Genomic DNA, 72,089 nt, shown 5'->3' on the forward strand with positions numbered 1-72,089 from the left:
ACACAAGTACGAACCTAAACTGTACTATGACTAGCTTATGCTACTAAGACCCCACAGTGATATTTTTTAATTGCTTTCAGGATAAGGCATTCTTAATTATTGGGGGTAGGCCTATCGGGAGTAACGTCCCCGATACATTTGACCGTGATGTCTTTGTATTACTTAATAATGATTTAAACATGGTGATAAGGTACTGCCAACTTATCATCGGGGCAACAAAACAAACGTTTAGTCTAAAATATCACGAATCAGTACTACTTTTGGATCTGCGAGATCTACTTTTTGATCCTGCGGGAGATCAACTTTACAACTAAATCTTGTGGTCTAAAAACAACGATAACTACTTTTGTTAAACCTATGAACTTCACTCAACCTTTTTGGTTGACACTTTAGCATGTTTTGTCTCAGGTGCTGTTTGATTCAAGCTTTCTTATCTACTACTTATGTGATGCTACTTGGACTTAGGATCAAGAGATATCGCATTTATTACTTCTGCATATGAACAATTACTTTATCGTTATTTCCATTATTGTAACGACATTTCATTTTCCGCTGCGTACTCAATAAAGTTAAATTTTCTCATTTAGTATTGTTCTCGTATTATAATATGTTGGTTTATTTGATATTAGTAACGTTTCTTCCGGACCCTATTGGGAGGACGTTACATACATAGATCAAAAAAAGAGAAAAAGAACTTCCGTTAACATTTTTATTTTTAATAGAATCTATAGTTTCTTTTAAAATTCTAAAATGATGATGTCATTATTAGGCTAATTCTTTTGTTAAGAAAAAATCAAAAAGAAAAAGAAAAAAATCTAAACATGGTGGGTGATGTCATTAATTTAAATAATTTTGAATTAAAATTAAATCTTATTAATTAATTATTATTATTAATCTTATTAATTAATTATTATTATTAAATCCTATTAATAATTATTTTAATTATTAAAATTAAATAAGTTTGAATTATTTTAATTAATTATTTTGAATTGAGTACGAGAATGCAGTGTTGTAAAAAATCCGATTACTTAACGATTAATCTCCGATTAATCATTTATAAGAGCAATCCGTTCCGATTTCTAAAAATCCGTTTAATTAAAAGGTCAACGTCAATTGACGGGTCAAAATCGAATTTTGTAACCAAAGTCGGTCAAAGTCAAAAATGGCTACCATTTTAACATGAATTGAAACTAGAACTTTATAGTTTTAGACCAAAATGAACAATTTTAGACAATTATGTTATGATTTATTTTTATATTTACACATAGAATTTTTAAAATCTAATATTTTAATGTATACAGTACAATCCGATTAATCCCCGATTAATCCCCGAATTTCCGATTAATCTTTTCAAAGTCCCGACAGATTAATCCCCGAATAGCGAATTTTGCAACCTTGCGAGAAGGTATAAAAGCTAGGCAGAATGAAACAAATTCTAAATTTATATTTTAATTTACACTTTTAAAATAAAATGACGATCAATATTATCTCTTATGATTAGATGTGTATTGTTTAATATCATTTTAGTTGTTTGATGAAATGTTCAGCTGACGAGTTTCTTAGTCGGACTCTGTAGTTCCACGGGTCATTAAACTAAATAATTTTATATTTTTACGTTCACTTAATACCTAAAACATATCATTAAACTGTTTCGTTTAAACAACCCGTAGTTCCACGGGTCATTTCTAGAGTTTAAAAAAAATTAAATTCTTATTAATCGATAGAGTATCTGACCGTTGCGGTAAGTCAGTAACTCAGGCCATGTACAAACACCAACCTACACCTATATATAAATGTGTAGCCGTTGAATTTACAATCCAAATTTCCAGTTCAACACATTATGCTCTCAATCTCAATTCTTCGCCGTAAATCATATCTCCTCTCCAATTCATGCGATTCATCGGTTCATCTTCAACTCCGGCCAGTTTCTTTCTTTCTTTCATTCAATCTTATTATTTTTTATCGTAAAAGTGACTGTGGATAATTTATGTGTATTTTTTGTGTTTATTTCTGATCTACTGCATGAATTTTGATTGTTTTGGATTTGTGAATTCTAGGGTTTATAGCTATCTTTTATTGTATGGATTATCATATATTTATGGCTATCCTTTATTGCGATATTGTGGTTCTAATGTTAGGGTTTTTGAATTTAGGATTCATATAATCAATTCGGAATTGAGATTCTTTGTGAATTTTTAAAATATTATTATACGATTTGATTTGTTCTTTGTTGTTCTTTTAATGATCCTGATTTTGTCAGGGTTATATCTTATTGATTCTTTTTGCTACAGTGCTTATAGCTGTTACTTTTTTGTGGTTATAACCGTTAGGTCATGTGAACACCAGAGTGTATATCCATTTTTGTTGCTTATGGTTTCTTGGATCTTGTTGCGAATTGATTGATTGTGTGTTCATTTGTAACTTCTTGAATGGATATACAAATTTTTTGTTTGTGAATTTATTCTGATTTCTTGAGTTCCTTTATTGATTTGACAGATTTTTTGTTTTTTCTGATTTCTTGTTATCAAGATTGATTGATTGTTACTTTGAAAATGGTATTTATATAGGTTTTAAAATTCTTTGTGAATATGTGATTTATTGTATGGATTTACATTTATTTATAGCTATCAGCTATTGCTTTCTCTTAGTGTTTTTGAAATTAGGGTTAATTGATTAATTCGAAACTGAGATTCTTTGTGAATTTTCTTTATTTATTGTATGAATTTGATTATTCGTGAAACTTTGCTTACCTTTTTTGTGGTTATAGCTGTTAGGTTTTGTGAGATTGTTAGTTGTTTATGGTTTCTTGCTTTTTGTTGTGAACTGGTTGTTATCAGAATCAAATGGATGTGGATGTTTGATTTTCTGTTGTGTGTTTATTCGCGATTTCTTGTATGGATACACAGATTTTGTGTTTGTGAATTTATTCTGATTTCTCGAGTTCCAATATAAATTTTATAGATATATTGGTTCCCCTGATTTCTTCTTATTAGAATTGGTTACTTTATGTTATTGTTTTCTCGTGGTTTTGGTGCTAGGGTTAAAGTAGGTTAATTCTGAACTAAGATTCTTTGTGAATTTTTAACTTATCATATGAATTTTATGTGTATTTTGTTTCCTTTTTATGTCGTGAGGGTTTGTACTTTTTCTTAGTGATTATCTTGAAACTATGTTTATTTCTATCATTTTGTTACTTTTTTGTGGTTATAACTATTAGATTTTGTGAATACCAAGGTTGTATATAGCTTTTGTGTTGTTAATTGTTTTTTGGATCTTGTTGTGACCAGTTTATATTAAGTTCCTATATGATATGAATTTCACAGACTTTGTGTTCTCTTTTCAGAATTCTTGTTATGGTTATTGTTATTACTTATTAACATTCGTTGCTACTTTGAAATAAGTGGTGATATATGTATAATTGGTTCTTTATGAATCTTTGATTTATTAGATGCACTTTCTTTTATTTATAGCTATCAGTTTTTGCTTTCCTGTGGTTCTGATTTTTGTTAGGGTTTAGTACTTTTCCGAGTTTGTGTTGTTTATGATTTTGTTAGTTCTTAGGTTGTTATCTGTATTTTATAGATTCCAACTTAGAAACTTCAGTTGTTATAGATACTCAATAAGCTATGAAATGGAGTTTTTGTGTTTGTGTTATACCTGTGGATCTGCAGATCAAAATAATGAGCCGAGCTGCTGATCTTTCATCTTAAACTTTCGTGAATTAACATTTGACCCTTTAATGTTATATGTAAATCAAATTGACTCAATCATAATTAACACGTTTGAAATATTGTTTCACGAAGGTTGTTACAGTCCCTGACTCCTGAATTCTTAAGTCAATAACCAGTACAACTTCAACATTAGTGAAGATTAGAAAAATGCTTGATGCTAAATCATTGATCTCATGCACTTCAACTGGGAAGGTACGTTTCATTTGACAGCTGCAGTTTGTATACGTATCTTTATAACATTTTCCACTCTTTAAACTTGATTGAAATGCTATAATTGTGCTGGGTTTTTTTAACAGTACAAGACGTAATTTCACATACTGTTCCAGCTTTCTTTACTTGATTCTACAAACTTTGGCATCTGAAATTGACGTGGCATCATCCGAGTGTGTTCGTTCTGTTCACGATTAAAGGTAATCTTTAGGTAGAAATATTGTTGGGTGACAAGTCAAATCGTTAAGTTTTTGTATGAGTTGGTTTGACCCTAAACAATTTTTATCGAAGCCTTTTCATAGATAATAATGTATTATTCGTTATTGATTATGTGAATTGATTTTATCTATAACAAATTTTCTTTTATAGTTTGTTAGTACAAAAAGCTAAATTACATGTGGGCATGTGATGGAAGATACCTTGCTGTCGGCTTTTGCAGTTCAGCTGTCGGATTGATCTACCACTAAACAAGTTTATGGGGTATATCTTTCTTTTTAATTGTTCATGAATTTTTCTCTTAGCTTTAACACGTACTATCTTCACAATTATTATTATGTGTTAAAAGTAAAGTTTGAATTAATGTAAGACACTGTTAGAAGATGAATTGCTGTCATATCTGATCACTGTGCATACACTGGTAAAAAAGTATAAACTTCAATACATTCTTATCCCATTGACTCTAAATCTTTTATATGCAGTCCAAAAAGTTTTGATAGGTCGACTCAACCAAACTCGTCTACTTATCTGTTTTGACCCCCATTATCCACCTCTACCTTCTTAACATTGGTTTATTTTATCAGTCGAATGCTCTACAGGAATGTCCTCGATCTGTAGGATCACATATTTACATCAGGTAAACGAATTGAAATGGTCAACATCAGGTAAACGAACAGTCAGCTATGTTCATTTGCATTTTGGTTGCCTATATATAAATAATAAATGTATAGCCGTTGAATTCAGAATCCAAATTTCCAGTTGAACACATTATGCTCTCAATTTCAGTTCTTCGCCATTATTCATATATCCTTTCCAATTCATGCGATTGATCGGTTCATCTTCAACTCTGGCTAGTTTCTTTCTTTTCATTCAACTTTATCGTATTTGATTACTGTTGATAATTTATGTGTATTTATTTTGTGTGTTTATTCCCGATTTACTGTATGAATTTTGATTGTTTTTGGGTTTGTGAATACTAGGGTTTATAGCTAACACTTATTATCCTATATTGCAATATGGTGGTTTTAATGTTAGGGTTTTTGAAATTAGGGTTTATATAATCATTTCTGATTTGAGATTCTTTGTGAATTTTTTAAAATATTATACGAATTTGATTTGTTCTTTGTTCTTTTTTAATGATTCTGATTTCGTTAGGGTTATATCTTATTGATTCTTTTTGAAACAGTGCTTTTAGCTGTTACTTTTTAGTGGTTATAACCGATAGGTTATGCGAACACCAGTGTGTATGTATTTTTTTGTTGTTTATGGTTTCTTGTTAACTGTATTTTACGGTTTCCAACTTGAGAAACTTTAGTTATTATAAAGTTTCATAGATATTCATTAACTGTGGAAATGAAGTTTGTGTGTTTGTGTCAGTTATACCTGTGGATTGGATGATTTTTTCTAGTTTTTGAAGGGTTCAATGTTGACTATGATAATGTTATAGGAAGAGTATGTTAATGTTAATGTTAATGTTAATGTTAATATTAATCATTGATCATTGATTAAACACGTGACATGAAAATTAGAATGTCCTATTAATATATCTCATAAGAGGTACACCTGGTTTAACTTTATTTAAGGGCGAAGCTGTTAGTTTTATGTACATGTCCTATTAATATATTTGTTAAATGACTTCCGCTAACTTACCTTATGCTTGCTTCGTACTTTTGGAAAATTTTAAGAAGTTACTGTTAGAAAATAAAATAAATATATGAATATTCAAAAGTGGCATGTCACACCAGTTGGTCACATGCACCTGCTCCGCGGGCTGCTCTCAAGGGATACAAACAAAGCTGCAGGCTTCAACGGATACAACCTAACGGATACAATCTTTCTACTGTATTTTAGGCTCTATAAATAGAGTTATTTTCAGTGTACATAAAAATAAAAAATCAAGTAATTCACAATGTAGTCCTTAAAGATTATTTAGTCTTTTTTATTCTCTTTTATCTTTTTGTATTATCTTTTTGTAGTTCATCATCTTAGATCAGTAAATACTCAATCCAATATCAATAATCAATTACATATTTCTGCATATCAATTGTTAACATGGTATCAGAGCTAACGGTGTAGATCGAGGGATCAATACAATCGTTTTTAGCTTCAATCATCTACCTTAAATCAAGCTGCCATGTCAAAAAGGACGGTAGCTTGACTCATTAATCAACTGAAAACAGCAAGTGAAGCCTCAAAATCATCGGCCATACAACAACAAACAATAGTTGTAGTTGCCATGGTGATTATATTATAGTTTCAGAAGAAGAAAAAAAAAAAAAAAAAAATCGTCGATAGGAAGTAGAGGGTTAGAGTTTGAATCAAACCCTAATTTAGCCATGACTGATTTTAGGGAGGAAAAGGTTGGGATGAAAAAAATAAACCCTTTGTTTAACCCCAAATCGCATGTCACGATCTAAAAATGGGGGAGCTTGATTTCTCTAAATCGTGTGAATTTGCAGAAAAAGGAGATAACCCTTTGTTTTGGGTTTATGCTATAAGAAACGGAACAAGAAAAGGGATATAAATCCCAATTCTAGTTTGACCAAGATTCCATATTTGACCAAAAGTACAACTTAACCCCTTTACTCAAAAATCATGTTCAATGGGTCAATGTAATAAAGAATAGGGAGCTGATACGTACACCACTTACTTTTTGGTGTACCACTTACTTTTTGTCATACACCATCAAAATTTAATTTTGGACCATTTTACCCTTTCTCATAATTAATTTAGGGAAAAGGGCCTTGAGTTAGAAAGGGTAAAATAGTCAAAGATTGTAGTTTGGTGGTGTATGGCAAAAAAACAAGTGGTGTACGGATCAACTCCCTAAAGAATAACTCTTGCTTTGAGAAATGTCAAAATAAAGAATGAAGTAGGGAACACCTTTTGGAAATTAATCGTTTAAATTAGTTAAAAAAATCTTATAAAAAGAAAATCAGTTAAAGAAAAAGGGTTTTTGAAAGGTGGGAAAAAAATATGTTTTGGGAATAGACTGAAAAAGTGTTATAAAAAGTGTGCAGTAAATTACCCTTCAAGATTATGAGAAGTCAAAAGGTTTAACACACTTCAAAAGTTGGTCAGTTTTTTTTTTTTTTTTTTGTAAAAGTGTAGATCGGCAGGGACACCTTAACCCTGTGTTGCCTTTGTCAACCCACCAAGCCAACCCCGTAATAGCCGGATGCCTGTAAAATACCTCCCCCCAAAACCCAACAATTGCGTGCAAGCCGAGTGATTCGAACATGCGCCCCATTTTTGTGTAAGGGGTAAACAACTGTGAGCCCAGGGATCATAAGCAACGGGTACCACTGAAGCACTGCTTCGTTGGTAAAAATTTTCCCTATAGGTCTTCATAATCTTAGGATCACAAAGTTTTTTTTAACTTAACGTGAAAGGTCCATGCAACTTGAAAGTAATTGAAAGTCATTCTCAAAATAACCACACATATTAAACACTTAAATGAAAAAAAAAAACTTTTACTCCGTACTGTACAGAGGATATCAAAAAAGCATGGATGTGCTTTTCTTATATTATTTTTTCAAAAGGGTACCTTAGGAGTCAAAAAAAGGTGGTCACATGTTGCAGCCCGTCTCAACAATTCGAAGGCCTTAGGCAAAAATAAAAATGAGCTCTCACATACGTTTAATTTTTTAATAAATATTAAAAGATAATACCTAAATTTATCAATTTGTATATACTTACAATGCATTTAACTATTTAAAATAACAATATTACAACTTTATTGACATTTTTTATTTAACTAAATATAATATTTCGAGAAATATATATATATATATATATATATATATATATATATATATATATATATATATATATATATATATATATATATATATATATATAATTTTGGGCCCTTCAAACTTTTTGAGCCCTAGGCGGTTGCCTATCTTGCCTATGTCCAAAGACACCTCTGACATGTTGGTTGATGGTCACGAGCAAACGAGAAGAAAAGAAGTGGGGTGGACCATTTTATGTCAATTTGATTGAAAACTTTTACGTAGTAGTATTCTTTGAGAAAAAAAAGATGGCCAGAAACTTTTGTTGGCACAAAAATTTAATTGGAAAACAAATGTGATTATGACTCATTTTATGATTAGAATGTCACTAATCATTTGTTTTTATCATTTTTTCCGGTACATATCTAACACACGGTGAGGGGGAGATTGATTCTAGCGTCACAGTGAGTTGATTACCGAAGCATCTAAGGAATAGAGCAAGACACTCCAGACGAACCAAGCAAGGCTAAAGTTGAACTGGGTTCATGTCAGGCGAGCCAAACAAGGTTCAAGATTAAACTGGGTTCATGTCGGGCGAGCCAAACAAGGTTCAAGTGGAGCTGGGTTCATGTCGGGAAACTTAAATATTCCAAACGAACCAAACAAGGTTCAAGAATGAACTGGGTTCATGTTTGGAGTCTAAATAATCCGGGCGAATCAAAAAGGTTCAAGTCGAACTGGGTTCATGTCAGGAAAAGAAAACTTAAATATTCCAAGCGAACCAAACAAGGTTTAAGAATGAACTGGGTTCACGTTTGGAATCTGAATATTCTTAGGCGAACCAATAAAGGTTCACGTCGGACTAGGTTCATGTCTAGAAACTGAATACTCTTTGGCGAACTAGTAAATGTTCAAGATTGAACTAGGTTCATGTCGGGAGCTTGATGATCGAGGCAAATCAAAGAAGTTCAAGTCAGGAATCGATTGAACAAAATTAAAGACTAGCTCGTGATTGACTAGTCAACGAAAGACTTCTCAACGATTTATGGGCAAGTTGAATTGTGGAAATCCCACTATTCAACTTGAGGGGGAGTGTTAGAAAATAAAATAAATATATGAATATTCAAAAGTGGCATGTCAGACCAGTTGGTCACATGTACCTGCTCTCAAGGGATACAAACAAAGCTGCAGGCTTCAACGGATACAACCCAACGGCTACAATCTTTCTGTTGTATTTTAGGCTCTATAAATAGAGTTATTTTCAGTGTACATAAAAATAAAAAATCAAGTAATTCACAATGTAGTCCTTAAAGATTATTTAGTCTTTTTTATTCTCTTTTATCTTTTTGTATTATCTTTTTGTAGTTCATCAAATACTCAATCCAATATCAATAATCAATTACATATTTCCGCATATCAATTGTTAACAGTTACATATGTAGGCTTGCAAGGCTTAGTTTTTTTGTTGCTTTTTTCATTTGTATTTTGGCACTGTATATATTGGTCGTGCACTTACTAAATCGGAGATATATAGTAATGATTATGTGATATGTTTTTGATGATCAAATTTAAATGTACAAATGCATTCCTTGAAATGTTACAAGACTTCTTATCGTCGTTTGTTGCAGGTTCTGAAAGATGAGGATAAACTAATTTAAATTCATCAATAGTTTTTTTTTTTTTTTTTTTTTTTTTTTGGGTAACGGTGGAACCCCAACTACGAAGCAGGCACATTGGCCCCAACGCAGCGGGTAAACCCCCGGGTAAACCGCAAGCCGACCCTCACGGTTACCAGGTAAAGCATTCTCAGGTGAGCTCCCTTTTTGAACGAGATGGCAGTGCCAAGAATCGAACCCGGGTGGCTCCCTTCACTGGAAGTGTCGGTGGCCATCCAGGCTATGCCTGGATGGTTAAATTCATCAATAGTTCGCTTTAAAAAAAATCATAATTTGTTCACTATATTTTTTGTTGTTTCTGTTCGAGTCAAAGTTTCTTTATTAATTCATAAGCCAGCCAATTACTTGTTTATCCTCATTATCTTTATTAATGCACTGTATTTTTTTGTTGTTCATATGTCGTTTATTAAATTATCACTAAATTATCACCTGTTCAGCGACAATTCAGTGGCGAGGATGTACTAAAACTTTGTCTTACATTATCGAATTGCTTTGTGATGCTTGTGGTATGTAAAACTTCAGTCTGCGTTTAATTGTAGGAAACTTGTAACTTTATGTATTTTATTTTTGCACCTAAGTTTATATTGCAGATGGTTGCAGGTGGATCTGGTGTTCTTCCAGGAACAAGGTACGAGACATGTAAGCGTTGAAAAGGAACTGGCGGGACATACATATGATTCAGGTATGTGAGTTAACAGAACCTATAATTTTAAATGGCCACTAGAATCTCCTACATCATGCATCTTGAGTTGTATGACTTGTATGTCTCGATTGGAACACCTACATCATTAGGATAAGACACCTATCATTGTAATCCAATAAGGCTTAATGGGGTGTGGGTCGGGTTATGTAATACAATAGCTAGTACTGCTTTACGATATTGTAAATCAGTTAATGGTTGATACTAAACACTGACACACATGCTTTAACTGGAAGGTATGTTTCCTCTGAAAGTAGCAGTTTGGTTGAATATTTCAACAATATTCAACTTATAAAATTCAATAGCATGCTATAATTTTAATGGCTTTCTACCATCATATCAAAAGATAATGCTTCAAAATGTTTCTAGAAAGGCCAATTTTCTTTACTTGATTATACAACAAGTTATGGTATTTGGATTGGTTTAGAGTCTTCTGAATATTATCGGTAATGTAGTATTTGGCTAGTTTCCAGCTTTGTTTACAACATAGTTTTAGTATCAAGTGGTATCAAAATGGTGGGCTTGAGCAGGGTTGGATGACAAGTTACAAGTTGAAACACTATGTGTTTGTAACTTAATTTATATATAATACTTATAAATCTCCATACATAATAATTGATAGTACATAGATTTATAACATATATATTCAATTTTGTTTGTCATAAATATGATATACTGTTTTAATATATAGAGTTAGGAAGTTTTATACACTAGAAAAGGAGCCTTTTGCCCATATTAATCCATTTGACTTGTTAATGAGTTAATTGCTTAGATTTTGATATGTTTATAGTTATGTGGTTGTTGATTTCGTATGGTTCTGATAGTTAGGAGTGTATAAGTTTGTTAATTTCATATCTCATTTATTGTACGGATTTTATGCTGTATGTTGCTATCTGTTTGCTGTACGGACATTCTTAATGAATGTTTGACTTATTATACATTCTTGTCCCATTGATCCTAAATCTTTAATATGCAGTCCAAAAAGTTCTGACAGGTCGACTCAACCAAACTCGTCTACTTACCTGTTTTGACCCATTATCCACCTCTTCTACCTTAACATTGGTTTATTTTATCAATTGAATACTCTACAGGAATGTCCTCGATCTGGAGTTGAATCCCTTGACTCTCGATTATAACATCACCATCATGACAACAGAAAGCATATACAACTTATTAATCAACAATTAATGTTTGTGTAGGATCACATATTTATCAGTGGGACAAAGAGACAACAGTAGGAGGTCTGCGAATTGTAATGGTCAACATAAGGTAAACAGGTAAACGAACAGCCAGCTATGTTTATTTGCATTTTTGTTCCTTGAATTCGCAAGATGTCATATTTGCTTTGGATTAGACATGTGCACAAAGTGTTACCTCACATGGTTCCCGTCACACTCCGTGTCCACTTTGGAAATTGGAAGTACCTATCGTTCGTTAACTAGACTTCATTGGGTATACACATTTCTCAGGTATGAGAACTCGAGTCCTAATATAAACATTTCCCGAATCAACCTATGAATAGGTTAATAGGTAATTAATATTTACCACTAATCCTAATGATTATTGACTTCGCATCAAATGTTTGCATGGTAAATCATATATTTTATAGGCTTGTCTAGTTGATTGTACCATAAAATAATTCATTCATGATTATTCAAGTTTTGGTATTTGGATTGGTTTAGTCTTCTGAATATGGTTCGCTGTTGTGGACAATTTTAGAATAAGGTAATCTAGTATTTGGCTAGTTTCCAACTTTTTTACAGTATAGTTGTAGCATCAACTGGTATTAAAATGGTGGCTTGAGCAGGTTGGATTACAAGTTGAAGCGTTAAGTTTTTGTACAACTTAATTTTCAACTAAAACTTTTAAATATCTGTAGATAATAATTATGTATTATACATTATACATAGATATATAACGTATATATTGAATGAATCACAGTATTAGTCATATATATAATATTAATTAATATACTGTTTTAAAATGTAGAATTAGGAAGTGTTATGCATTTCAAAAGGTGCCTAACCCTTATCAGTCCATTTGACTTGTTTATGAGCTAATTGCTTAGATTATAATATGTTCATAGGTATTTGGTTGTTGATTAGTTGAGGTTCTGACAGTTAGTATTTTATAAGTTTGTTAATTTCTCATTTATCGTACGGATTTTGTATTGTTTGTTGCTATTTGTTTGTTGGTTTCTTTCGTTTAGAATTATCAAGGTTTGTGAAAATTAGGGTATGAATAGATTAAATTGAAAGTTTCCCGCCTACAACCTAAAGCTCACATTCTAGATGTTCAAAGTAGCCTTCTTTGAACACCATGTAGAAGAAGCAAAGATGAACACGATGACGGCCGCCCACCATCTCCGTTCACACCATTCCACTGCCATAGAATTTTTACTATAAATAGAGGTGCAAACCTCAATTGTAAATCATCCCAAAATCACTCAGAGAAGTATAATCACAACCTAGAGAGTGTGTGTGAGTTTGAGAGTTTTTTTTTGTAAGAGTTTTGTAATACTCTGTAAATCTATTCTCGTGAGTAATAGAGTTGTTTTTCTCTCAAATTTGTATCTCCCAACGTCCAGGCGATCCCCTCTTCCTAACAAGTGGTATCAAGAGCTTGGTTAGAGACGTTGGTCGAGTTCTTGGGTCTTATGAAGTTTTCTCAAAATTCAATTTTGAGTGTACCATTGGATTCGTCTCGTCGAACCGAGTCCAACGCAAAAAACGACGACTTAAACGGAGTTGTAACGAGCCCAGAAAACGCGGTCAAAGTTTGGTCAACTCGCCGGAGAAGACGACCGGTGCCGGAATTTTCGCCGGAGAAGAAAGTCATGTAGCAATTCACTGTAGCAGTCATGTAGCAATTCACTATAGCAGCTGGCGGCACTGTAGCAAGTCACTGTAGCAGTACTGTAGCGCTACAATTCTGAAATTTTACAATTTGGTCCCTGAAATTTTCAGAATTTCATTTTTGGTCCCTGAAGTTTATAAAAATTATAATTTTGCCCCGTAAGTGGAATTTAAGCCGCGAAGTGTCTATTCCACCATTTTCAACCGTTCCGGACGTAACGGTGATCTCTGTTTTCTACAATTCAACCCCGTTTGTGTTAAAAAATTATTTGTAAGGTGATAATGTCCACAGAAGAGTCAACATCATCTTCCGGAGCTGTGATTATGCTCACAGCCACAAACTACACGCTGTGGAAACCTCGGATGGAAGATCTCCTCAGCTGTAAGGATTTGTTCGATTTTATTGAATTGAAGGGTATAAACCCTGATTCTGCCAAAGAGAAAGAGTGGAAGAAATCAAACCGAAAAACTATTGGTCAGATCCGTCAATGGATTGATCATAGTGTTTTCCACCATGTTGCACAAGAGACAGACGCATATGTCCTCTGGAAAAAGTTGAAGGACATGTACCAGGCCAAGACTGCTCGGAATAAAGCCCTGCTGATGAGGCGTTTAGTCAACATGAAGCTCAAAAGTGGAACTTCAGTTGCCGAGCATACCAGTGAGTTCCAGAACTTGGTCAACCAGTTATCGTCTGTAGAGATACCGCTTGGCGATGAAGTTCAGGCGCTACTGCTACTTAGTTCCCTTCCCGATAGTTGGGAAACGCTGGTAGTAACACTCAGCAACTCAGCACCGAATGGCAAACTTACCATGTCAATGGTCAAGGATGCCCTATTCAGTGAAGAGGCAAGGAGAAAGGACACGGGCACAGATCAGACCCATGCCTTTGTCACAGAGAATCGGGGGAGACAGCGAATGAGTAGCAAAAATAAATGTAGAGGCAGAAGCAAGAGCAGGGGCAGGTCAGCTGATGGCAGAAAACCAACATATAAATGCCATCATTGTGGATTAGAGGGACATATGAAGAAGAACTGCTATAGATTGAAAGAGGAACAAGGTCAAAGCAGTTCACAGCTGAAGAATAAGGGTGGAGAAACATTAGTGACTATCTCTGGTGATGTAGCTTATTGTTCAACCCATGATGAGACATGCCTTCACGTCTCACGAGAAGAAACGGAATGGGTGGTAGATACTGCAGCTTCCTACCACGTGACTCCATACAAGGAATACTTCACAACATACAAAGCTGGTGATTTTGGAGTTGTGAAGATGGGAAATTCCAGTTCCGCTGAGATTGTCGGAATTGGAGATGTCAGGATAAAGACAAGTTCCGGGAGCACAATCACTCTGAAGGATGTCCGCCATGTGCCAGATCTTCGGCTGAATTTACTTTCTGGGATAGCTCTCGACAAACAGGGCTATGATAGTCATTTCAGTAAAGGCACATGGAAATTGTCAAGAGGCGCTATGATAGTCGCTCGAGGACACATTTGTGGCACACTGTACAAGACTCATGTGAAGATCTGCACAGACAGTATTAATGTTGCAGAAAAGGAGGCTTCACAAAATTTATGGCACCAGAGACTCGGTCACATGAGTGAGAAAGGGTTGTCTACCCTAATAAAGAAGGAGCTTATCAATGTAGACAAGGATGCTGCACTAGATCCTTGCAATCATTGTCTGTTTGGTAAGCAGCATAGAGTCTCGTTTAATTCCTCTTCAACGAAAAAATCAGAGTTACTCAGTCTGGTACACTCTGATGTTTGCGGTCCCTTGGAGGTTGAATCAATTTGCTGCAATCGATACTTTCTGACGTTTATCGATGATACTTCTCGAAAGGTGTGGGTATATTTCTTACGGACGAAGGACCAGGTGTTCGATTACTTCAAACAGTTCCATGTCATGGTAGAACGTGAGACAGGAAAGAAGTTAAAGTGTCTTCGATCCGACAACGGCGGTGAATACTCTTCCAGGCAGTTCGATGCCTATTGCAGATCATATGGCATCCGACATGAAAAGACGGTCCCACGTACCCCTCAACATAATGGTATAGCAGAAAGAATGAACCGAACAATCATGGAACGTGTTCGGAGCATGCTCAGTATGGCTAAGCTGCCAAAGCCATTCTGGGGAGAAGCAGTCAGAGCCGCTTGTTATTTGATCAACCGATCTCCATCAGTACCACTGAATTTTGAAGTTCCGGAGAAACTTTGGTCTGGAAAGGATCCATCATACTCTCACTTAAGAGTATTTGGATGTTTGGCGTACGCACATGTATCCAAGGAGCTCAGGCAGAAGCTGGATGCAAGGACCACTCCATGCATATTCATAGGCTATGGAGATGAAGAATTTGGATACAGATTATGGGATCCAAAGGAGAAAAAGGTGATCAGAAGTAGGGACGTGATGTTCCATGAAAGCCAGGCAATAGAAGATATTGAAAAGCCCACAATATCTCAGAAGTCAAATGTTGCTGCTCAGGTGCCAGAGGCAACAACGGAATCATTCATGAGAAATGAATTTTCAGTGCAAGAAGAAATGCCAGAAGTAGAAGATAATGAGGAAAATGACGGTGCTGAGCAGGGGGAGCCACAACCCCATCTGCCAGACATTCCAGCACCATCACAAGGTCAAGATGATGGTGGATCTCCTCAGAATGTTCCAGAAGTTCGTAGATCTGTACGAGGTCGGATTCAATCGAGTAGATATCCAGAATCCAAGTACCTTCTACTTACTGAAGATGGAGAACCGAAGAGTTTTCATGAAGCAGTAAGTCATAAGGATAAAGAAAAATGGTTGCTCGCAATGCAGGATGAGATGGATTCTCTGCAGAAAAATCAAACTTATGAGATTGTAGAACTTCCACGCGGGAAGAAGGCACTGAAAAATAAATGGAAAAGTGGAAAAGTGGTGAAATACAAAGCACGACTTGTAGTCAAAGGATTCCAACAGAAAAAAAGGGATTGATTTTGACGAGATATTTTCACCAGTAGTCAAGATGACTTCAATTAGAGTCATACTTGGAATGGTCGCAAGTATGAACTTGGAGCTTGAACAGATGGATGTAAAGACAGCTTTTCTTCATGGAGATTTACATGAAGAAATTTACATGGAGCAGCCAGAAGGTTTTGAGGTTTCAGGAGATAACCTCGTATGCAAGCTGAAGAAAAGTTTGTACGATTTAAAGCAGGCACCTAGGCAGTGGTACAAGAAGTTTGACTCGTGCATGGTGAGTCACGGGTACAAGAAAACTGCAGCAGATGAGTTTGTCTACATTCAGAAGTTTTCTGAAAAAGATTTCGTTGCTCTTCTACTATATGTAGACGATATTTTGATCGTAGGGAAAGACGCAACGAAGATCAACCAGCTGAAGAAAGAACTCTCTAAGTCTTTTGACATGAAAGACTTAGGACAGGCTCAACAGATTTTGGGAATGCAAATAACCCGAGACAGAAAGAATAAAAGGTTATGGCTATCTCAGGAGAAGTATATTGAACGAGTGCTTTCACGTTTCAATATGAACAATGCCAAACCTGTTAGCATTCCATTAGCCAACCATTTCAAGTTAAGCAAGAGTTCTTGTCCCTCATCCAAGGAAGAGATCGGGGAGATGTCTTCAGTACCATATTCTTCAGCAGTTGGAAGTTTGATGTATGCGATGGTGTGTACAAGGCCCGATATTGCTCATGCAGTGGGAACAGTGAGTCGTTTTCTCTCCAACCCCGGGAAAGAGCATTGGAATGCAGTAAAATGGATTCTCGGATATCTTAAAGGTACAAAGAATCTATGTCTTTGTTAAGGGGGAGCTGATCCAATCTTGGAAGGCTATACAGATGCTGATATGGCCAGAGATCCTGATAGTAGGAAATCTACTTCAGGATTCATTTACACTTTTGCAGGGGGAGCTGTTTCATGGCAGTCAAGACTACAGAAGTGTGTTGCATTATCCACAACTGAAGCAGAGTATATTGCTGCCGCAGAAGCTGAAAAAGAAATGTTGTGGTTAAAGCGTTATCTCCAAGAATTTGGAATCAAGCAAAAGGAGTACAAAGGTACATTGTGACAGTCAGAGTGCTCTAGATTTGAGCAAGAACTCCATGTACCATTCCCGTATAAAACATATTGATATTCGCTATCATTGGATACGCGAGGTAATTGATCGACAACTGTTGAGACTAGTGAAGATCCATACAAAGGAGAATCCTGCGGATATGTTAACAAAGGTGGTGACTCGAGAGAAGTTGGAGTTATGCAGAGACATAACTGGAATGTTCGTGGATTCGGCTGGAGGGGGAGAATTGAAAGTTTTCAGCCTACAATCTAGAAGCTCACCTTCTAGATGTTCAAAGTAGCCTTCTTTGAACACCATGTAGAAGAAGCAAAGATGAACACGATGACGGCCGCCCACCATCTCCGTTCACACCATTCCACCGCCATAGAATTTTTAGTATAAATAGAGGTGCAAACCTCAATTGTAAATCATCCCAAAATCACTCAGAGAAGTATAATCACAACCTAGAGAGTGTGTGTGAGTTTGAGAGTTTTTTTTTGTAAGAGTTTTGTAATACTCTGTAAATCTATTCTTGTGAGTAATAGAGTTGTTTTTCTCTCAAATTTGTATCTCCCAACGTCCAGGCGATCTCCTCTTCCTAACATTAAATGTATGATTTGATCTGTTGATGGTGTGTTATTTTTGTTTCGATGTGGTGTTATGGTTTGTGAATATTATGGTTTATGAATATCATGGTTTTTATGGATTTTATGAGTCTTCGGAATTTTTGATTTAATGTATGGTTTTTGGTTTGTTTGCATGTCTTTTGTCGATTGATTTTAGATTGTATGGATTTGAATTAATTTTAGCTACTGTTTGTTGTTTTTGATTGTGGTGGTTTGTGAAAACTAGGATTTATAATGGCTCTATGACATTATCTGTGAAATGTTTGATTTTTTTAACCGAATTTGATTTGTTTGTAGATAACCTTTTCTTTTCTTGTGCTTCAGTTCTTAATTGTCAAGGTTTGTGAATAGGTTTTAATAGAAGATTTATAGGGTGTAATATGGAATATGATGTATTGTCCGATTCTGTTTTGTGAAATCTTGATTATTTCTACAAGATTTGATTTGATTTGTATTGTAGTTATCTTTTTGTTGCTTTCTTATTGTGATGGCTAGTGTTTATATCAAATAAATTTTGCTTTATGTGAGTATATTTTAGTTTGAATACACAAATTTAGGAGATTCTTGTGCAATTGAATAGGAGACCCTTGCTTGTTCAATCCATTTGACATGTTATTGAGCAAATTGTTTGGATTCCATGATTTTTTTTTTTTTTTTTTTTTTTGTATTAGTTGTAAGTTGTTTGTAGTCGTTTCTTGTGATTATTATCGTTTGGGTTTGTGAAAATTAAGGATTGTAAAGTTGTCTTGTATGGATACACAAGCTTTTTGTTATTTTATTGTATAACTTATATAATTATTTTGAATTGGCTGTTACTGTGAAAAAAGTGTTTAAGGGTTTGTTTGATTCTTTATGATTATGTGATTTGTGTATGAATTTACTTTTGTCTATGATTTTGAAATTATGATTTGAAGAGTAATTCAGTGTTGGGAAATTACGGTCTCACTAATTCTCACCATCCAGCCCAACAATAATAGTAAAGAAATAAGAACAATACACAACACAAGATTTAACGTGAAAACTTCAAAATAGGAGAAAAACCATCGGCCCCCAAAGAGAGAAATACACTATATCACAAATTGTTACAATGATATAGACGACTCTCTTAAGCCAACTACACTCTCCAAAATATTTAACTAATACAACTCTCAAACAAGGGTAAGAAAGAAAGAAATAATCAAATACTTAAAGTGTATTGATTGGTACAAATTGAAATGAAGACTTAGCCCTCCTTTTATAACCAAGTCACCTACCTCCAACTTTCTCCTCACACCTATGTGGGATAACATCCTTCACAAAGTAACCATATCAATTTTTTCTATCAAAAAATAAAACCAAGAAATCTCCACCTTTTTTATAGAAAAAGATAACCATACTTCAACATTATAAGAATAACCGATATAGATGCTTCTTCGACGACAACTTCAAGATTATCATCTTCATGCCGATGACATTATCTCCCAAGAGACAAAACTTGCATCTTTATCGAACATTGTCTAAACCGACAATCATTGTCATCACAGACAATCATAACTCTTAACAAGAATTATCATACTCCACCATTAAGAGTATAGCACTTAGAATATCATATTCCAAGCATTTCACCTCGGCACATGTTGTTGAACAACCAGCTGAAACTTTATGGTGCAACTTCCCTGTTTGGCTTTCCCGAAAGTCCCATCAGCTGCAACATCAGTTTCCACCACACAACCTGCATCAACGCCAAACCAATGCCCATGTGTAATTGTAGAACCGCTAACGAACATCCCTTTCCATGGTGGCGCGGACACACCATGAGGATGGTGTGACTTCAGAGGAATTCGTTACTCTCCGTAACAACGGAGACAATGTTAGCGTCTTTGGAGCCATTTGCCGGATTAGCTCCACCTGGACAATTAACCCTTACATGCCCAGTCTTTCTGCACCTCCAGCATACCAGATTCTTCCCAGAGTTTCTCTTTCGCCTATCCGAACACAACACTATCGTATCTCCTGATGACGAGACCCCGTTACCTTCCAGTCTTTTCTCCTCGGATAGGAGCTTGCTAGTAACGTCTTCAAACTTCAGAGTTTTCTTCCCATACATCAAAATAGGTTTCATGTGTTCATAAGACGATGATAAAAGATAATATCAACCTCAAAGCTTTATCTTCGTCATCTGTTTTAACTCCAATAGTCTCCAGTTCTGAAACAATACCGTTAAGAATACTTAGATGATCTGAAATCTTTGAACCCCCATCCATACGCAGAGTATGAAATTGTTCTTTAAGACACAACCGATTTGAGATGCCCTTGCCCTGGTACAACTGCTCTAGTTTAACCCAAAGCTCCTTTGCCGTTGATAACCCGTGCACATTTGCAAGCACGTTCTTTGCAAGACACAAACGAATCGCACTTGCTGCCCTCAAATCCATATCATCCCATTCTTCTTCATCGAACTTACTGCTAGAATTACTGCCGGGAATAAAGGTGGGTTTACCTTTCAATGCCTTGTGTAACCCGGACTGAATCAACACATCCTTGACTTGAACCTGCCATAAGCCAAAATTGATCATCCCATCAAATTTCTCTACATCAAACCTCATTTTACTGAGCTTCGACATCGTATCCGTATCCTATAAACAATACTTTCTCTGATTTTGCTCACGTTTCGAATAGCCAAAAGATGTAGCAGGTAGCCAGGACCCTTTAAATCGGAAATTCACAACTCGCCACTAACAAATCCAACTATTACTACGAATCAGAAAAAAATATTGTCTAACCAGATACCCTATACGATCAATAGAACTCGTTTCTGATGTGGACGATCCACTCCCGTGCCAACCACAGAGCATACTCCGACTCCTATAACCGAGACCCCCGTCAAACCTGACGCTCTGATACCAGTTGTTGGGAAATTACGGTCTCACTAATTCCCACCACCCAGCCCAACAATAATAGTAAAGAAATAAGAACAATACACAACACAAGATTTAACGTGGAAACTCCAAAACAGGAGAAAAACCACCGATCCCCAAAGAGAGGAATACACTATATCACAAATTGTTACAATGATATAGACGACTCTCTTAAGCCAACTACACTCTCCAAAATATTTAACTAATACAACTCTCAAACAAGGGTAAGAAAGAAATAAATAATCAAATACTTAAAGTGTATTGATTGGTGCAAATTAGAATGAAGACTTAGCCCTCCTTTTATAACCAAGTCACCTACCTCCAACTTTCTCCTCCCACCTATGTGGGATAACATCCTTCATAAAGTAACCATATCAATTTTTTCTATCAAAAAATAAAACCAAGATTCAAAACTATGATTTTTTGTGATTTTTTAATTTATTTCATGAAATTGCGTTGTTTTTTGTGGTTCTGATTTTCATTAGGGCTATATTGATTAATTGATGTTATTAATTCTTGTGAAACTATGTTTATAGTTATCTCTGTATGTTACTTTGTTGCGGTTATACTTTTTATGAACACCGGGAGGCTGAGTTATTGTTTTAAACTGGTTGTTATCCAACTAAATGGATGTGAAATTTGGATTTTGTTTTTGTTCATTTGTGATTTCTTGTATTGACACACAGATTTTGTGCTTGTGAAATTTTATTTTTATTTTTTTGATTTCTCAAGTTCCTATATGAATTTCTCAGATTTTGTGTTTTTGTGTTTGATTCCGATTATTTTCATTGCTTTGATTGAATTGTCTGTGTTTACTAGTGAATTCTTGTATGAATACGTAGATACTGTATGGACGGCCTTACATTTATTACTATTACTATAGTATCTAATAGACAAAAATGGTGAATAGTAATTAGGGGCATTTTTGTCCTTTCACTTTTTTTATTCTAATTAAATTTCACTACACCAAAAAGCCTCCCACACTTTTTCCAAATAGTCAAATCGACCCCTCAAACAGGGGGGTAAGGTGTCAAATAACCATTTTTATAAAAAAATCTTAAATAAACTCCACCCAAATATTCAACGGGTCATATTTTCTCGCTCGCAACGAGTTAAATTTTTCCGACACCATCGTTAAACTCGATATTATCTAATAGACAAAAATGGTGAATAGTAACTAGGGGCATTTTCGTCCTTTCACCTTTTTTTTATTCTAATTAAATTTCACCACACCAACAAAGACCCCCACACTTTTTTCAAATATTCAAATTGACCCCTCAAACAGAGGTAAAGTGTCAAATAATTATTTTCATAAAAAATCTTAAATAAACTCCACCCAAATATTCAACGGGTCATATCTTCTCACTCACAACGAGTTAAATTTTTCCGACACCATCGTTAAACTCGAAATAATTTTAGGAACAGTATGTCACTAACTATACGCAAAACGGACGCTTTTTAAAAAAATGCTAAATATTTGGGGTACTTTTCATACACGTTGATTTTGCTGTTAAATTTTTAAAATATAAAAGTCGATAATTACATAGCTAAACGCGGAGATGGACATATATTGTTAATTTAAAATAACATTTAAATCTTTCACGGGTTATACCTTTTAGTTCGACCCGAGTTGCGCTTCAACGACATCATTCTTTAGTCACGAAATAATTTTACAAACTAAACGCTATAAAATACATTGAAAACCGAACCCCCGACGCGAAACGAGGGTTCAACAACTAGTTTATAGCTATAGTTCTAAACCTCAAATATGAACATCTAAGTTGGCGAAGGTTCACCGTATCAAATATGAACATCTAACTATTGTGGGGAATATGAAGATTACCTTATCCAACCTCATTAGAAACATATTGAGTTGGGGAGGGAGATGATTGGAAATGTAGTCAAGTAATAATTCGGTTAGGCACCAATGTAGCAATAGTTCAGTGATCGGTACTTTTGAAGTCGAGACTCGCTACGTGGAAGCTTGAACTTAAAATAGGTGGATGTTCAATCCTCATTCGCGGTAAGAATTTACAACTCTTGTAGTAATGGTTGCTCTGTCACATGTCTGGGGACCCCGGTGGTAAATTTCCTTCGACTGTTTTGGGGTGGGTCTTGCAGATTTTCAAAGGAACACTAGGTTGGGTGTCCTTGCCAACCATACACTTCGGGAACTTAATAATTCTGTTAGATCGTATATATCTGAGTAGCCCTTCTTGGGTAGACTGAGTAGGAAGACTTTATCCGTTTACCTATTCACCTATTTATTAGTTCTGATCGTGGCATGATCCTGTGTTATGGTGGAAATCAAGGTGTGATTATTCTTGATCTTGCAGTACGCTAGAAGACGTGTTTTTTTCTACAAACTTATTATTTCGAGACACCCTGTGTATATTTGTAACCTTTGAACTTCGAAAAACTGAAAAGTTTTGTTTTGGTTATTTTATTGGTTTATTATTTGCCTGTGAACCTGGATAAAAAATGTATTGTTTAGATTGATCTTTTATTTTAACGACTCATATCATCATAGTTATGAACTAATTCTAGTTAGTTATTTGGCCGTTGTAAATACCGATAATTCTAACTACATCAAAACCATCTGTTTTTTATAGACCAGCAAAACAAATTACTGATATGCGAAAAAATAGCTGAACTTGTTTACTTCTCGTGACCTTGATTCTTTTAATATATAGTATTACCTTGAGTTGAGTGCTTTCAAATTCAGATAATGAAAACAAATACCAAAGGCCATAACTTTCACTCATTAAATCCTTTATATAACCAACCATAAAATCAAATATTTATTCCTGACCACCATAATAAGTTTGATCCCATCACAATCACCAAATTCACAAAACGCAATCATGAAATCAGAGATCAACAAAGATTCAGTTGTAACCACCACACTTCTACCAAAATCAAACCAACTAAAAAATGAAGTCTCCAAGATTTCGTCCGTATCCGGAGCCGTATTCAACGTCTCAACAAGCATTATCGGTGCTGGAATCATGTCGATTCCAGCAACACTCAAAGTACTGGGTATAATCCCGGGGTTTGTTGTGATATTGATAATGGGGTTCTTGATGGAGGTCACAATTGAGTTCTTATTGAGGTACACTAATCATACGGGTGAGTCGGATACTTATGGAGGCGTTATGGCTGAATCATTCGGGAAGTTCGGTTCGCTTTCGCTTCAAACATGTGTCGTTATAACTAACCTTGGCGCGCTTATTATATACTTGATTATCATTGGTAAGCATGAACTCCGTTAATTATTAGAGTTGATTTGTACACCATTATTGAAGATATGCATAATTATTAATTACATACATCACCAAAGCTTATAATGTCATTTTAACCACGGTAGCTTGTTAGGGTTCTGATATTCTTACAAGAAGTCTCAGGGTTAGGCCGCGTACATCTGACAAAAGTACTCCCATTCCGGTTCTTACTCGCAAATTTTTGTGATGAAAACTTGTTACATGTCTTTCTTTTTTCTTTTATTAATTGCATATGATATGAAACAAGAAGTCTCAGGGTTAGGCCGCGTACATCTGACAAAAGTACTCCCATTACGGCTTCTTACTCGCAAATTTTTGTGATGAAAACTTGTTACATGTCTTTCTTTTTTCTTTTATTAATTGCATATGATATGAAAAAACCTAACTGAGATCATTGTATGCAGGGGATGTTCTGTCGGGAGACCAATCCGACGGTGTAGTACATTCTGGCATATTACAAGAATGTTTTGGGTTTCATTGGTGGAATACACGTGCTTATTCCGTCTTATTCGTTGTCATTTTCGTTATGCTTCCGCTTGTTTTGCTCCCTCGAGTAGGTATGTTCAAATAACAACTTACCCTAGCTTTGACTTTTAAGGTCAAACTGACTAACTGTTACGCTTATTGTTACTGTTTGACTTTGACAGAGTCATTGGGTCATGCTTCAGCAGTATCAATTCTTCTAGCAGTAATTTTTGTTATTATCATATCTGGTATGGCGATTTACGCAATGTTGGAAGGCAAAACTCAACAACTTAGACTCGTTCCCGATTTTAGTGATGGTTTTTCGTTCTTCAATCTTTTCACAACCATACCTGTCATGGCCACTGCACTTGCATGCCATGTTACTAGTAAGAATTCACACTCTATCATATTATTCTTTTATTATTACATGTATTGATTAATTGATTAATATCGTTCTAGAGTATATATGGTAATATAATAGCCCAAAAAAATAGCATAAAAGACCAAATTTCTCAATAAAGGGAATATCACTTTTACAGATTTACGATTGCCATAAAGAATACATATTTTAAATATATTAATTTAGTACGTATAAAAGATTTATATCTTGAAAAGATCGCAATAAAGGTAAATTTTGTCATTTGTCGCCACATGTGCATCCACGTAGACGCCACCTCATCAAATCTGATGAGATGGCATCCATTTTATAATTTGAACAATGTGTATCAACATTTTGTAAGAGTTTGATATGTGCCTGTGTGACTATATCCTTTTCTTGTTCTTATGGGAATGTATAGTTCATCCGGTACGAGCAGAACTTGTAAATCAATCAAACATGACATCAGCCGTTCGGATTTCTTTAATCCTTAGTGCTGTAATTTACTTGGCCGTTGGTTTTGTTGGCTACCTTCTTTTTGGCGACTCGATCATGGCCGATATGTTAGTCAACTTTGATCAAACTAATTCACCCGGTGGCTTGCTGATCAACGCAGCTGTTAGGCTTAGCTACGCATTACATCTTATGTTAGTTTTCCCGGTAATTTTTTACAGTCTACGATCCAACATGGACGAAATGATTTTCCCACGCAAATCTCTTCTTTCAAATGACACTTCAAGATTCATGTTACTCACAATCGTGTTGCTTTCGTTCATATATTTCATAGCGATTGCTATCCCGAATATTTGGTACTTCTATCAGTTCATTGGATCAACCGCTGTTGCTTGCATTGCATTTGTGTTCCCTGGTGCTATTGTTTTAAGGTATGGTGCTAATTTTTTCATACAAGTATGTATTTTATGGCTGATTGGTTTGATTTAAACATGTAATGAGTTATGTTTATGTTGATATAGGGATGTTCATGGAATATCTACAAGAAAAGATAGAGCGATGGCGATAATTGTGGTGATATTAGCCGTTGTGACTAGCGCTATTGCGATTTCTACTAATTTGTTCAGCGCCTTCGGAAATAGTTCTTAGTCTTTATGAACATTGCTCTATGTGGTGATATATATTTTATTTTTAAATTAATTTTATTTTATTTTTTAAAAAAATTTCCTAGGAGGTTCACTCGGAAGCAATCCCTTTATTCGACATCCGAGAGGGATGACTTTATCTACTTTTGAGAGTATTTTCACTTTGAGCGGAGAAATGACTTGTCTTTATTCTCGGATAGGGGAATGATTGTCTACGTCTCATATCCATATCCATATATATATATATATATATATATATATATATATATATATATATATATATATATATATATATATATACTAGTCGAAGACCCGTGATTTCACGGGTTAGTTGAAGAACAACAATCTAAACTCATCAACATCATTACAATAGGTATATATCCATCATGGATGTTGTATTGTTGTAACCTACATTCTAGAAAAAATATCACCACAATGATAAGATATATACCACACATTCAGAGTTGAATTATTATCATAAAAATTGTATTTGTGTACCACAAATGGATATTCTCTTAACTAGTAGTCTATATGTCATCAATTGCAGAATAATAAACAAATATGCATAGATAGATATCATATTACTACACTCAAAGTTTAAGAACATACTAAGCCCTATATTAATACACTCAAAGTTTCTTCATAAAATTAAGCTCTAAATTTAGAATATTCAACTCCCACATGATAACACAACTAAAAAAAATATCAATAAAACTTTAAGTGTATTAAATGTGGTTCCATCAATCAAACAAACTCGTGGTTCCATCAAATGAAAATTGATAAGATATAATCAAACAAAATTAAATGTAAAAGTTAACAACAAACCTGGTTGAATCGAATAATCTTAATTAAGTTGAGTGTACTAAGAATATTCAACTCTCACATGATAACACAACTAAGAGAAACATCAATAAAACTTTGAGAGTATTAAGTGTGGTTCCATTAATCAAACAAAATCGTGGTTCCATCAAATAAAAACTCATAACATATAATAAAACAAAATTGAATGTAAAAGTTAAGACCAAATCGGGTTGAATCGAGTAATCGTGTTTGCAAGGTTAGGATGTAGAATTAAATTGATTGTAAATAAGAAAAACATGGTTGTTTGAACAATAAAATGGATAGAAGAATAAATTATAACGGATGAGAGTTTGTTAGTTTTTATTTAGGAGAGATTAGTATTCCCTTTTATAAAAGATATATATTTTTTTAATTAAATTAATATAAAATAATGACATCATTACTATCAAAATTTAAGAGTAATTAGTGAAATGATTACATCATCATTTTAGAGCTTTATTATATATATATATATATATATATATATATATATATATATATATATATATATATATATATATATATATATAGTTAAAAGTTCAAACGAGAACCACAAAAAAGCGAGAACTGCGAGAAGTTTTAATTTACAAAGATTTTCACATGTGAGTAGATTGAATCACCAATCATTGTTGATGGAGAGTAAATATGAACATAAAATAGTCCGAAAAAACTTAAATTTTACCTATATAATCAAGTATATAGTTTCCCGTTCACAAGTGCATATTTCTTTGTGTAACACGTGAACATTTCATATAATTAACAATTTAACATGTAATTTGTGGTAATGAACATATATTTGTTATTAATATGAGCATTAATTAACATTTGCATGTAATTTGTTGTATTTAAATGCATAAAAACTATGAAATTAAAAGTTTCTCGCAGTTCTCGCCCTTTTAATGGTTCTCGTTTGAACATGCCCATATATATATATATATATATATATATATATATATATATATATATATATATATGCCAAAAAATTATTTCTCAATTTGTAGGTAGAGAAACGATTTCTCTTCTATTCTAGGGTAGAGGAAAGATTGTCTACATCTCACCTTCCTCATACTTAGCATGTGCGGGATTGAGTATTGTTGTTGTTGTTGATATATATGCCAAAAAATTGCGCATGCATATAGATCGTTGGTGGAGAATTTTAAAAGGTTTAAAAATTATTGCTAAATCATTTTAAGAAATTTTACACAAACACTAACGTGTGTAACCTTGAAAAAAATTTGTATTTTTAAGATTGGTTTTTGTTAATGGACTTATATCAAAGTTATGAACTAATTGTGGTTAGTTATTTTGCCATTGTACATCCAAACTACATTTTAGCATTTAGCAAAACAAGTTACCGCCACGTGAAAAAAAATATAAAAAGAAAAAAAATATATATATATTGAACTTGTTTACTTCTCGTGACCTTGAGTTGAGTGTTTCAATTCAGATAATAAAAACAACTATCATTAAGCAAAACGGGTAGTCCGGGTAGTCTCCTGAAATTAGTTCAAAAAATTGAATATCCAGATTAATAAAAGAAAAATGAATTTGGTGGATAACCATTAAATTTGGCAACTATTGACATCCCTACTTCCATCAAGGGCAGTGGCAATGTAAGACAAATGGGGTCACATGAGAGAGTGACAATTCCAAAATATAAATTAACTAGCCTGTAAGAACCCGTGCATTGCACGTCAACTCTTAATCAAACAAACAACACGATTATAGAAACACAAATAGAGACCTTCAAATTAACAGTAATTTCTCAATACACATTATAATTCAAGTACAGTATAACATCACCATAAATCAATGATATCTAAAAAGAATCCTCAAATTAGTAAATTCGATAACATGAAAACAGAAATTAACTATAGCACTTACAAAGTTTTACACCATCATAAAAACAAAAACCAAGAGCTCTCATAGGGGTCATTCTAAGCATAAAATGGTGATGCATAAAGTGAACAAGTCCGACTGTCATCTACTTTTTCTTCATCTGCAACTAACAACAGCAAAAAAAAAAAAAAATTGTTATTTATTACAGTAGCTTAAATATCATTTAATTTTTATGTAATTGGGATATAGAAACAGAGTAATTACCTGAAGATGTGAGATCTTCATCATGAAAAAGTGAAGATGGAGAAAATAAAGCAATGTCCATGATTGATTCCTTTCAATTTGTCCAGCCTGTTTCAGTTTAAACCAAAAAGGAAAAGTTTCAACATATATCCGCTTGACCCGTTGCTCACCCATTTCAAACATAAAACAGCTTCCACCAGAATATAGTAAAATAAAAGCCTTTATGCCAACTGGGTCAATAAACTTCAAAAGTTCTAAATGTGACATTGTGTACCCATTTAGTTAGGTATTAGTTGAGAACAAATCAAATTAAAAGTTTTGATATAACCAATTTGATACAAATTAAATGGTTGGCAAACTACTCAAAAATTAGTATGACGGAAACTTTAAGTGTTTAAATACACTTAAGATGACTTCTGACCCATTTAACCTAATTGACGCGTTTGATGTTTAGCTTATAAGCCCATTTGAGAAGATCAATTTGTTAACTACTACACCATTTACAGAGTACGAAAACACATATTCGTAATGCAGCTATAATTGGAATATATCAAGCATAAGATATATGTAAAAAGCATATTTTCATACATACAGTTAGCGCACTAAGGTTCTTCACATGAAAGCTTTCCAAATCATATGTCACAATCAAGGTTTGCATTTCCTTTAAAGTGGCGTGTTCTAGAAATTATTTCATTAAAGTTGTGTCCACCATTTTCCTGAAGCTGCAAACAAAGTTACAACATTTAATTTAGACTTAATTAATTATACAATTTAGAAAGTTTTAGACAATGATCGTCCCATTAAAAGCATTGCGTTCTAAATGTAATAGTTTAATTCAACCCATTTTATACATTAAAATTAAAACGCTAACCATTTACAATCTATTTCACAATCTGATTCACACTCATTAGTAAATGGGTTGGATCTTGAACCACCACCGTGCGCAATGGCGAGTTTACTTAGGGCCAAGTGGGGTCCTTTGACCCCATTAAATTTTTTTTTACATATAAAATACTACTAAAATAATTTAGGACACCACTAAATTTATAGATAGGACCTCATATAATTTTAAAATTGATGGTTTTAGGGAAGTAAATACCATTTTTTAGAAAAATAAAATAAAATATGATTAAGTATCACTCACGAATCGCCACTGCCGCTGCGTCCGCCGCCATGGAGGGCTCATATCTAATAACTATCAACTTCCATATAATTCCCGTTACGATTGTTTCTTTAAAAAGTTCCACGCAAGCAAAGCTGCAACAACTACTGACTGAACCAGATTTAATCTAAGTTAATATGCATATATCTAGAAAAAAAGGATGCATAAAGATGTTCATGATACAAAAAGTCATGTGATATATAAAAGCATAGATTGTAAATAGAAGTCTTTTAGATTAGATAAAAAAGATTCTACAACTTATTTAATTTTACAGTTACATAATCAGCTCTATTGTAGCTAGTATGAAAGAAATAATCCAAAGTTGACTATTATGAAAAATACGTATATAATACTAAAATACGTGCATTATACTTGCCTTAGGCCGAATTGGAACGATTTTTGAGAAGTCTTTAATAATGCAACTAATTACCTCTATTCCTATATCCCATTTCCTATTAGCTTCAAGAACACCACCAACCATTACAAGAGGGCAAGCTTCGTTTTCCATCTGCAATTGGTGCCACATGTCAATCATACAACAAATCAACAATATACAGCATATAGTATCCAATCTAAAGTAACATAAGTTAGATCAATAAGAGGATGAGTCATAAAACTAATTAAGTACAGTAAACTTTATTTCCTATTTGTGGTTTTGACATGAACCTTCGCCACATAACTCTAGTCTACAAACAACAGCTTTGACACTTGATACCACCAAAACGGCCGTCAAATCAGCCACCACCGCTGCGAACGCCGCCGAATCGGACACTTGAGACTACCAGTAACCGGCGACGGCTCCGATAGTTTGTTGTAAACCGGAGACATTAGACAAAATTTATACCAAACGGTGCGTAAAAATGTGACGAAAAAATTAGATTTAGTGGCGAAGTCGATTATGGTAGCAGATTGTCGTATTCTCCGGCGATATTGGTTAGGGTTTTATCAGTTTAGAAAAGAGAGGGGTGAGAGAGAGGGGATTACGGTAGCAGACACGTTGGAAGTAATAAAATTAAAAATGGGCCAGGTGTAATTTTTTCAGCTTTTTATGTAATAAAATTAAAAATGTTTGATTGGTTCACTTGGCAGTGAATTTCTGAAAAAAGGACAGCATGACACGTTGGAAGTAATGTTCATGCTTGTAAAATGTAGAGAAGAGAAGATGAGGTTCTTAATAATTTGTTCAGTACTAAATATATTTAAATACTAGTTTAATGGCAGTTTACTTTTAAAAAAACTAAAAGTTCAAAAAATATAAGAGGTTCGAGTAGTTAAATTTGATGATACACTATATAATTCAAAAGGGAAGTTATCCTTACACACTACTTTTTAATTCATGTACACATATTACCTATTATACCCTTAATTATAATTAGAATAAAATATAAGTTCAACTCCCTAGATTAATCTAGAGGTATAACCAATGTTGTAAAAAACCCGTTTACTCGCCAATTAATCCCCGATTAATCATTTTTAGGAGCAATCCGTTCCGATTTTTAAAAATCCGTTTAATTAAACGGTCAACGTCAATTGATGGATCAAAATCGAATTTGGTAATCAAAGTCAGTTAAAGTAAAAAATGGTTAACATTTTAACATTAATTTAAACTAGAATTTTATAGTTTGAAGCAAAATGAACAATTTTAGACAATTATGTTATAATTTATTTTTATATTTATAGTTTTTTTCTATAGTTATACAAATAATTTTTAAAATTTAATATTTAAATGTATACAGTACAATCAGATTAATCTCCGATTAATCCCCAAATTATCGATTAATCATTTCAAAGTCCCGACCGATTAATCCCCGAATAGCGAATTTTGCAACCTTGGGTATAACTATGAGTTTATGAGACAAAATTGTGCATATATCAAATAGTGGTGTGTGAGGATCACCAGGAAAAAAAAATATAAATTTGAAAAATATATCGGATCCTGCAGTTAAATTTAGTGTTGTTATTTACAATTTAAAAGATATTTTTTACTTAAAATTTTCGAACTACTTGTGTTCCGTAACACTACGGATTTGTTACTCACCCATGGATCAATAATTTTAATTTAATTTATTTAGTTTTGACCCCACACTAAAAAAATTCAGCCCACTTGTTGCTGATTAAAAACATTCAGACCAACTTCTTCACTTCTTAGACCATTCACAGCAGCGTGATCGGAGCAAAATTACCACCATCACACCTCCATCACACCACAGCGCGGCGTGATGGGCTGAGAAAATCGTCGGCGTGATGGGTGCATCAACGGAAGGAGTTGTGCGTGATCGATAGCTTTGACCAATCAAAAAGCTTCCATGTATTTTCTACTTTGAATTCATTATATTTTTTGGTTATAAATTGGTAATTTGTGTGTAATTTGTTGGTAATTTGTTGCAAGATTAAGAAGAAGATGGGAATCAATTTCCAGATCTGCTGATGAAGAAGATGGAATAGTTAAAGCAATTTACATGTTCAGTCCCTACACTTTATATAAGACCACAAAAAAACATAAATCTATTATATCTATATATCTAAAAGACATAGCCAAACTAAATAGTAAACCTCTCAAGTTTCAAAACTACTCTCAATCTTTTACTTACTTACATTTTAGCTCCAAAATATATAATCGTTAACTTTATGGTTTTTATAGACTTATCACAAACTGTTAACATTTTATCCTTTAACCATTAAACTTCTCATTCATTATATTATATCTATATATCTAAAAGACATAGCCAAACTGAATAGTAAACCTTTCAAGTTTCACAAATTACCCCCAATCTTTTACTTACTTACATTTTAGTCCCAAAATATATAATCGTTAACTTTATGGTTTTTTTAGACTTACCACAAACTTTTAACATTTTATCATTTAACCATTAAACTTCTTATTCATTATATTATATTATATTATATCTATATATCTAAAAAACATAACCAAAGTGAATAGTACACCTCCCAAGTTTCACAAACTACCCCCAATCTTTTACTTACTTACATTTTAGCCCCAAAATATATAATCGTTAACTTTATGGTTTTTATAGACTTACCACAAACTTTTAACATTTTATACTTTAACCAATAAACACTTCTCATTCATTATAAATCGACCACATACTTTATATACTACCTAATAGACAAACACGATTAATAGTCACCAGGGGTGTTTTCGTCCTTTCACTTTTTTCCCCCTTTTCCACCTTTTTTTTTTAAAAAAAGGTCCCATAGTTTGTTCAAATATTAAAATCGACCCCCTAAACAGGGGGTATAGTGTCAAATACTCATTTTCATAAAAAAATTTAAATAAACTCCACTCAAATATTCAACGGGCCATATCTTCTCGCTCGCAACGAGTTAAATTTTTCTGACACCATCGTTAAACTCGAAATAATTTTAGGAGCACAATGTCACTAACTATACGCAATACAGACGCTTTTTTAAAAACGCTAAATATTTGAGTTACTTTTCATACACGGCGATTTTGCGTTAAATTTTTAAAAGTCGACAATTCCATAGTGAAACGCGGAGATGTGCATATATTGTTAATTTAAAATAACATTAAATCTTTCACGGATTATACCTTTTATTTCGACTCGAGTTGCGCTTCAACGATATCATCGTTAGTCACGAAATAATTTTACAAACTAAACACAATATAATACATTGAAAATCGAACCCCGGCGCGAAGCGAGGGTTCGAACACTAGTTAAATCTAAATAATCTGTTTACTCTATACTATTTACTAAAATATTTTTGTTTATTAATTAATAAAATCAAACTTAATAATATCGTGAAACATAACATAAAACTAAAAATGAAAATTAAAATATGGGACCAATTTAATTCATCACACAACCATCACGCCTACCACTACAAACTTTATCAAGCCATCACGCTAACACATTTGTCAAATCAGCACTATACCCCACAAAAACACTCCATCACGCCCCATCACTCCGTCACCACTACAAATGGTCTTATTCTAAAAAAAGTTTAAGAGCACTCTTAACTATAATGTCATCTCAGGACGGACTGTCACATCAGCGCCACATCGGCACTTCCTTCTCATTACTAACCAAAGACTAACTGCTAACCACCATGACGTACCCATCACACACTTCCTCACACCCACTAAATTAATTAATTATTTACGGGTACAAGTAATAAGGCAAAATGTACAACAAATAAATGCTTTGGTTTCATGATCAATTGTGCATGGCAACGACGAAATGGAGTATGGTCGAACAACCACCAACCAACGACTTGTTGCTAATATTGGTGTAATGGGAAGGCAGAGGCAATGATGGAGCCAACCACGGTTGTGAACCGATACTAGGCCTATAATTAAAGTTAAATAATTGTAGGTCTAACACTCTAATTGTAAAATACATTCACTCGTTTTTCTCCGTATTTATCACCTACACAAAATTCAATCTTCATTATCCAATCAAGGAACATGTGAATTGTTGACTCCAACTATTTCATCCTCTCAGTTTACTACATATATTTCTTATGTCTAAGCTCAACAACTTTTTTTTGGTTTTAAGCAAGCTATTAAGCCTTGGTCTCATTTATTTTATAATTTAAAAGTATATTGAGAAAAATTATTTTAACATCCCGCCAAAATCATCATTGACGTAGACGTTAACTCTGAGTGCGTGACTTGACTTCTAAGTAACATCAAAGTTCTACATCAGAAGCAATAAGTACTTGAGAATAAACATGTAAAAACGTCAACATAAAGATTGAGTAAATCATAGGTTTAAGTAATATAAAACATAGACCACAAGTTTGTTTTTATGGTCGCAAACATCGTTAATAAGTTTAAAAAGATTCTACAAGTTTTGAGCACCCGATAACTAAGCTTAACGCATATATAAAGTACTCATGTTTTTAAATACACTTAACCAATGTGTACTAACTCAAATAGTATACGCCCGTTTTGTGCTAGCGCGACTAGACCGGATGGGGATGTCAAGCCCTATGGATCCATATACATCTATTCGCGCCCACCAGTTCATAAACTGGTAGTTACTAGTTACCAAAGTTAAGGAATTTTTGGTTATAACTCAGCATAGAATGTAAGTTTAGTACTTGTGTCTACGTTGTAAAACAGAAAGAAAGACATGTATTTTCACCTTGAATACAGTTTATAAAACAGTTAAAAAGTTGGGGCTATGACGCACCTTAAAAGCACAGTAAACAATGTGATAGCAAATAGCATCGGTGGTCCAAAGTAGTCAACCTATCATCATTAGGTTTAAGTTAGTAAAATCATCATTGTTATCATCTTTTTAGTTATGCGTTTGTGATATATATATATATATATATATATACATATATATATATATATATATATATATATATATATATATATATATATATAATCGATGTTCTTTTTAAGAATTTCTCTAATCACGTGTTTACTATTCTCACAATTTAGATATCATACAACTTAAACGATTCTTGTTGCTATCAAGTAAGTCAATAGACAGCCAGAAGACGGCCATGATCCGTTTGGTCAGTTCGTATCATGACTGTTTGAAAAATTCAGCAAGCCAATTCCTAAATGGTCGATCAATAGACACCATCTATGACCATAAGTAGCGGTGAAATTTGTAAGAGTCGTACGTTATTTCTTTGGAGTTATAGTTCCACGTTGTATTTTATACGCTCATATAATACAGATGGTATGTGTTATAGGAATACAACACAAGTAATGCTTTATACGTGTATATATATATATATATATATATATATATATATATATATATATATATTCTCCTTACGTATATATACTTTGTAAAGTATGTTTGTACGTATATATTATATACAGTCTTTTAGTTATACATATATTATATATATGTTATATAATAATATAAGTTATATGCGTCTTGTATGTATTGTTTAATTGTACATATATAAGTATTCTCACATATAAGTTATACATGTCACAATCGTAAACACTCATATGTTATGGTTTAACTATTGTATTGTTAGTTTCAATTAACGTTTTTTCAAATTATCTTGACCAACTGGGACTCTATTGTTTTCACGCAAATCTCAGTTAAAATATCAAATTAAATTACCATCTTTTACAGAGACCTAGAGCTTTAAAATACCTTTCTAAAAAGTCTAGACACGTCTCCTAGTACCATATACATTATTTTATATAACTTTATTACCAACTGCAGTTACTGTTTGACCTTTCGTCAAAGAAAAATTCATATAAAATCGTATATTGGTTTTAAAATTTATATCTTTTATTTATAGACTCCAAAAATATATTACTATAAGTTACTTAATTTGTTTGACCTTGTATTGTTACCAAAAAGTGAGAATATTCAAAAGATTTAGTTTTCATAAATAGGCTCCAAAACAGAAACACGTTTTTGTAAAGATCATGATTAAATCATACGAATTCTAAAATCACTTGATAAAAATTGGAATAGTTTTGTAATTTAATTCTCAGTAACCACACAAAAGCCCAGTCCTGGAATCCCTACCGATATTTTTGAACCGAATTATCGTTACACGTATATCAGACAAATCCTTTATCAAGACCCATGTAACTTAATAAAATCATAACTAATTCATATTTCATCAAATAACTATGAATCTTATATGAAAATTGAAGGATTTGTAATGTAGAATTCAAATATGTTATTATATAAAATTAATAAAATAGTTATCTGGTTGGATTAGTATGATTAAAGTTGATTATGAATTTTGTTAATGATAACTATAATATAGTCAATTATTAAATAAAAAAACTTAGGTTTTAGGTATACCTTCAAACGAAAAGGATGAAGATCGAGGATGATGGTGGATATGGCATTAAACCACAACAGCAGCAAAACTAGGTGGTGGCTCGCGGTGGTGGTGATCGGCCGACGGTGGTGGTGTTGGGGTGTGTTTCTGTCGAAACAAGGGGATGAGAGGAGAGAGTTTTGTGGTTTTTGTGAATGAATGAATGAGGTGAGGCTAGCCCTCTATATATAGTGTAACTTTGAGTTTGAATATGATTACAACTCTTTAAAACTTGGTGAGAAAGAAATGGGATAAGCATGGAAATTTGAATGTGATTATGATGGAATTTGATGGATAAGGCTTATCTCGTAAAAGTTTGAGTAAGGTTACAATTAGTTTAGGATAAGGTTTATCATTTTTTTTAATTTATTAATTTAATTATATATATATATATATATATATATATATATATATATATATATATATATATATATATATATATATATATATATATATATATATATATATATTATATTATTTTTTTCAGCTTTGTAAATAAATAAATATAATATATTTTTTTAATTATTATTAATTATATTCCAGTCCCTTAATTGTTCGGGTTTAATTATTTATTCGTTTAATGATGAACCAAGATTGTTAAGTGGATAACTAAATTATCCAAGTTTCGTTGGTCTCACCTAACCTAGTCTCGATTTTCTAACAGGATAAATTTATAGTTTGTGCTTCGAATAGCCTAGGACTTAATCCTAAGTAATAAGTTTAGTTAAATACTTAACGAAAACATGATGAAAAAGTCAGGTTGTTACAATACCTACCCATTATTGGAAATTTCGTCCCGAAATTTAGTCATTGCCATCAGTCAACGTTGTGTTCGAAAACATGTGCGGATACTTTTGTTTCAGTTGCGTACAAGTGTACCAATGAAATTTGATAATAGACATTGTTCTATTGTTTGATCTCACGGTCCGAAGTCCCTATAGACTCTTTATGAAATAAAGTTTGTCATCTACGTTTATTTATCAAGGGAAATGATATGGTTTTCTTCTCACAAGAATTTCTACAAGTTTTGATACATGAAAGACATCATGAATACCCCAATTAGGTCTCTTGATTTCAGGGTTTATGAAGGAGTTTGTGGAAAGGTTCACTCCTATTGTGAATACTAGTATAATGAGTGTATAGTTTCTCACCATCGAGGAATGGGGAGAAGGCGATTCTGTTACGCGAAAAGCATGAGAGAAGACATCTCAAATGAGTATAATGAGGACAGAAGTTTTCATCTTGATCTAGCTGCATCACGCATCTTGTAGTCGAAATGTTGATACTTGACGAAAACGAGATAGTATACATGTCGTTATATATGTTTTGAAGTTGAGTAATAGCTGACTATTTATTAGAAGCATAAAGATGATATGTCAATGAAGAAAGGTGTGTTTTTGGATTGTGTGATATCTAGGGTCTCGGTGTTTTCATATTGCATCAAAGAAAATAAAAGTCATGTAACATGGCACATGGTGGTGATAAGGTTGATCAAGCATCATCACCATCATGAGCCATTAGAACTTCAGTATGACTTACCGTAATATAATCATGTTATAACATCACTCCCTAAAGTTTAAGAGAATATAATCATGGAGAACGAAAATGAACAAAGTGCAATGGCGTCTCGAATATAATCTCGTATTTAGTCAAAAGAGTTGGTGCAACCTCCAAAGGTGTGTTTCCAGAGGAAAATGAATAAATGGTAGTTCACGTCAATGTGTTTAAAGTCGATTGGTAAGGTCTTCGGGTTTAGAGAAGAATGATAGTTGCTTAAAAGAAATAGTAACTGAACAAACGGTGAAGGGATATGGTACGATGAGGCGGCTCTCCAGTCACTGAGTATGCCGTGTTCGTAATGGGGGACTCTCCAATAATCAAAAAAGGGTATCCTAAGCTCTTAAGCTACTTAGTGTTCTAAGAATGCAAGTCCAACCGCAGGCGTTCAATCCCTCGGTGGGTGGCTGTAATGACCCGGACTTTTTCGATCAATTTATACTTATAAGATTAATATTTACATAAATTAAACCTTACCAACATGATAAGCAATCCAAATTGTCGAGACTTATGTTTTTGAAAAGAGTTTTACACAACGTTTGACTGTCTAGTTGACCGATGATATCACGAACTATATAACATATGATAATTATACGTTTGTGTATATATATGTATATATACATATTTAACATGATCTAAGGATGTTTTAATATCTCATTTTGTATTAATAACAATAAGTTATAAGTATATTTTGAAACTACTAATTTAAGTTTTCAAAACAATAACCACACGTAACGTTATTTGACATAAATAATTATGACCTATAATGTTTATACATATATCGTATATGTAACGTATTTAATCACTTTTTAAGGACTTAAATACATAAAACAATATAAGTGTATTCACAAAAGATAGCTATATTTGAATCCTCGTTCCATTTTCACAAGAATTCTATACGTATATCTAGAGTATATGTACTCGTATCATACCTAGCTTCTATACGTGTTTACTATTGGTATATACACATAAAATCACCACCTAACCAGCCCTTGTTACTACCCTAGGTATAAGGTAATTAGAATTTGGAAGCAAGTATGACTAAGTTTACAAAATAACAAACTTGAAATTTGTTCTTGTCTCCCCCCATTCACGTTTTTAATGAGGGTGAGGAGTACTCCATTTTGATTCATTTTCACTTCCATTTTCTAGCTAAACACACACACTTTCATGAGCCTTAAACCCCTTAACCATCTCAGCCCACAACCATGAAGATCTAGCTTCAAAAACATCACTTAATCACCATAAGAAAACCCTTACAAAAACACTTCAAGAATCCTTCCAAGAACACAAGTTTACTTCCAATCTTTCATCCAACTCCACCACTCTTTTGGTTCTAGGTTTTTACTTCTCTTTTACAGCAACCTTGTCCAAGTAACTTGAGGTAGTAACTTTGTTCATAACCTTATTCGATTCATATATATATAGTTATCTTATTTTATGGTATACAATTTTAACAACAAGAACATAGTTTGAATGATTTCAAACTTGTTTGCAAACTAAATAGATCCTTCTAACTTAACTTTTAAAATACTTCAAGACCTGTAATATATCATAAATATATGCTAATTTAACAAGGTATAACTTGGTTTTTCAAAGAACACCTTAAAAACTGAATTTACGACGTCGGAGTACAACCGGGGGCTGTTTTGGGTTGGATAATTAAAAACTATTTTGAACCTTGAATTGGAGGTTTATTTTCTGGAAAAATGATATTTACTATGAATATGATAACACATAAAAATTTCATGATTTAACTCAAAGTATAAGTATTTTTAGAAAAATAATCATTTAATGTTGGTTGCATAAGGGAATTAACTTCATAAGTTTCACCAAAGTTTGACCTATGACCTATGATTTCGAATACAAACTAAGGTATTTACAGTTCATATTCTTAAAGAAGGACTCGATCCAAGGAAGTGGCAAGTTGAACCAACGAAAACGGAGTTGTAACGAAGAAACTATGACCAAAACAAAATCGGATATCCAAAACTAGTTTAGCCACGAAAATAATTGGAGAAAAATTAAATAAATCACATCTTTTTAAAATAACATGATATTTTATATATATGTACTCATAATTTAATTTTATATATTTCAGGATCACCCGTAAACAATACGAGAAGATTAATCATAAGATCCCATGATTGTACGCAACACGTCATTTGACAACACCGGTACTTTATGTACGCAACACGTCATTTGACAACACCGGTACCGTGGGTCAAGATTAATCCCGACCAATACGAATACGATGGGGGTTTTATTTATTTCGATGGGGGTTTTATTTATTTATTAAACACCTAAATATGAACCATTAAAATTGAATTGCTAACTACGGAGTAAGAAGACATTAAAAGTATTATAAGTATATATATGTGACGATTGTTTAAAATGAAAATATATTGATATATTATATATGGATAGGTTCGTGATATCAATCGGAGACCAAGTCAAAATATATATATCTTCAAGGCAAAAGTGAGTATATAGTCCCACTTTTAAACTCTAAGTATTTCGGGATGAGAATACATGTATTTTATGTTTTACGTTATGGACACAAGTAACTGAAAAATATATTCTACGTTGAGTTGTACCACCGGCATACTTCCCTGTAGCTTGGTAACTATTATTTACAGCGGTATTGTAAACGCGAATCCTGTTGATAGATCTATCGGGCCTGACAACCCCAACCGGACTGGACGACCAGTATTCAACGGTTGCACAGTACTTCGTTTCGTGACTACACTTGGTACGGTGTAGTAAGATTTCATAATAAAGGGAATATGCGACGTGATTAAATGTTAAGTATGGTTACCAAGTGCTCAACCACTTAGAATATTTTTATTAAAATGTTTACATATGAAATCTTGTGGTCTATATTTATACCGCTGCCGGCATTAAACCTATATCTCACCAACTTTATGTTGACGTTTTAAACATGTCTATTCTCAGGTGATAACTAAAAGCTTCCGCTGCAACATGTTGAATTTAAGCAAGATCTTGAGTATGCATATTTGTGTCAAAAATAAACTGCATATCCGAGGAATTGTAATGTAAAATATGCTAGAAATCGTATTGTTATCATCACATGTAAAGTTTGTAAGTCTAAGATTATCGCTAAACGATAATCATCTTTATATTGTCTAAAGCTTGTATTAACATAAGAGTTATGGTTTGTAATGTAAAATAAATGCAGTTGTTCTTTTAAAAATGTCGCATATAGAGGTCAATACCTCGCAATGAAATCATACGTTATCTAACTCGTTCTTATGGTTAAGGACGGGTTATGACAGTGGCGAAGGGTAAAATGTGAGAGTAGTAGTGAAAGTGTTCGAGATACGGCATCTAATAATTATTCTATGAAGTAGAATGTTCGAGTGGTTCGTTGAGGTCAACACGATAAAGTCAAAGGATGAGAATGAAATTATAGATAGTATGTGTGAGTAATGATTGAGTCTCGTTGTATTCTGACTGATTTATGGGAGGCAAGCCTCGTGCGAAACCAGTACGGGTTCATGAGGTGATCTAGGCAATGGAATCATCTCGGGGTATGAAATTGGTCAAACAAAAGCAATGTGTGAAACTAGGTTGAGTTTCTTAGAAATGTATCCTTGGGTCTAAGTAATGGCTCCATCTTTCTCTCCAGATTTGCGTGTTGTGTCTCTGACTGAGTTACATGGGTTTTAATTATCAAGATTGAGTGGCGATATGCTTATGCGAATTTCCAAATATCTACGATTGAGATACCCTCATGACGTCTCCAACGTCTAAGGGTGTTAGGGACCATAGTCCACCTACAACATTGATTCGTCGTTGAACGATGGAGGATAAGGATAGAAAGTAGGGTTCGTAAGCTCGTATATGAGTTGAGTATACTCGGGGTTTATGGATAGTTTTATCGGGTGTGAACGTCATAGGTGACGCGTTCGGACAGATGCGAGAAGATCTAAACGATAAAGGCCACTCCGGTTATATGGTAATGTAGACGGTGTGTGGTTCCTTCGGCTCTCCTCAATTACACACTGAGAGAGGTGTGGTGGTGTTCTATCGTTGGAATTTGACGAGTTAATAGTAGCAAGTAAGTTGTGGAACTCGTCCTAAGAGTCAGGCGTGTAAGTATGGTTCGAGAAAGGCACCATATAGAAACAAGTTTTATAAGGGTTTGAAAGGTGTATAGAATTTCAAGTATAGTAAGCAAAAGTAAATGCAATGCACATAGTCAATGTAAGAAGACAATTCGGTTATAGATTAGACTCACTAATGCATCCTAACAATTTCCAGTCAGACATACGCGGACGTTAACTTTGATCCCAGTGTGTGACAACCCGGAAATTTCCGAACAAATTTAAACTTTATCTTTATATTATTCCGACATGATAAGCAAAGTTTGTTAAGTTAAATCTCAAAGAATTTTAAACTATGTTCATACATTCATTTAACCTCGACCAAATACCGACGATTCACGAACCATTATATGAACGAATATGATTATATATATATATATATATATATATATATATATATATATATATATATATATATATATATATATTATAACTTGAGGATATTAACAAAGTATTAAATGTATAATACTTTACATGAACGTACTTGTTTTAATATAATTATTGACGGAAGTAAAAGATGATACCAAATGATTGAGTCATCAGGTACATTGTGTTTAGATTACAGATCTCCGTAATGAGATCCACAATGATTTAAGAAATCTGTCCTTTTTATCAGTATTCGGAATATTTGGTAAAGTGATTTACAAAAAATGTCATTAACGAGAGTTAGTCAAAAGTTAGTGGAGATTCTCGTTTAAATTTCAAAAGCATGCTTTACAGTGATTGACTCGTAAATTAATTATTTAGTTTTCATATTACTAAAAATATTATTTGATATAATAATTTCTATTATTTAAACAAGTTTAAATTATATAAAATGGACTTTGAAATATTATTAGTTTTGAAAAACTATATATCATTGTCAAATAAATATTTTAAATTTATATTTTAAAATGATATTATATATATATTTTTACAATGTAATAAAACTTAATATTAATTTATAGAAGCAAATAACCAAAACACTTAAATGATTAAGTTACACTTCGAGTGATATAGTTTACCAACAATTTAAGTCTATTTATTGATAATGGTACTCGTCGCGTATCGTTTAGTACAAGTTTTCTTAGCGTACGAAAATACTTTCGAGAAACCGGAACTGGGACATAGTCGAGCGACAACGTACGAGTCATTGGAACTAATTTTACAAGTTTACTATGCACCTAAATATAATATAATATTTAATTAATTATATAGATTAATTAATTATTTATAATTAATAATAATTAAACGGTGTCGGCAGGATCAAACAAAACTTGATGAGCTGTATATGCTGCCCATGTGATCGCATGGGAGAAACACTAGGGAGCCATGCGATCGCATGGTGACCCTGGTCAGATCCTATCTATAAAAGCTCGAACTCGTTCAGTTTCTGATTCACTTCTTATCTATCCCTCGAGCTCACTACACACACACACACACACACACACACACACACACACACATATATATATATATATATATATATATATATATATATTATTAAGATTATTATTATTATTATTAATCTTATTATTATTAGTATTATTAGTATTAATATTATAATTAGTATTAATATACATAGAATATTACGACGAGGTCATAAGCGAGTTATTTTCAAAACGGGTTTTACGAGCGGGATAGAGCTAAGGAAAATATGGGTTATAGCTATGGAGGTTATGGGTAATGTTCGGGGGTATGCTCGTGAAGTCAAACTAATATTTATCATCTCCGTTGCGTCTACGTACTTTCCTGCAATATTGAATCTCAATATTGATACGTGAGCACTCAAATCTTATCTTGTATATATTAATAGTGTATCCCTGACTAGTGCTCGAGTATATTTGATTATGCATGCTTGCATGCTTATTATTGTCGTTAAATACTTTATGATAGATCACGAATTAATTACATATGCTATTGAGATAAGGTATATGATATGCATGTCGTTGGAAAGCTGGCGAAAAATTAATAACTTTTCATTTAGAAAGTGTATGATTTCGATGAACGGATTAAAATATATCGTCAATTGAATTATCTATAATTTTAAGTATTATTTTTAAAATGATTATTATTATTATTATTATTATTATTATTATTATTATTATTATTATTATTATTATTATTATTATTATTATTATTATTATTATTATTATTATTATTATTATCGTTATCGTTATCGTTATCGTTATCGTTATCGTTATCGTTATCGTTATCGCTATCGCTATCGTTATCGTTATCGTTATCGTCGTTATTATTATTATTATTATTATTATTATTATTATTATTATTATTATTATTAGAATAATTAATATTTTTTTATCAAAACTATCATTTTTATTAAAATTATCATTTTAATAGAAATATCATTGTTATTATAAAATATCATTATTATTATTATTTTAGTATTATTATTATTAAAAATTATTATTTTGAATAGAATTAATATTTTTATAAAATATTCTTATTACTGTTAATATTAAAAATTATCGTTATTATTATCATGATTAGAATCATCATTTTATTATAATCATCTTTAGTAAATAAATATTGTTATTATCATAATAATTATTATTATTACAAAATACAACTTTTATTCATTATTGTTATTATCAATATTATTTTATCAAATAAATAGGTAATACAAAGATATTTTTACCACACGTAACATAATTACATTAATAATACATACCACTATATTTTTATGATATTAATTGAACTTTATAAATTTTATTACTTAAGATATATAAAAGTATATTTTTATCATATATATATTTTAATATAAATTTTTATTAATAAATGACTTTTATTATTTACTTTAATAAATCTGATAAATATATTTAAATATATATAAAACGACTATATTTAAGTTATATAATAAACACGTATAAATTTTGGAAAATCATTTTTAGTCAGATTGACTTTTGTTGACTTTTGCATGATAATCTCGAGCATTAGGATTGTGATACACTATGACTTAACCTAAATTGTTAGACAGATATTGACCATTATATAAATATATATATATATATATATATATATATATATATATATATATATATATATATATATATATATATATATATATATATATATACATACATATATATATACTTAATATAGGTTCGTGAATCTGAGGCCAACCTTGCACGTGTTCAGTGCCGTCATATGCATTATTGCTACAAAATACAATTTTGTGAGTTTCATTACTCCCTTTTTAAATGCTTTTGCAATATATATATTTTTGGGACTGAAAATACATGCGCTACTTTTATAAATGTTTGATGGAATAGACACAAGTACTTAAAAACATTCTACGAAATGAGTTACGAGTACACCGGATATCACCCCTTTTAGTCTGGTAATCTAAGAATTAGGGAACTGGTCCCTAATTGACGCGAATCCTAAAGATAGATCTATGGGCACTAACAAGCCCCAGTCAGAGAATTTGAACTGCTTTAGTACTTCGATTTTGGCATACAACCGCCAGCTTTAAAAGATATGATCTGTTTGTGAGGTGTACACAACCATCATATTTAAAAGAGTGGCCTGTTTGTATGCTTTTTGCATGACCGTGCGGAATGCCGGTATGCGGGGGATATTCTAGATGCATTTTGTTAAGGTCAATTACCAAGTGTTTATAATTCGTATGAATGACTTTTATCTCTATGCCGTGCAAAATGCCTGATACGAGATGATGTTTATGAAAATTGGAAATTTAAATCTTGTGGTCTATTAAAAATATGGAATTTATGGATTATGATAAAGTAATGAACTCACCAACCTTTTGGTTGACACTTTTAAGCATGTTTATTCTCAGGTATTAAAGAAACATTCCGCTGTGCATTTGCTCATTTTAAAGATATTACTTGGAGTCATTCATGACATATTTCAAAAGACGTTGCATTCAAGTCATTGAGTTCAATAAAGATCATTATTAAGTAAATGACAAATTAAGTCATCTATAGTTTGGATAGATTATGAAATGGTATGCATACATATTAACTTTCAATGTAATGAAAGGTTTCTTTTAAAAACGAATGCAATGTTTGTAAAATGTATCATATAGAGGTCAAATACCTCGCGATGTAATCATATGTTATTGTATTCGTCCTTATGGATTAGGACGGGTCGTCTCATGTGGTATCAGAGCGGTGGTCTTAGCTAACCAGGTCTGCATTAGTGTGTCTAACTGATAGTCGTTAGGATGCATTAGTGAGTATGGACTTCGACCGTGTCTGCGTATCAAAACGTTTTGCTTATCAATCTTTGTCGGAAATTACATGCTTATCATCCTTACGTCTAGACACGTTTTCCTGCATTTATTGCATACATAGTGTACAGACGATTCCGTATCTTAGCATATCTGTTACTGTAAACTTTTCTTGATATCTTCTAAAGATTTCCTCCGTGATTTATGGAATTTTGATATTATATATACATATGTAAATTATGTATTGGGGAATATCAATCTAAATCCTATAATCTATTTCATATCAAAAACCATCTTCCTAAATATACAAGATGGATCATGTATCTAGTTCAAGCTCCTTAAACTCCGACAGCTATTCCGATATGGATATTCACCTGAATTCCGAAGACAGTGTAACCGGAATGGATCAACCAATCAGCCATCATCAATTCTGGATGGATTGGGGATGGGTTTGTAGCCGACTAAACCAATGGAGACATGAAGAAGGCGATCCTTTCCATCCACCACATTGCCCTCTTGGCGAAGAACCTGAAGCACTTACCGGCGAACCTGTTCGTGATACTATTTTCTCTCTCATTTCCAGGGTATCTCGGCATGACTATATACTATCTCGAATTCTAGATCTTATTCATCCACTCGTCCGAACCGACAATCACCCCGGTGTAATAGAAGAAGTCAACGAGCTTCGAGCTCGGGTAGTGGCTTTGGAGAATATGGTGCAAAGGTTACAAGCACCAGCAGCACCGGCAATAACAGTACTACCATCAGCATCACCAACAATAACATCCGCATCCCACACCTCAACATCACAATCTGTACCTCGAGCATCAACATCATATGCACCATAGATACCAAGTAGTACCAACAACAAAAACCGATGAAGTATTAATCTATAACTTCGTTGGAGGAACATTCTGTGGTGATTATGTAATCTCTAAAGTCTTAGAGATTATCTATTCTAGCCCTAACCAAAAATCAGATGAGTGAACCAAAATGATAGAAGGAAGAGTAGAAACCCTGACAAGAATGGTGCGTGATTTACAAGCTAGACTTGTTTTACCAGCAGCATCAACAGTACCGTCAACATCACTACACAGTCAGTGCCGTCAGCATCGTCAGAATCAGCAGCACCTATAACATCACAAACTCTGTCAGTTCAAGAATCATTGTGGACATCATTACGAATCAACAACGAGTATATTGTATCAACGAGTTATGAAGTATTAACTCATTTCCACTGAAAGATTTATATGTATATCTTATATATATAAATTTTTAAACCATAATAAACCTTTCTGTACTAAGCTATTATGTGTGAATCTCAATTACTCGGTTAATTCATATTACTAATATGCTATGATGTACATCATTCGTTAGCGACTTAATCATCGTTTACTACAATCTCCTTTTCAATTCAATGAATTCCATTTCATAATAAATCAAGTGTATTACTCAAATATATGTTTGATTTTACACTTTCATCATCGATGTACTCGAAACTTTTCAGATAACATTATTCGTACCTTGCGAAGTTCACAAGAATTCCACAAACACCAACATCATGCATCAACAAATAACGAAGTATTAATTCATAATTTCAATTTTATTGAATTAATACTCTTTAAAAGTTATGTAATTTCTAAAGTCTTTAGGGATTATTCAATTCTAGTTTTAATCGTAAATCAAATGGGTTTAATTTAATATTAACTCATTAAATCTATGTTACATCTGAAGAAAATATACACATATATATTTTCATAAAGACTGTAATAAAATTCTGTTGTACAAAATATTAATTGTGAAATTTTTTTTAACGGGTAGGTAATACCCGAGAGATATATATAAATTCACAATTAATATGTTACATTCTTCGAATCTGATTAAGCAAATCATCAACTATACTCCATACTTTCACAACAATATACATTCTTGTATAGAAATCAAGACAACCATACTCATTCAAATCTAATTACATATTCTGATTTTTGAAATCTCAGAATTCAATTTGAGATATAATCGAAATCATCACTCTTAGATTCCTACAAAGCTATACTTTGACTTCAAAACTGTGCTAGAACATCATATGTATATTAACAATTACAAATGGTGTTCAAAACCCTTCAAAATTTCTGAAGACACATCAAATAATGAACAATCGAGATGATGATCCAACCACATGTTACCCACAGTTATGTACCTGAAAAACTCTTGAAACCAAAGTCATATTTTAACACGTATCTATGTTAAACCCTTTGGCATTTATTAGCTAAAATAACTTTGCAATCCCTTTACAAAGTAGTCAGTTTCGTCACAGCTCCAGCAAGTCAACTTCGATTCTTCAGTCGAAACAGCCTTATTATAACCTTGATATATACGTTGCCCTTTCGCCATCGTTACCGGGGAACCGTTTATGTTCCACCACATTAACAATAAACTTACCAACAACTTCACTGATCTTTGATTTTCCGAAAAATCATTATAATTATCGAAACCCCATCATTTACTCATCCGCATCTTGTAACAAGAATTTTCATACCAATTACTGGGAATCAGCAATCGGTATTTTGAAATCTCGCAGCATGTCTACACCAACAATTATATGTGTACATATAACGTCTATCTCCTAGACTTACATAATTCGAATTTGAAGTTTCTGAAAACACCCTAAACTGCGAACTAGTTCTCGAATTTTTGAAAAAATGCTGATGAAGTAGTAAAAACTGTAAACGACCTTAACAGTAAAAAGTTTGATGATAAAGAATAGTGTGCTGGCAAAGCTCAAAAAAAGAGAAGGTTTGGAACTGGAAAACGGATTGAGCAAAGTATGAAGGAGGCTGTAGATAAATCACAAAGACTAAACCTGCCTTCAAAGAATCCAAATGATTCAGTATCTGCTGAAGTCATTAACGAATACCTTGCTCCTGACTCTAAACCCCTGCGGACAATATTCTTCATCATCCTCTGATATTAGAAATTCTAAGATATCATCATATCTTCCATTATAAATATCCTCCATATTTCTGAAGATATTTCCATAATTATTCTTATCTAAAATCATTTAACTCTTCGTGCTATCTGCATTACATCATAAAAGAAATTATTTTAATTTTTAAATTCTGAAACCTTCGAATTTAAAATAGGAATGTTTTTGAAGTAGTGTTGGGAACTGAAGCATGAGTTAGTATAATATAATGACACTTGATCAACGTGATTATATTATAGTAAGTCATGCTGAGTTTCTAAATGGAACTTGATGATTCACAGATCATAACGTCATCATGTGCCATATTACACAACTCTTATAATCTATTTAACCTCTAAAAATATCAAGAAATATTTTCTTGATGATTCAGTCTTTTCCGGATATTCTGGTAAATTGACAAATCAAGATTGTGCCATTACAATTCCCTTCTTAGAACATTAACTATGTTCATTTCAAAATCCATACCTACGAATTCTGGACCATTATTCGCTTGACTTGAAGTCGGGAAGAGGAGACAAAAGTATGGAACTCTTGAAATATAAAAGAAAATATAAAGCTGGACAACAACACATAAATTACAAACTGTGCATATCCATACGTATTGCCACGTAAAGGCACGAGAGAATTAAAATTACTATAACCCCAAGGTAATAGTAAAAATAAATAAAATCCTCCGGCGGTAGATGAAAAAGAAGAATGACAGATATGAAAGTTAGGAGTATATCAAGAATCAGTACTGGATGGAGCATATTGATAAATGAATTGAGGGAGAAAGAATAGAAGGTGTGAGTTGTAAGGAAACAAAAGGGGTGGATTTATAGTGACATATCCGACAGAGCAATCGAGACAGTTCATCGCATTTAACCAAAGAAGATCCTAATTTCCTTAATTATCGAAGAACTAAATCTTATTGCGAAGATTTTCTCAAAATCCCTCGAACTCTGGAATTCAATCCTATCTAAGTCAAAAGATATGACGAATCTACACTTACTCGTTTCACTCTTGTGCGATAGCTTCACTCGTACTCTTCACAAAATCAAATTGTTTTATCTATATTACTTAAAAATGATAAAACTTTATTTATCAACTTATATTCGTCATAATAACATTCTTAATATTATCCATATGATAATGCTAAAAACGAACATATATTTCATAGCATTATCCCTCAAGAAAGACAAGCTTTTAGTTGCAATTGTTCTATTTACAAGTGATATTCGTTTAAATAATAAAAGGTGAAGACAAAAGATAGATTCGACGAATTGAAGACGCAAATGACCAAAAAGCTCAAAAGTACAAAGTACAATCAAAGTGGTTCAAATTATTGATGAGAAACGTCTCAAAATTACAAGAGTACAAGACGCGAAACGCAAAATACAAGATATTAAATTGTACGCAAGGACGTTCGAAAATCCGGAACTGGGACCAGAGTCAACTCTCAACGCTCGACGTAACGGACTAAATATTACAAGTCAACTATGCACATAAATATAATATAATATTTAAATCATTCTTAAAATTATTTATATATTATATTATATTTATTAAAACGTCGACAAGCTTGAAAACAAAAATATGTGAGCTGATACCTACCTCCATGCGATCGCATGGCTTGTAGGCTTGTTTTCCATGTGATCGCATGGGCCACTTTTTGTGGCCACATGCCTATAAATTTCGCAGTTTTGATCGAACTTTACAACATCTTTCATCTATCTCTCACTCGTATACATATATATATATATATATATATATATATATATATATATATATATATATATATATATATATATATATATATATATATTAATTTTAATTTTAATTTTAATTTTAAATTCTAATAATAAGGGTATGTTAGCGAATGTTGTAAGGGTGTAAGTCGAAATTCTGTCCGTGTAACGTTACGCTATTTTTAATCATTGTAAGTTATGTTCAACTTTTTTAATTTAATGTCTCGTAGCTAAGTTATTATTATGCTTATTTAATGCCGAAGTAATCGTTATGTTGGGCTAAATATTAAAATTGGGTAATTGGGCTTTGGACCATAATTGGGGTTTGAATAAAAGAACGACACTTGTGAAAATTAGACCATGGGCTATTAATGGGCTTTATATTAACTAAATGATACCTCATTAATTTAATATATAAACGTATAATTTGACGTATTTATATATAACCACATACTCTTGACTGGGCACGGTGGGCGGGATATCTATAAATACCAATAATTGTTCATTTTCCGGACACGGGATTGGATTAATAGTTAATAGACTTGTTGAAACAGGGGTGGATTACATTCAAGGGTAATTGGTGTAATTGTTAACAAAGTAGTAAAACCTTGGACTACACGTAGTCGATAACCTGGTGTATTCATTAAACAAAGTATTAAGACCTTGTTACAATTCGAATCCCCAATTAGTTGGAATATTTGACTTCGGGAATAAGAATAATTTGACGAAGAATTCCGCATTTTATGATTATGACTGATGGACTATTATGGACAAATCCGTATGGATATATCAAATAATCCAGGATAAAGGAAAATTAACCCATTGGAATAAACTAAAGTCCACACGTCAAACATCATGATTACGGAAGTTTAAATAAGCATAATTCCTTTATTTCATATTTAATTTCCTTTATTTCATATTTAATTGCACTTTTAATTATCGCACTTTTATTTATTGTCATTTTATTTATCGCAATTTCATTATCGTTATTTACTTTACGCTTTAAATTAAGTCTTTTATATATTTAATATTTTACATTAGGTTTTAACTGCGACTAAAAGTTTTAAAATCGACAAACCGGTCATTAAACGGTAAAAAACCCCCCTTTTATAATAATAATACTACTTATATATATATTTTTATTTTTACAATTATAAGTTAAAAATATAGCGTTAAGCTTGGCTAAGTCTCCCTGTGGAACGAACCGGAATTACTAAAAACTACACTACTGTACGATTAGGTACACTGCCTATAAGTGTTGTAACAAGGTTTAGGTATATCCACTCTATAAATAAATAAATCACTTGTGTAAAATTGTATCGTATTTAATAGTATTTCCTTGTAAAAATTAATAGTATTTTATACCCCTTCGCTTTAACATCAAGTATTTTTGGCGCCGCTGCCGGGGATCTCGGCGAAATGCTATATTTTTTAATATATATTTGTATAAATATATTTGTATAAATATATTTGTATATTATTTTTAGAAAAACAATATAAAATCCTAAAAAAAAAAAAAAAAAAACCTGGACTGACAGGCCATGCGATCGCATGACCCATCAGCCTTATATCCATGCGGTCGCATGGGGCTGTCTGACAGGTCAGAATCCTTAAACCAATAATTACGTAGGGTTTATTATTATTATTATTATTAATTAATTAAGTAGGGTTTATATTTAATAATAATTAGTATTAGTTTTAATAAATTTAGTTTTAATTAAGTTTTTATATTTATAGTTTAATACTTTTATTATATATAATATAAAAATAATATTTTTATAAAATTGTATTTTTATAACTTTAAGTTTTATTTTTATATAATTTGAATTTTTATCGTTTAATTCGTAATTTTTATATTTGTTTTTCGTAATTAAGTTTAGTATTTTGTCGTAGTTATTTTTAGATTTTTAACTCTTAGGTTTTGCCGTAAAATTCCTTAAGTGGTTTTTCTTTAGACTAAGATTTAGGTGCTTTAGAATTTTGCGACGCAATATTAAGATTTTAGTATTTTTTTTTAAGTTATTGCCGTTTTGGATATAGTATTCCTTTATGCTTTAATACCTTTAGACGCAACTTTTAATTCTTAGTTTTTAGACTTTTAAGTTTCGACGCGATACGTTCTTTTTATTATTTTTCGACCTTTTATTTTTCGACGTTTTCCGACGCGCTCTTTTTCTTTCTTATTTCTCGACGCTCTAGTTTTTAGGACATAGAATTTTCTATTTCTTCTCTAAAACTTCTTTAAATTTCAACGAAAAAATTATTTTAAGTGGTTAAATTGATAAACATTCAAATTTTCTGCTTCGTAGTAATAGTTGAATTTGTTAGTGGCTGAGTTGTGAGCTTCCGATTTAAAGGGTTCTGGCTCCCTGCTACATCTTTTGGCTATTCGAAACGTGGGCAAAAGCAGAAAAGTCTATTAATTTGATAACTTATATAATTTTTATCTTTTATAACTAATAGGATAATTAATAAATGCACCACATTGTAGCTAAAATTTGGTAATAAGTGTAGTATGGAAAACCTCGAAAATATCTTGGGAACTCTTTCTGACATGCGAAATCAATTAAATCAATACTCTCAAACGAGTGTTGATGAAAATTCATTCGGTCAATCTTGGATCACGAATGACGAAACAATAACTGGTTGTGAAATCTGTGGAGATTATCACTCTACATGGGAATGTTTTTATTACGTTCCTATGGAAAATTATGCACCCATAGAACCTGAATGGAATGATTATGAAGAATACAATTCAAATTTGGATTATTCTCAAGAATATATCCAAACTCAATAACCAGAAGGCGAGAAAAATTATGTGTCTGAAAATCTTTTAGATAATATGAAAATCAAACTCGAAGAACTCGATGCTCAAAATGAACAAATGAGAGAGTTTGTAAATCAGCAAGCTGAAACTCTATCAGATTACACACCTGTTGATCTGAGGAGTATTGTGCAAGAAAATCTTATATCATTGAATTTTGATGAATTCGAGAGCTCCGAAATCACCAATTATCCCGATGATAATTTTTATTCAGCTTTACCAATTTCACAACATATCGACACATTAGCCTCTACCGACGAAATCAACGATCCATCAATGGATGAAGAAGAAGTAAGGGTGACAAATTGGTACTCTTGGGAAAATGATAACGTTGAAAATTTTACCCCCAAGACCAAAATGGTGGGACCGGTAAGTACCATTAATGAAGAAGAATTTGCTTCGATCCCGAAATTCACCATTCCACAACCTTCCAACCCAATATTCTCAATAGACGAGTCATATACCAAAGATGAACTACAAGCTGTAATAGATATTGACACCTCGAATTTCACCCAATTGGGTAATAGAGGTGAAAACTTTGATCCCGAGAATGAACGAAAGGAAATGTTAGGAATTGTCCACCCTATAGAAATATGTATGTCGGTGTATATCGATCCATTTGACCAGGAACCAGAAAAGAGACATATCCATTTACTAAAAGTTACACTTAAAAAAGAATTAAATAGTAACGATCGGGTGGGTCTAAACTTTAAACCCATTGATATATTTTATACCACCCGAGATGTAAATAACTGGCTCACTATTTTAATTCGTGGAACTTATTCTACCGACTTCACATGTCGTCAGCTAAGTATGGGGAAGTGTAACCCCACTTAACGTTAAATTCGGGGTTCGGTTAGTACATAACTCGTTAATAAACATGTATAATAAGTTAGGGTACAAGACGCATTTTCAAAGATTAGCAAACAGTTCAGAAAAGCAACCGTTTTTGAAGAAAAACATGTGTGATAAAACAAGAAGGAATGAACGATGAGGCGCGCCATCTATCATTTGACGAGCTTTGTAATTACAAACTGGGTATTTTTAATCACTTTTCTACACTTATCACCCTCGTGAATTTATAATTATAGTTTGATTTCATGCAAATGAGGGCATTGCATGATCTCAAGTGTGGGGAAGGGTTATAAATTCTCTCGGGTTTGCACTTGGTTTATTTGCCAAATTTTGTGAAAATTTTAAAAAATTTTCAGATAAATGAATTCAAAATCATGTTTATACATATTTATGAACGATGAAAACTAGGTGTTAATACCGAAATTATCGTTACCTCGGGAAGGACATAAATTGAGAAACACCCTAAAACACTTGAATTCATTTAAAATGGAATAAAGGAGAATAAAAAGGCAAAGAAAGAAACTAAGTGTGGGGAGAATGCACCAAGTTATTCAATTAAAAAACTATCACATGTTTCTGTAAAGTTATTGCAGTTGCTTTTGTTTTGGACTAAATTGACTGTTTTACCCGCAATATTATAATAACGATAAAAGAAAAGATGGATCTACACGATGAATCAATTCCATCATTAAAAGGAAGTAAAGTCTTCCGAAAAAGACACGCGCTTCTTGATTTAGGTCAAGAAGTTGTCGTCCAGACCAGCTGTAGGTTGACGAAAAATCTAGAAAAGTCATCTCTAAAATCAGCAGGAAATCCATGGACCTCAGCATTAAACAGGGTCGACATGTGGTCAGACTTATCCTAACCATGAGAGGACCTGTCTCGTAAAATGGGGAGGGCACCGTGCAAATTAGCTTGATAAGACTAATGAATCAGACCCCCATAAAGGATAATCTCCTTAAAGATCAAAAATCAGCTTTTAAGACCGATATTACTCAATCCTAGAGATTGACCTTAAAGATTGAGAATTACAAACTCATGGAATTCGATGATATCTAAACTCGAGCTTGAACGAGAAAATATTTTGATCAAAATTACAAACCAATTTGTTTTCTGAAAAACTCATTTTTAATGCGTTCATTACCATTAAACATAAAATCCTAGGAATTCACCTGGAATTCATCAGGTCACCTGAACCAAATCGGGTGTCAACCGTAAGAACGGTGGTTGCATAGCATGGTCAAAGACAGGACCTTGTGTCATACCGAAAAACTATAGGGTGAGCTTCACTATTGCTTCTACAAAGGATAGTAATTGCATCCGACAAGTTATAGACCATAATTAAAAGCATGTCAGGGGACATTGCCGTAACAGTTGCTTGTTCAACGCTTTCCTTTACAACCGGACAATAGTTTACCGAAAGGTAATATACGGAGCAAGTATACTGGACGTGTTGCTTTCCTAATACAAGGTTAGCAAGTGGGTGACACAAAACCATAAGTTTTGAGCTAAAATTTTCAAATATGAAACCCACCAAACCCACAAAAACATTTTACAAACACCGGTGAAGGGTTATTCCGGAAAACTTATCTAGGGTAAAATCTAGATTGTATTTTCAAAAGATCAAATGTTTTCATAAAGATCAAATTTCCTTAAAGGATCTAAATTTTTATAGTCATGTGGGACTGTAAACCACATCGTTACTACCATTGTTCATACCGCCGTATAGAAATCACTTATGTACAAATTGTGAAGAATAAAGAAGTGATTCTAGTATATTTTTATTTCAAGACTATATTGCTTGAGGATAAGCAATGCTCAAGTGTGGGAATATTTGATAATGCTAAAAACGAACATATATTTCATAGCATTATCCCTCCAGAAAGACAAGCTTTTAGTTGCAATTATTCTATTTACAACTGATATTCCTTTAAATAATAAAAGGTGAAGATAAAAGATAGATTCGACGAATTGAAGACGCAAACGACAAAAAAGCTCAAAAGTACAAAGTACAATCAAAGTGGTTCAAATTATTGATGAGAAACGTCTCAAAATTACAAGAGTACAAGAGCGAAACTCAAAATACAAGATATTAAATTGTACGCAAGGACGTTCGAAAATCCGGAACCGGGACCAGAGTCAACTCTCAACACTCGACGCAACGGACTAAAAATTACAAGTCAACTATGCACATAAATATAATATAATATTTAAATAATTCTTAAAATTATTTATATATTATATTTATTTATTAAAACGTCGACAAGCTTGAAAACAAAAATATGTGAGCTGGTACCTACCTCCATGCGATCGCATGGCTTGTAGGCTTGTTTTCCATGCGATCACATGGGCCACTTTTTGTGGCCACATGCCTATAAATTTCGCGGTTTTGATCGAACTTTACAACATCTTTCATCTATCTCTCACTCGTATACATATATATATATATATATATATATATATATATATATATATATATATATATATATATATATATATATATATATATATTATAATTTTAATTTTAATTTTAATTCTAATAATAAGGGTATGTTAGCGAATGTTGTAAGGGTGTAAGTCGAAATTCTGTCCGTGTAACGCTACGCTATTTTTAATCATTGTAAGTTATGTTCAACCTTTTTAATTTAATGTCTCGTAGCTAAGTTATTATTATGCTTATTTAATGCCGAAGTAATCATGATGTTGGGCTAAATATTAAAATTGTGTAATTGGGCTTTGGACCATAATTGGGGTTTGAATAAAAGAATGACACTTGTGGAAATTAGACTATGGGCTATTAATGGGCTTTATATTAACTAAATGATACCTCATTAATTTAATATATAGATCTATAATTTGACGAATTTATATATAACCACATACGCTTGACTGGGCACGGTGGGCGGAATATCTATAAATACCAATAATTGTTCATTTTACCGGACACGGGATTGGATTAATAGTTAATAGACTTGTTGAAACAGGGGTGGATTACATTCAAGGGTAATTGGTGTAATTGTTAACAAAGTAGTAAAACCTTGGACTACACGCAGTCGATAACCTGGTGTATTCATTAAACAAAGTATTAAGACCTTGTTACAATTCGAATCCCCAATTAGTTGGAATATTTGACTTCAGGAATAAGAATAATTTGACGAAGACTTCCACATTTTATGATTATGACTGATGAACTATTATGGACAAATCCGTATGGACATATCAAATAATCTAGGAAAAGGACAATTAACCCATGGGAATAAACTAAAGTCCACACGTCAAACATCATGATTACGGAAGTTTAAATAAGCATAATTCCTTTATTTCATATTTAATTTCCTTTATTTCATATTTAATTGCACTTTTAATTATCGCACTTTTATTTATTGTCATTTTATTTATCGCAATTTTATTTATCGCAATTTCATTATCGTTATTTACTTTACGCTTTAAATTAAGTCTTTTATATATTTAATATTTTACATTAGGTTCTAACTGCGACAAAAAGTTTTAAAATCGACAAACCGGTCATTAAACGGTAAAAACCCCCCTTTTATAATAATAATACTACTTATATATATTTTTGTATTTTTACAATTATAAGTTAAAAATATAGCGTTAAGCTTGGCTAAGTCTCCCTGTGGAACGAACCGGACTTACTAAAAACTACACTACTGTACGATTAGGTACACTGCCTATAAGTGTTGTAGCAAGGTTTAGGTATATCCACTCTATAAATAAATAAATCACTTGTGTAAAATTGTATCGTATTTAATAGTTTTTCGTAGTAAAAATATAACTATTTCCTAGTACGCCTCACACACATCACCATGACGACCTCCATTAAATTTCAGGGACGAAATTTCTTTAACGGGTAGGTACTGTGACAACCCGGAAATTTCTGAACAAATTTAAACTTTATCTTTATATTATTCCGACATGATAAGCAAAGTTTGTTAAGTTAAATCTCAAAGAATTTTAAACTATGTTCATAGATTCATTTAACCTCGACCAAATACCGACGATTCACGAACCATTATATGAACGAATATGATTATATATGTGTATATATTATAACTTGAGGGTATTAACAAAGTATTAAATGTATAATACTTTACATGAACGTACTTGTTTTAATATAATTATCTAAGGAAGTAAAATATGATACCAAATGATTGAGTCATCAGGTACATTGTGTTTAGATTACATATGTCCGTAATGAGGTCCACAATAATTTAAGAAATCTGTCTTTTTTATCAGTATTCAGAATATTTGGTAAAGTGATTTACAAAAAATGTCATTAACCAGAGTTTGTCAAAAGTTAGTGGAGATTCTCGTTTAAATTTCAAAAGCATGCTTTACAGTGATTGACTCGTAAATTAATTTTTTAGTTTTCATATTATTAAAAATATTATTTGATATAATAATTTCTATTATTTAAACAAGTTTAAATATATAAAATGGACTTTGAAATATTATTAGTTTTGAAAAACTATATATCATTTTCAAATAAATATTTTAAAATGATATTATATATATATTTTTACAATGTAATAAAACTTAATATTAATTTAGTTATAAAACGTTTTGAGTTAAAATAAAACTATCATATATATATATATATATATGTATATATATATACATATATATATATATATACATATATATATATACATATATATATATATATACAACGAGACGATGATTTATAGAAGCAAATAACCAAAACACTTAAATGATTAAGTTACACTTTGAGTGATATAGTTTATCAACAATTTATGTCTATTTATTGATAATGGTACACGTCGCGTATCGTTTAGTACAAGTTTTCTTAGCGTACGAAAATACTTTCGAAAAACCGAAACTGGGACATAGTCGAGCGACAACGTACGAGTCATTGGAACTAATTTTACAAGTTTACTATGCACCTAAATATAATATAATATCTAATTAATTATATAGATTAATTAATTATTTATAATTAATAATAATTAAACGGTGTCAGCAGGATCAAACAAAACTTGATGAGCTGTATATGCTGCCCATGCGATCGCATGGGAGAAACACTAGGGAGCCATGCGATCGAATGGTGACCCTGGTCAGATCCTATCTATAAAAGCTCTAACTCGTTCAGTTTCTGATTCACTTCTTATCTATCCCTCGAGCTCACTACACACACACACACACACATACACACACACACACACACACACACACACACATATATATATATATATATATATATATATATATATATTATTAAGATTATTATTATTAATCTTATTATTATTATTAGTATTATAATTAGTATTAATATACATAAAATATTACGACGAGGTCATAAGCGAGTTATTTTCAAAACGGGTTTTACGAGCGGGATAGAGTTAAGGAAAATATGGGTTATAGATATGGAGGTTATGGGTAATGTTCGGGGGTTTTCTCGTGAGGTCAAACTAATATTTATCATCTCCGTTGCGTCTACGTACTTTCCTGCAATAGTGTATCCCTGATACGTGAGCACTCAAATCTTATCTTTTATTGCATGCTTATTATTGTCGTTAAATACTTTATGATAGATCATGAATTAATTACATATTCTATTTAGATAAGGTATATGATATGCATGTCATTGGAAAGCTGGCGAAAAATTAATAACTTTTCATTTAGAAAGCGTATGATTTCAATGAACGGATTAAAATATATCGTCAATTGAATTATCTATAATTTTAAGTATTATTGTTAAAATGATTATTATTATTATTATTATTATTATTATTATTATTATTATTATTATTATTATTATTATTATTATTATTATTATTATTATTATTATTATTATCGTTATCGTTATCGTTATCGTTATCGTTATAGTCGTTATTATTATTATTATTATTATTATTATTATTATTATTATTATTATTAGAATTAGAATAATTAATATTTTTATCAAAACTATCATTTTTATTAAAATTATCATTTTTAATAGAAATATCATTATTATTATAAAATATCATTATTATTATCATTTTAGTATTATTATTATTAAAAATTATTATTTGGAATAGAGTTAATATTTTTATAAAATATTCTTATTACTGTTAATATTAAAAAGTATCGTTATTATTATCATGATTAGAATCATCATTTTATTATAATCATCTTTAGTAAATAAATATTGTTATTATCATAATAATTATTATTATTACAAAATACAACTTTTATTCATTATTGTTATTATCAATATTATTTTATAAAATAAATAGGTAATACAAAGATATTTTTACCACAAGTAACATAATTACCTTAATAATACATACCACTATATTTTTATGATATTAATTGAACTTTATAAATTTTATTACTTAAGATATATAAAAGTATATTTTTATCATATATATATATATATATTTTAATATAAATTTTTATTAATAAATGACTTTTATTATTTACTTTAATAAATCTGATAAATATACGTAAATATATATAAAGCGACTATATTTAAGTTATATAATAAACACGTATAAATTTTGGAAAATAATTTTTAGTCAGATTGACTTTTGTTGACTTTTGCATGATAATCTCGAGCATTAGGATTGTGATACACTATGACTTGACCTAAATTGTTAGACAGATATTGACCATTATATAAATATATATATACTTAATATAGGTTCGTGAATCCGAGGCCAACCTTGCACTTTTTCAGTGCCGTCATTAGGATTCACGAACCTATAACAAACATATACATATATATCAAAGTATGATCGAAATATATTCACAATATGTTTTATTATGTTTTAATGATTTAGGTTTATTAAGTTAACAGTCCAACGTTCGTAGTCCACAATTAGTTGTCCACAATTAGTAGTACAAAAATAAATCAATATATATTATCTCGAATCAATCCACGACCCAATGTATACAAGTTTCAGACTCGATCACAACTCAAAGTATATATATTATTTTGGAATCAACCTCAACCCTGTAAAGCTAACTCGAACATTACCGCATATAGAGTGTCTATGGTTGTTCCAAATAATATATATGGATGACGTCGATATGATATGTCAAAACATAGTATACGTGTCTATGGTCTATCAAGATTACATAATATATGTTAGAATACATGTATAATACAATATAAGTTAGTTAGGATATGGTTAGTATAGATTTTTGTCAATTCATCCCGTAGTCAAATTAACCATTTTTAACCAATTTTGTTTTACCCATAACTTCTCCGTTTTAAATCCGTTTTGAGTGATTCAACTTGCTATGGTGATAATGCTAAAAACGAACATATATTTCATAGCATTATCCTTCCAGAAAGACAAGCTTTTAGTTGCAATTGTTCTACTTACAAGTGATATTCGTTTAAATAATAAAAGGTGAAGACAAAAGACAGATTCGATGATTTGAAGACGTAAACGACCAAAATGCTAAAAAGTACAAAGTACAATCAAAGTGGTTCAATTTATTGATGAGAAACGTCTAAAAATTACAAGAGTACAAGCCGCAAAATTTAAAGTACAAGATATTAAATCGTACGAAAGGACGTTCGAAAATCCGGAACTGGGACATGAACCAACTATCAACGCGCGACTCAACAGAACTGAAAGTACAAGTCAACTATGCACATGAATGTAATATAATATATGTATAATTATATAAAATTATATATATTATATTATATTATTAAAAACCGTCGACAAACTAGAAAACAAAGTGAAATGAGCTGTCCAAGGCTGCCATGCGATCGCATGGCCTGGAAGCTATAATCCCATGCGATCGCATGGCCTGAAAAGTGAGGCCAAGTCCTATAAATTGCAATGTTTTCTGTCGAATTGTGTACACCTCTTTCATTCTTTCTTCCTTCTGTAAAAAATATATATATTTATAACTATAATTTTAATTTTAATTTAAGTTTAATAATAATTGGGTTATTGTAAGGAATATTTTAAGGTTTTGTAAGTCGAAACTCTATCCGTGTAACGCTACGCTATTAATACTCATTGTAAGTTATGTTCAACCTTTTTACATTAATGTCTCGTAGCTAAGTTATTATTATGCTTATCTAAGCCGAAGTAATTGTGATGTTGGACTAAATATTAAGACTGGGTTATTGGGCTTTGGACCACAATTGGGGTTTGGACAAAAGACCGACACTTGTGGAAATTAGACTATGGGCTATTAATGGGCTTTATATTTGTTTAACTAAATGATAGTTCGTTAATTTAATATAGAGATTTACAATTTGAGGTAATTATAAATAACCACATACACTCGATCGGACACGATGGGCGGGATATTTATAAATACTAATAATCGTTCATTTGACCTGACACGGGAATGGATTAATAGTCAATGGACTCATTAAAACAGGGGTGGATTACATACAAGGAAAATTGGTGTAATTTTTAACAACGTATTAAAACCTTGGGTTACACGCAGTCGATAACCTGGTGTAATTATTAACAAAGTATTAAGACCTTGTTACAATTTAAATTCCCAATTAGTTGGAATATTTGACTTCGGGTATAAGGGTAATTTGACGAGGACACTCGCACTTTATATTTATGACCGATGGACTATTATGGACAAAAACCAGATGGACGTATCAAATAAACCAGGACAAAGGACAATTAACTAATGGTAATAAATTTAAATCAACACGTCAAACATCATGATTACGGAAGTTTAAATAAGCATAATTCCTTTATTTTATATCTCATCGCACTTTTATTTACCGTCATTTTATTTATTCTACTTTAAATTATCGCACTTTTAATTATCGTCATTTACTTTACGCTTTAAATTAAGTTATATTTAATATTTTGCATTAGGACTTAAAATCGACAAACCGGTCATTAAATGGTAAAACCCCCCTTTTATAATAATAATAATACTTATATATATATTTATACAAATATAGTTAATAAAAATATAGCGTTAAACTCAGCAAATCCCTGTGGAACGAACCGGACTTACTAAAAACTACACTACTCTACGATTAGGTACACTACCTATAAGTGTTGTAGCAAGGTTTAGGTATATCCATTCAATAAATAAATAAATAACTTGTGTAAAATTATATCGTATTTAATAGTATTTCGTAGTAAAATATAATCTATTTCGTACTACCCCTCGCACACATCAAGTATTTTTGGCGCTGCTGTCAGGGAGCATCACACCGAAAGCGAAACGCTATAAAAAAATTAGTTTTAAGGTATTTTTGTAAAAATATAATTTTACATAAGTTTTAAAATTCAAAAATATAAAAACATAAAAAAATATTTTTCTATATTTTTAAGTGTTTAAGTAAAAAGAAAATATATTTTATAATTTATATAAAGGTATAAAAGTATTATTTTTAGTTCTTAAAAATATAAATTTATTTATAATAAATATTACTTATATTTTATTTTTATAAATTAAATTCAGAAAAAAAAAATAATTAAAAGAGTAAACGGGCAGATCACTGTAGCAGCCCAACAAATTTGGCCTGGTATCCTAACCCATGTGACCGCATGGAATTATAACACTCAACTCATGCGATCGCATGAGTTGATGTGACAGATCAGAAACCTCAGCTGGTACGATTAGGGTTAGGTTTTAATATAATTATTATTAATTAATTAGTAATTAGGGTTTAGTTTTTTAATATTTAGTTTAGTTTTAAATTAATTTGTATTTTTAAGTTTTAATTTAGTTTTATTAATATATAAATTAATCCTTTTATATAAAAAATAATAATATAAGAATAATATTTTTATAAAAATAAGTAATTTTATTATTTTTTATATCTTTTTATAAATTGTATATTTTTAACGTTTAATTTGTAATTTGTAATTTATCGTTCGTAACTAGTTTTAAACTTAGTTTTTGCCATTGTATTTTATATTTCTAGATTTTTAGGCTTTGCCGTAAAATCCCTTAAGTGCTTTTTCTTTAGATTAAGATTTAGGCGCTTTAGAATTTTACGACGTCACTTATCGCTTTAATATTTAATAGGTTTTAGTGCCTTTTTAAGTTATTGCCGTTTTGGATATAGAATTCCTTTAAGTTTTAATACCTTTAGACGCAATTTTTAATATTTAGTTTTAGACTTTTAAGTTTCGACGCTTTACTTTCTTATTTTTATTTTTTGACTATTTAATTTTCGACGTTTGTTTTTCACCTCTTATTTCTCGACGCGCTTTTTCTTTCTCATTTCTACGCTCTAGTTTTTAGGACATAGAATTTTCTTTATTTTCTTTAAATTTCGACGAAAAATTATTTTAAGCGGTTAAATTGATAGACATCCAAAATTTTCTGGTTCGTAGTAATAGTTGGATTTGTTAGTGGCGAGTTATGGGCTTCCGATTTAAAGGGGTCCTGGCTACCTGCTGCATCTATTGGCTATTCGAAACGTGGGCAAAATCAGAAAAGTATATTAATTTGATAACTTTAATAATTTTTATCTTTATAACTAATAGGATATTCAGTGAATGCACCGAGCAAAACGATCACCACCTTTCATACGTTCACCACCTGTAACTCGATCAAGACATCTAGCCAATATTGTCGCCGTTGATTTTTCTTTAGAATCATCATTTAGTCGACCAAGTACTCCAATTCAAATTTTTGATAATCCATTTTTTGAACCCAATCTCACAATTGAGAATCCGGAGGATATTCAAGGACAATTCAGAGATCCTGAACCACTAATATTTCCTTCGGAACCACAAATTATTCATCCAGAGATTGTCAAGGAAGAAACCATTAAATCATAATCCTCTAGTGATTCAGATTCAACAAATTCAATCATGAAAAATCAGGAACCTCTAAGTATGGAAGACCGAATGAGAGCTACACGCACTGGCCAAGGTCACGCCATTACTCAACCAGACATTAATGCGCCAGATTATGAAATCAAAGGACAAATCCTACACATTGTAACTAATCAATGCCAATTTAGTGGTATGCCAAAAGAAGATCCAAATGAACATCTTCGAACCTTTAATAGGATTTGTACTCTATTCAAAATCAAAGAAGTTGAGGATGAACAGATCTATCTCATGTTATTTCCCTGGACTTTAAAGGGAGAAGCCAAAGATTGGTTAGAATCGTTACCTGAAGGAGCGATTGACACATGGAATGTCTTAGTTGAGAAATTTCTTAAAAGATTCTTTCCGACATCTAAAGCCGTGAGACTTCAAGGAGAAATTGTTACGTTCGCGCAAAAGCCAAATGAAACTCTATATGAGGCGTGGACAAGATTCAGAAACTTGTTGAAAGGATGTCCTCAACATGGTTTAGACACTTATCAAATAGTGCAAATATTCTACCAAGGATGCGATGTTGCTACACGAAAAGACATCGACACAGCAGCGGGTGAAATGTCCCGTTCTTATTGATTAAAAACGTTCCATATTAATTGATTTCGTTACGAGGTTTTGACCTCTATATGAGACGTTTTTCAAAGACTGCATTCATTTTAAAACAAACCATAACCTTTATTTCATCAATAAAGGTTTAAAAAGCTTTACGTAGATTATCAAGTAATGATAATCTAAAATATCCTGTTTACACACGACCATTACATAATGGTTTACAATACAAATATGTTACAACAAAATAAGTTTCTTGAATGCAGTTTTTACACAATATCATACAAGCATGGACTCCAAATCTCTTCCTTATTTAAGTATGCAATAGCGGAAGCTCTTAATAATCACCTGAGAATAAACATGCTTAAAACGTCAACAAAAATGTTGGTGAGTTATAGGTTTAACCTATATATATCAAATCATAATAATAGACCACAAGATTTCATATTTCAATACACATCCCATACATAGAGATAAAAATCATTCATATGGTGAACACCTGGTAACCGACATTAACAAGATGCATATATAAGAATATCCCCATCATTCCGGGACACCCTTCGGATATGATATAAATTTCGAAGTACTAAAGCATCCGGTACTTTGGATGGGGTTTGTTAGGCCCAATAGATCTATCTTTAGGATTCGCGTCAATTAGGGTGTCTGTTCCCTAATTCTTAGATTACCAGACTTAATAAAAGGGGCATATTCGATTTCGATAATTCAACCATAGAATTTAGTTTCACGTACTTGTGTCTATTTTGTAAATCATTTATAAAACCTGCATGTATTCTCATCCCAAAAATATTAGATTTTAAAAGTGGGACTATAACTCACTTTCACAGAATTTTACTTCGTCGGGAAGTAAGACTTGGCCACTGGTTGATTCACGAACCTATAATAATATATACATATATATCAAAGTATGTTCAAAATATATTTACAACACTTTTAATATATTTTGATGTTTTAAGTTTATTAAGTCAGCTGTCCTCGTTAGTAACCTACAACTAGTTGTCCACAGTTAGATGTACAGAAATAAATCGATAAATATTATCTTGAATCAATCCACGACCCAGTGTATACGTATCTCAGTATTGATCACAACTCAAACTATATATATTTTGGAATCAACCTCAACCCTGTATAGCTAACTCCAACATTCACATATAGAGTGTCTATGGTTGTTCCGAAATATATATAGATGTGTTGACATGATAGGTCGAAACATTGTATACGTGTCTATGGTATCTCAAGATTACATAATATACAATACAAGTTGATTAAGTTATGGTTGGAATAGATTTGTTACCAATTTTCACGTAGCTAAAATGGGAAAAATTATCCAATCTTGTTTTACCCATAACTTCTTCATTTTAAATCCGTTTTGAGTGAATCAAATTTCTATGGTTTCATATTGAACTCTATTTTATGAATCTAAACATAAAAAGTATAGGTTTATAGTCGGAAGAATAAGTTACAAGTCATTTTTGTAAAGGTAGTCATTTCAGTCGAAAGAACGACGTCTAGATGACCCTTTTAGAAAACATACTTCCACTTTGAGTTTAACCATAAATTTTGGATATAGTTTCATGTTCATAATAAAAATCATTTTCTCAGAATAACAACTTTTAAATCAAAGTTTATCATAGTTTTTAATTAACTAACCCAAAACAGCCCGCGGTGTTACTACGACGGCGTAAATCCGGTTTTACGGTGTTTTTCGTGTTTCCAGGTTTTAAATCATTAAGTTAGCATATCATATAGATATAGAACATGTGTTTAGTTGATTTTAAAAGTCAAGTTAGAAGGATTAACTTTTGTTTGCGAACAAGTTTAGAATTAACTAAACTATGTTCTAGTGATTACAAGTTTAAACCTTCGAATAAGATAGCTTTATATGTATGAATCGAATGATGTTATGAACATCATTACTACCTTAAGTTCCTTGGATAAACCTACTGGAAAAGAGAAAAATGGATCTAGCTTCAATGGATCCTTGGATGGCTCGAAGTTCTTGAAGCAGAATCATGACACGAAAACAAGTTCAAGTAAGATCATCACTTGAAATAAGATTGTTATAGTTATAGAAATTGAACCAAAGTTTGAATATGATTATTACCTTGTATTAGAATGATAACCTACTGCAAGAAACAAAGATTTCTTGAGGTTGGATGATCACCTTACAAGATTGGAAGTGAGCTAGCAAACTTGAAAGTATTCTCGATTTTATGAAACTAGAACTTTTGGAATTTATGAAGAACACTTAGAACTTGAAGATAGAATTTGAGAGAGATCAATTAGATGAAGAAAATTGAAGAATGAAAGTGTTTGTAGGTGTTTTTGGTCGTTGGTGTATGGATTAGATATAAAGGATATGTAATTTTGTTTTCATGTAAATAAGTCATGAATGATTACTCATATTTTTGTAATTTTATGAGATATTTCATGCTAGTTGCCAAATGATGGTTCCCACATGTGTTAGGTGACTCACATGGTCTGCTAAGAGCTGATCATTGGAGTGTATATACCAATAGTACATACATCTAAAAGCTGTGTATTGTACGAGTACGAATACAGGTGCATACGAGTAGAATTGTTGATGAAACTGAACGAGGATGTAATTGTAAGCATTTTTGTTAAGTAGAAGTATTTTGATAAGTGTCTTGAAGTCTTTCAAAAGTGTATGAATACATATTAAAACACTACATGTATATACATTTTAACTGAGTCGTTAAGTCATCGTTAGTCGTTACATGTAAATGTTGTTTTGAAACCTTTAGGTTAACGATCTTGTTAAATGTTGTTAACCCAATGTTTATAATATCAAAAGAGATTTTAAATTATTATATTATCATGATATTATGATGTACGAATATCTCTTAATATGATTTATATACATTAAATGTCGTTACAACGATAATCGTTACATATATGTCTCGTTTCAAAATCATTAAGTTAGTAGTCTTGTTTTTACATATGTAGTTCATTGTTAATATACTTAATGATATGTTTACTTATCATAATATCATGTTAACTATATATATAACCATATATATGTCATCATATAGTTTTTACAAGTTTTAACGTTCGTGAATCACCGGTCAACTTGGGTGGTCAATTGTCTATATGAAACCTATTTCAATTAATCAAGTCTTAACAAGTTTGATTGCTTAACATGTTGGAAATATTTAATCATGTAAATATCAATCTCAATTAATATATATAAACATGGAAAAGTTCAGGTCACTACAGCGGGTGGTTCCATTATGAAGAAAACCGCAACTGAAGCTCACAAAATTATTGATAACACAGCCTCCCACTGTAACGACCCAGAAATTTCCGACCAAATTTAAACCTTAAACTCTATATGTTTCCGACACGATAAGCAAAAACCCTAATGTTGAGTCTAGAAAGTCTGAAATCTATATTCGAATAATCAATTACCCTTTGACTATGCTCGACGATTCACGAACATTTATGGGTACATAAATATGACTTCTAGGTATCATCATTATTAAATGAACATTGTAATATATATATAAATTGTATAAATAATAAATACTCAACAAAAGTAATTATAACTATTAAGTACTACACAAATATATATATATAGGATTACATATATAAATACATAAAGAAATTTGTGAATATACAGATTTCATTAAAAACAACCATTTATAAAAATAGATACTGTTATAAATCTGTATTATTAATTGAATTAATAGATAATAAAAATAATTATACGAACGTTTATATACATAAAGAGTATCAGATTCAATTTCACATCGTTATCATGCCAGCAATGATTTTGTTTTTATCTAACAAGTTGTTAAACATCAACAATTAGTTTATCAATCAGATATTTTTTTTTAATTGTTTCCTGTATCTGATTGGAATACTGCCAACCTCTAAACATTTTGAGAACTCGATCACAGTCATTATAAAAGACTCCATATAACTTACATTATCAACTATCATTAACATACATATACAAGATAGAGGGAACTCGTGTATCATTCCCGTCTCAACCGTGTTTCTGTTTTCTTGATCAACAACTAAGCTCGATCCCAACACACAAAAACCTACTATCCATTGTTTACTTGCTACTCGTGTTCGTGTTTCTACTCATGCTTGTCGATCATTTTCTTTAAATCACCATTTGGAATCACCTCACACAACCGTAAACAATCAAAATCTCCACCACCTATGGCCATCACAGCCCACTCGATTACCATGGTTACGTCACCACCATCTTTATGTTATATTCAAACCACAACCGACACCACCTTAAACCCTTCACCTTTGACCACCTACAACCACCACCACAACCACCATGATTCACCCACACCACCTCAAGACACCTTACAACCATCACCATGTACAAACTGTCACCACCACCTTCGCATTTTTATTCTTCTTCCTTCTTTCTCGTAACCACAAACAATCACCACACCTCACCACCGTCATATTCTCTTCCTTTTTGTTGCAGCACTTTTCGATTGTAAACCACACATAAACCAAAAACTATTTGATTGTTACTATATTTCATTGCTACAGCCTAGTAACCGAAGAAACTTCATGATGAATCACCAATTAAATCATGAAGTCACTGCTGTTACAATTAGAAGATTGAGACTCATCTTTTACGTTATTTATATATATATATACAATAATGGTTATGATGAAACACGATGATAATGATGTTGATGTAACAAGTAGGACCGTTATACCTGTCATGCTTATAATGCGTACCCTAGGTGTTTCCCACAACAAACAATTTGAAACTTGTGGGGGCTGCAAGTTGTATAACTTTATCCAATTAAAGAACCACCACCGACGGTCCTCGTTCTTTTCCTTCTATTAAACATACGCTATCCAACTAGTGGGTCGATGATTAAATAATAGACTGGGTTTGTGTTAGACGTTGGCCCATGATCCTGATATTATTGTTTATTGAGGATGAATCGAGACCGAAGGTTACAAAAGGTGAAAAACGAAAAAGAAGGATAAGAGACAGATATATACGGAATATATGGGTACGTTTGTGAAACTAAAACAGAAACACCGAAGTACTTGGATGGTAAAGAGTGTTGGGATTAAGTAAAGGTTCCTGGGTTCGAACCTGTGCCTCGACTTTTATTATCTTTTTAGAAGAAAATAAATAGAAACTGAAAGAACAAATGATATACAATACAGGGTGATACTAATTCAGATAAATTCAAATAGATGAGTGGTTGGGTGTGTTATGGGTAAAGTGAGAGATCGAGGGTTCGAGCCCAAGCAAGGGCATTTCTTTTTGAAAGCCATTTAAACACTTTTAAGGTTCGTGAATCCGAGGCCAACCCTATACTTGGTCAACGATGTTATATGTATTTTTACTACAAAATACATTAGGTGAGTATATAGTTCCCTTTTAAACTCTAAATATTTTGGGCTGAGAATACATGCGTTGTTTTTATAAATGATTTACGTTATGGACACAAGTGATCAAAAATAAAATCTACGTTGAGTTGTACCATGGCATATTTCTTTATACTTGGTAGCTAATATTTACGTGAGGAGCGTAAACGCGAATCCTGTTGATAGATCTATCGGGCCTGACAACCCCAACCGGGCTGGACGACCAGTTTTAAACGGTTGCACAGTACTTCGTCT

At 32.1% G+C, this 72,089-nt stretch overlaps 1 protein-coding gene, 1 long non-coding RNA gene and 1 other non-coding gene across 9 annotated transcripts; 1 reads left to right on the plus strand and 2 right to left on the minus strand.

The window, feature by feature from the left end:
• Positions 1-23,563: 23,563 nt before the first annotated feature.
• LOC139893029 (amino acid transporter AVT6C-like) lies at positions 23,564-25,922 on the plus strand. Its single transcript, XM_071876167.1, has 5 exons — positions 23,564-23,951; positions 24,385-24,537; positions 24,628-24,831; positions 25,243-25,705; positions 25,796-25,922. Exons 1-5 carry the CDS (start codon positions 23,564-23,566, stop codon positions 25,920-25,922), a joined length of 1,335 nt encoding a protein of 444 aa, XP_071732268.1.
• Positions 25,923-28,480: 2,558 nt separating this feature from the next.
• Positions 28,481-36,976, minus strand: LOC139894560 (uncharacterized). 7 transcript variants are annotated; one of them, XR_011775081.1, is made up of 7 exons: positions 36,785-36,975; positions 35,180-35,238; positions 30,379-30,497; positions 29,985-30,113; positions 29,433-29,562; positions 28,862-28,948; positions 28,481-28,763 (listed from the first exon to the last, which is right to left on the minus strand). It is a non-coding gene; the product is annotated as an uncharacterized lncRNA (long non-coding RNA). The 7 variants fall into 7 exon arrangements; XR_011775080.1 differs by having other exon boundaries at positions 30,433-30,497; positions 36,785-36,974; XR_011775078.1 differs by having other exon boundaries at positions 30,433-30,510; positions 36,785-36,974.
• Positions 36,977-66,251: 29,275 nt separating this feature from the next.
• Positions 66,252-66,358, minus strand: LOC139895144 (small nucleolar RNA R71). Its single transcript, XR_011775608.1, has one exon. It is a non-coding gene; the product is annotated as a small nucleolar RNA R71 (small nucleolar RNA).
• Between the last annotated feature and the right edge of the window lie 5,731 nt (positions 66,359-72,089).

The sequence above is a fragment of the Rutidosis leptorrhynchoides genome, chromosome 2 (assembly GCF_046630445.1).
Source record: "Rutidosis leptorrhynchoides isolate AG116_Rl617_1_P2 chromosome 2, CSIRO_AGI_Rlap_v1, whole genome shotgun sequence".
In the NCBI taxonomy this organism is placed as follows: domain Eukaryota; kingdom Viridiplantae; phylum Streptophyta; class Magnoliopsida; order Asterales; family Asteraceae; genus Rutidosis; species Rutidosis leptorrhynchoides.

Bases quoted from the DNA above. Each gene is read 5' to 3' on its own strand.
- LOC139893029 (XM_071876167.1), top strand. From the start codon at position 23,564: ATGAAATCAGAGATCAACAAAGATTCAGTTGTAACCACCACACTTCTA. The intron at 23,952-24,384 runs GTAAGCATGAAC...CATTGTATGCAG, and splicing joins TATATACTTGATTATCATTG to GGGATGTTCTGTCGGGAGAC. The intron at 24,832-25,242 runs GTAAGAATTCAC...GGGAATGTATAG, and splicing joins ACTTGCATGCCATGTTACTA to TTCATCCGGTACGAGCAGAA.